The sequence below is a fragment of the Liolophura sinensis genome, chromosome 9 (assembly GCF_032854445.1).
Source record: "Liolophura sinensis isolate JHLJ2023 chromosome 9, CUHK_Ljap_v2, whole genome shotgun sequence".
Taxonomy (NCBI): domain Eukaryota; kingdom Metazoa; phylum Mollusca; class Polyplacophora; order Chitonida; family Chitonidae; genus Liolophura; species Liolophura sinensis.
The window spans coordinates 7,906,046-7,973,089 of NC_088303.1; the positions used below are offsets into that span (position 1 = coordinate 7,906,046).

General features: G+C 41.3%; 1 protein-coding gene across 3 annotated transcripts; it reads left to right on the forward strand.

Moving 5' to 3' along the window:
* The first annotated feature begins 250 nt into the window (after positions 1–250).
* Positions 251–58,265, forward strand: LOC135474884 (junctophilin-1-like). Of its 3 annotated transcripts, none has more exons than XM_064754540.1 (7): positions 251–591; positions 1,164–2,053; positions 24,975–25,010; positions 44,838–45,645; positions 51,967–52,085; positions 53,023–54,083; positions 55,058–58,265. In XM_064754540.1, exons 2-7 carry the CDS (start codon positions 1,669–1,671, stop codon positions 55,142–55,144), a joined length of 2,496 nt encoding a protein of 831 aa, XP_064610610.1. In that variant the 5' UTR covers positions 251–591; positions 1,164–1,668; the 3' UTR covers positions 55,145–58,265. The 3 variants fall into 3 exon arrangements, with proteins under 3 accessions (XP_064610610.1, XP_064610612.1, XP_064610611.1); XM_064754542.1 differs by having other exon boundaries at positions 1,187–2,053; XM_064754541.1 differs by lacking the exon at positions 251–591 and adding an exon at positions 741–843.
* Positions 58,266–67,044: the final 8,779 nt, after the last annotated feature.

Below are 67,044 nucleotides of genomic sequence, written 5' to 3' on the forward strand. Positions count from 1 at the left end.
ATCTCCATATACACAGCTCAGCTGAGGTAGATATATGTATATATCTATGTATACAGGGGAGTGAACATACCCCGCGACTCACGCAGTAATGAGTGTTGCGTGCTGCTCTTGAGAGTGCGATATAACGGTGAGAAACCATCCCCAGGTTCCACCCAATAGAATCTCCCGCCCATATAAGGATAATTATGTACACAGGAGCTTGTATACAATCCCATCTCTACGCAGAGCGAATGGCGGCCGCCTCAGCATAATTTATTCGGCGAGTGCGCTGAGCAGACGGAGCCGAGGAAGTCAGACCTGTCTGGTACGGCGAGGGAGAACCAGAAGAAACCAGCGAACAGCCTGGCCTCGCCTAGCTGACACCCCGAGGGTTGGGCTCTCATATCGACCGTACCCTGAACCTGGGAGTCAATCGCTGGGCTGGTGAAAAGCAACTGTTACGAACAGCCCTGGGAACTACCATCAAAAGAACTAAGTTGTCCGGCATCAGGCAGGGAATCCGCCAGCGAGCAAGTCCAGCAACACCGGGATACACTTTCGCTCGCCATTTTATACCAGCACGCCGCTCGCTCTGCCTCAGGAAGGGAGGATGTACGTACATAGCTTCAGTTGCTACTGCTGCACACATTTTTTTCTGTCTCACTCTCTCCTTTATGCCTAGCTGTGTCGGCATTACATTGCCCTGCTCCTGCTCAGGCTACCAGCTGCTTTAGGGTGTATGCTGAACGGGATAGTTGGCTTCAGTACACAGCGTTTACCTTATACCGGTGAAGGTGTATACAGCCCAGTATTCGAGCTGTACGAGCAGTAATGCTTGTCAAGCTGTCGGCTCACCTACTATAGGTCAATAGGCTGATGCGTATTTTACATGATCTGCAATTGTTAATGGGATCAAGATGGATTTGTATTCGTCTACGGAGGACTAGTACAGAGTTTGTAACATAGCATCCCCATGAGGTTGCTTTATATTGTCACAGATATCGTTCAACGCAGAAAACCCTAGTTCACTGTTAATGGCGATTTGTTGAGATACCTATCCCATGATTTCTCATCACTGTCGACTGGATTGAATGTGCATGTCGACAGCTATGTTCATCATTATGTTTTTATCAAAGATCTAAATACCTCTCCAAACCTCATCATATTTTTGTTTTGTTTTCCAGACTCGTCTTTTCTCTACCTACAGGGGTTCCATGTAGCAGAGACTTTCGCCATAGCTTGCCTTGTAACTTGGAGGATCCATGACCTTGTCTAAGTCTTTCTGAAGCAAACGCTGAGCGGAACTGCCTGTACTTTGTGGACTAGTCGCTATCTGGATCAAGGAAAAGCAAAGATCCAAGTATATCGTCACAGGTTTCGGATATGTCAGGGACGAAGATTCCGTGTTTTGGTGGGCAATGATCTATGTGTCCATTCCTACCACTTTCAGGAGGGGCAATCACAACATCGACGGCTGGTTCAAAACAATGTGGCTCTCAGCTTCCATGAACTTCTCGACATTGAGACATCAACGTTGTCCTAGGACAAGCGAGTTTCCGGCTTGCTGATAAACACATCTACCTGAGATCTTGTTCCGCCATTTTTTCTGAACTGTCCTCCAGATATTTCCCTTGCATTTTCTGAGGTTCTGATGTTGGCCGTATGTCAAGCTGTCAGCGAGCTTTCTAAATGACATCCGGAGGCGGTCGCTTTGATTTCGACGATGGGGGAACGTACTGTGGGGGATGGGAAGATGGTAAGGCACACGGTCACGGGGTGTGTACAGGCCCCAAGGGACAAGGGGAATACTCCGGGGCCTGGCAGTGTGGCTTCGAGATCTCAGGCGTGTACACGTGGCCCAGTGGAAATAATTATGAAGGGCAGTGGTTTCAGGGCAAACGTCATGGCCTTGGGGTGGAGGCCAAAGGACGCTGGGTATACCGTGGAGAATGGACGCAGGGGTTCAAAGGCCGCTACGGCGTACGTCAGAGCACGTCATCGGGCGCGCGCTACGAAGGCACTTGGACCACAGGGCTCCAGGATGGATACGGTTGTGAGACCTATGCAGATGGAGGTAAGTGTGATCAGAAAAATTGATTTCAAGAAAGTGTTTCAACGCTTTTTTTATCTGTTTCAGTTAAAATTGATTTTGTGTGTACCTTCTTGTCTGTTGCCTCTTGGCAGTTGTCACCCGAAATGTCTTCATAATACCACAGGATGTACTGCACCGGATATGCCTTACATGTTAAACGTTAGTTTAATTTAAGATCTTGATCATCAATATCTTGATTTTGCACTTTTTCTTTCTGTTAACCATTATATATGGTTATAGAGCGTTTCATGTCGACGGAAACTGCGCCATGCTTTATTTGTGAGGAATGAATGTCTCTTTATCCATTGTCGGTCTTTACACAGTAATGTAAGTTACGTATACAGTGAACATAGCACTCATAAGCTGTTGTTCTCAAACAAGCTTCTCTGTACACTTCCAACAGAGATATGTGAAAGGCATTGCACGGATGTTCATATATAATATGTATAAAAATATATCTACACTCAAATGGATCGAATGACATATATATTGTGCTGGGTAATGAGAGGTATGGTGTTTTGGAACACAGCCTTTTGTGCACATTTTTATCTGAAGATGACTGATTCATTGCTTTAGATAATTAAAAACCTGTAGTAAGACAAACAGCACAAAAGGGTGTTTTCGAACACCTTGTGCTGAAAGAATAGTGATTGCTGCTATATATCATGATATAGACCTTGCATCTTCAGCTGACACCCAGTACGATTGTTGGCATTTCCATGCAAGAGATCGAGCAAGACATTTACACATAGTTTATGCATTATTGCCTTGTTAGTTTGGCAAAAGGGGGAGGGGGGAGGAGGAGATAACTCAGACTGTATCGATATTGCAAGAATGCTGTAATGAAGGAAAACAACATTTCATCAATGTGCGTTGAACCGAAGCAATACGGGGGACTGGTATCGATTTTTTTTACCTCACATTGAACTGTAAACATTATATATCCAAGGTTGATCATGCGACGGTTCATACAGTGTGCATGAATAAATGGTTGATACTATAGCACTCTACAGATCCACAAGATGGCTTTATAAGAGTGACTGCTGTCAGTTGTAGTAAGTTGGTACCTCCAACCCCCAAGTCCTTGTCACGTATGCCCCTAAAATTGTCCACTGTTTAAAAAACAAACGTCAGTGAAAATATAGAACCAGCTAGTTGGAGTTGATTTGCACCCATGGTTTTGTATTTACCCAGTAAATGGGCATAGAATGTCTTTGTAATGTGCGGGAATTATGGCGTTGTAGTCTTTATTATAGGCTGGCATCGATAAAATGTACTCGGTTCAGCCAGAGATGTTAACCAGTAGTGTTGCTCAAGGTTAAGCTAGTGACAGTGAACATCAGTTAATTCCATAAATTCCATTTGTTTTGGAAAATTAGACTGCAAAATCAGAAGATATTAAACGACATTGTGTGTTGAAACAGCCAAGCATATAGTTCCACAACTCAAAAGATATTTAGTATTAAATATTCTTTTGTCAACTTTAGCCCGCTCGCATTTTGTTCAAAGAAGAAATCATTTTCTTTCGACTTCAAACTGTCGTCTGGAGACAAATCGTAGCTTACTGGATGACACGTGTCTATTCTAATGGAATGAGCAGAAGTGGGCTTGCATGGGCTTGGAACGATTGAAAAGAATCAGTGTGTATACCAGATGTTGGCATAACTTCCTGTACTACAATGATCAGGGTCGAACAGCAGTTCAAAGAGATGTTGGCCTGAACGATTTCACCACGCCGATAAGTGGAAGAGCCTTATCGGAAAGATGGGCGGGAGAAAAACAGAATATGATCAAGTAAATGATCAGGCACGTGGCACACACAATCATCGAGTGCGGGGTACACAATCGGTGTCTTGGTCATTCACGAGTAATTAGCCGCGGAGCCACGTGACCCCTGAAATCGATGTCTTATCGTTATGTTTGATGTAGAAGAGGTGCGAATGGGCAGTTGGGAGGCTTGCGAGAGAACGTGATTTGCCTTTACCAATCAGGTGATTGCAATCGCGGCCATGTCGCCTGAAAATTTTCTCGTACAGCCAGGCAGGTAGCTTCTTTTGCGGTCAGATCTGTATCCTTAAAATCCGCAATATGCAAATTGATGTCGTTAAGTCAGCCTGTGTGAAATAAAAGTGTCTTAATTGCTTACTGAGGTGCACTGATTGTGCAGTCGTGGTAGAAAGTCTCATTTGTTATCAGTTTTTGACCATCTAGCTGAGCCCGGGATTGTGTAGAATAACACCGGTGATGGACAAGTAAACAGAATCATCCATCTGTTGTCGTTAAAAAAATAGTCAAACAGAAACGTGGTCATGCTTGTTAGTGGAATTATGCAATAATTATCATATGCGGTATGTGTATGTTTGCTCTGTTTACGGCCCAAGTCATGCCTATTTGCTTCCTCTTATTTCAGGTTATCTGCTATGATGTTTGCATTTCACTGTTGTAGGGAGTTGTCATGGAAACTGTTTAGTTTAGTATGCGCTCTAACACAATAATTGCACACGAACAGATACAACACTTTATGTGCAGATGCTATGGTAATCTATCACAGAGCTTTCCATGTGTGCACTGTATTTATTCACTAATGATATATGCCTGACTATCAAAGATCTTTCAGATTAGTTGCAAACAATGCTGTTCAATTTATATTTCTTTCAGATGTTCATATCAGAGCTTACAAATGCGTTTTAATGCAGTATTTTTGCAGCAAGATGTAGACATGAATGCAATGTGTGCTTCTCATTTAGGAAGACTGAACAGTTAGTATTGGTCAGTGGTCAAGGCTTTGTTACGTAATTATGGATAAATTGATAACATTGCTAAAATGCTCTTCTTTGGAGCGGCATTGGGTGTCTTGTATACAGCTTTGGGAACATTGTTAGGATATTTCAACGCCATTCGGAATAGTAACTGAAGCATTGTTATTTCAGATTTACACATTTCAGATTTTCTCAGTATAACACTAATTCCTGTTTTGAGGAAAGCATGTGACCGAATCGACTAGACGGTTAACATGTATTGCTGGCAATTATGTGCCTGACTCTATATGAGGTTGCTGATCCGTAACACAAAAGTAGTCTCGGCCAATTTTCAATCACCATAGAATCTTTGCTACACCCAGAACGTATACATTCCAAACAACTGTAATACTGTTAAATAACGTTAATACTAAATGGCGTCCATTAACCGTTTTATATTGGTCTCCCTTTCTTGGTACCGTAAAACAGACATCCTATACAAAATGATTCCAAATGACTGCATGCTGTGGGCAATGTGGTGACAGCTGCAACAAGTGTTCCTTTCAGTATTTCCAGCCTGCCCCATTTCCAAAGTGACATATATATTTCTATACTCCAGACAACAAACGTGAACAAGATTAAGTATATCCACGATGTATACCCACAAAAAATGTTCTCACTCTGCGTTTGGCTGCCACAATTAATGCTCAAATTTGTGGTAGAAGTTAGCTGTGGTATCTCCCAAAACAACATTCTTCGAACTTTGGCAAACTCCGTGTTTGTTGGGTTAGGTGATTATTCTTGGATTCGTTAATTGGAAACTCGCCAACTTTAATTTAGCAGTTAGACATTACACTAACCTTAAGCAGATAAGGTAAAAGAGGCATGCAAACTTCAGCATTTCAGGCAGGCAAAACTTTAGCGAATTTCCAAATTATTCCACTTTTATAACATTGATTGAATTGTTTTATTTTTGTTCTGTGAGTGTGTTTGTGTGTGGGTGGGGAGGGGGGGGGGAGTTCTGTGTACTTCTTCAAGAGCCCTTCACTCTCTCCGTCGTAGAGGTTCAAGTGATATTTAGTGGAAGTGGATTTGAACCTCGGACATTACTGGCAAGATATTTTACACAGGTACGTACTTCATGCACAGCCGAAACTTCCTCTTACCTGTTCGTCTTCGGACTCAGAGACTACTGTCTGGCTCCATTTAATTTGGAGAAGGGTGAAAAGAATTACTTCCGGAAGGAATGTGGCATATTTGGCGTGAATCAGCTGTGAGTTGTTTAATTGAAGTTAGTGGGAGGGCGATTACAGCTAACCGCATACCTGCAACACGATGTAGCCAGAACTTGCCTGATAGCACGAAGACAAGATAGTGTACCGAGCAACATGTCGGCTTATGCGCTGCATCGACCGCATAGAGCTCCCAGCAGCCTTCTATACGTTCGTCGTCAATAGGCTTACTGGTGTGCATGCTGTAGGCAAAAATCGATACCAACTGTAGTGTCTTTACATATCATGGAGACATTCCACGATGTCGTGACAAGCTATCCCGACCAGTTTTAATACGCGAACACAATCGTGGAAGCACCATTAAACATGTGACGTTTCATATCATATAGTTTTTGTGTGTCGTGCTACCCTAAATGTGGACGAAGCCGCAGCATATGTACAATCTGTCCAACAGGGCAGCCAAACTTACCTCCGTTCAGCTCTATTCATGCTAGACTGTTTAATGCATGTCAACTAACGTGCTATCTCGATTTTGACGCTGCCGCAATATTTACGGAAGATGCAAAAAACCCGACGTGTAATGCAATTAAATTATACTCATTCCGGTTCACCATCCGTAACGGTAAAACGCTATCGCTTGGAAGGCCCTGTAAGTAACGTAACATACCGCTCTGATGCTTCGTTCTGGGAAAACTAAAACAAAACAAACAGAAAAACCAGGTGCCATTATTATAGACGAGAGTAAGGTTAGATTTCTATTGTGTGGACATCACAAATTTTGCTTGTAACGAAGGGCAAGAAACGCACCAGGGCCTATTCATTCAGTTTACTGACAAACACTTTGGTGTGAATCATCAACTGAGTGATTATACCTATTACGAGGCAGGGTATTTCCCTACAAAACTTTCAGTTAATTTGTATATTCCTGCTTGAGGGTGAATACAAATTGTCGATTCGTAACTAAAATACTGGACGATTTTGGACATTCCAATTTGAATTGTGTGCTTTTACCTGTGTGCTGTATGTTGACAACTAAAATGGGGCAAAAAGTCGACTCATCAGTACAAAAGCACAGTCGCACCATTGTGAGGTTAATGGCCTACTGCATGCACTGGTAGTAATGATTAAGTGTTGATGCTGGCATCATAGTAATTCTTCTTGGTGTATGATCGGAATGATCAGGCATTTCTCACAAAGCGGGTGACGTAAACGAAAATGCCAATCCCCGGCATTAAGTGAGCCTAAGTTGTTAGTCATGTCTGCATTGGACGTGTTTGAAGATTTGGGTCATGTTCCAGAAAAAGAGGAGTGAATCGCGTTAGATAGCCGGTGCACGTGCAACTGTATAGAATTTAAGTATATAGCTTGCGCGTGCAACTGTTTGGAACGCACATAGCTTGCACGTGGGACATTACATGCTCGTTGATCTGAATGACCAGAGAAATTAGTCGACGTCTTCCGTGTTATGGTAAAAGTGCCTCTCTTGGCGTCCTCAGCGATACTATAAAGTAACATGGATACTATCGTATACAGCGTATGCAGAGTAAAACAGGAGCAGCAACGATAGTCTGATAGCAGGCAAATAGTCACACAAAACCGGTGAAATACGGCCTCTTGTCCACTGACCTGAGCTAGGGTTTTATTCTAAATATTCACATATATGCGTAAATGGTAGTAAATCACACGGCTAATGGAGTCACGCCTTAAGTGAAATTAGGTTTAAAGACGTCCTATCTGGACTGTAGGAGAACGTGCAGTCATGCTATGATGATAATGTATTAGACGTCCCTTGTCTAGAAGTACTGGAATTGATGTGTTTTCATCACAGTAAATAAACATGAAAACAATGCAAAGTACCAACCTGCAATATGCGTTATTTGTCATAGCTGCGCTCTAACTACGCTGCACATATGATTCTCTTTTTGTGCAAGCAACACAGATATCCATAGAAACAAAGCGCCCAATGCACGTCTAAGGATAGGATTGTCGAAAGCTTGAGGCCATCACCTTAAGCCAAAAATTAATATAAACTCTTCTAAATGCTTTTATGTTGATATATCATTCCCTTTGCTTTGGATTGGAATTTCAGAAAAAAAGGAAACGCTAGTGACGTAAACGTTATGAACTTGTCAATAGATGTAACAGTGTACAGTGTATGTGCATTGAGCAGAAGGAAGATGAAACTTTCGTGTCTGGTATCCCGAATAACTGCGAACGACGGACAGAAAGATCATTTGGCATATCGCTGTTTCTGAGCCGGAAGCTTCAATATTTGTGGGATTTTGCTCTGGGCTATAGGTAAGCGAACTCAACCTGCACAATGTGCGTCATGAGCGTAGCCTCGCATGTCATGTGTACGTGGTTAGCGAGAATGAAGAAAGAAAAAAAAACATATTAAAAACCAACCGCATCAGGAAACCGCAACATCGAGAAAGCAAAGAGCGTCCTCACCTGTATGAGAGTCGTGATCATTACACCGCCATATATCAGTTAAAACGTATATGTCAAGTCAGGTGGGCAACCTCACCCGTATGAGAGTCGTTATCACTTCTCCGCCACATATCAGTCAGAACGTATATGTCAAGTGAGGTGGGCGACCTCACCTGTAGGAGAGTCGTGATCAATACACTACCATGCATCAGTCAGAAAGTATATACCAAGTCAAGAGGCGACCTCACCTGTAGGAGAGTCGTGATTATTACACCGACATGTATCAGTCAGAACGCATATGTCAAATCAAATGGCGGCCTCACCTGTAGGAGAGTCGTGATCATTACCCAGCCATATATCAGTCAGAACGTATATGTCAAGTCAGGGGGCGACCTTACCTGTAGGAGAGTCGTGATTATTACCCAGCCATATATCGGTCAAAACGTATATGCCAAGTCAGGGGGCGACCTCACCTGTAGGAGAGTCGTGATTATTACACCGACATGTATCAGTCAGAACGCATATGTCAAGTCAGCGGGCGACGTCACCTGTAGGAGAGTCGTGATTATTACCCAGCCATATATCGGTCAGAACGTGTATGTCAAGTCAGGTGGGCAACCTCACCCGTATGAGAGTCGTTATCACTTCTCCGCCACATATCAGTCAGAACGTATATGCCAAGTGAGGTGGGCGACCTCACCTGTAGGAGAGTCGTGATCAATACACCACCATGCATCAGTCAGAAAGTATATACCAAGTCAAGAGGCGACCTCACCTGTAGGAGAGTCGTGATTATTACACCGACATGTATCAGTCAGAACGCATATGTCAAATCAAATGGCGGCCTCACCTGTAGGAGAGTCGTGATCATTACCCAGCCATATATCAGTCAGAACGTATATGTCAAGTCAGGGGGCGACCTTACCTGTAGGAGAGTCGTGATTATTACCCAGCCATATATCGGTCAGAACGTATATGTCAAGTCAGCGGGCGACCTCACCTGTAGGAGAGTCGTGATCATTACCCAGCCATATATCAGTCAGAACGTATATGTCAAGTCAGCGGGCGACGTCACCTGTAGGAGAGTCGTGGTCATTACCCAGCCATATATCGGTCAGAACGTATATGTCAAGTCAGCGGGCGACGTCACCTGTAGGAGAGTCGTGGTCATTACCCAGCCATATATCGGTCAGAACGTATATGTCAAGTCAGCGGGCGACGTCACCTGTAGGAGAGTCGTGGTCATTACCCAGCCATATATCGGTCAGAACGTATATGTCAAGTCAGCGGGCGACGTCACCTATAGGATAGTCGTGATCATTACCCAGCCATATATCGGTCAGAACGTATATGTCAAGTCAGGGGGCGACCTCACCTGTAGGAGAGTCGTGATTATTACACCGACATGTATCAGTCAGAACGCATATGTCAAGTCAGCGGGCGACGTCACCTGTAGGAGAGTCGTGATCATTACCCAGCCATATACCAGTCAGAACGTATATGTCAAGTCAGGGGGCGACCTTACCTGTAGGAGAGTCGTGATTATTACCCAGCCATATATCGGTCAGAACGTATATGCCAAGTCAGGGGGCGACCTCACCTGTAGGAGAGTCGTGATCATTACCCAGCCATATATCAGTCAGAACGTATATGTCAAGTCAGGGGGCGACCTTACCTGTAGGAGAGTCGTGATTATTACCCAGCCATATATCGGTCAGAACGTATATGTCAAGTCAGCGGGCGACCTCACCTGTAGGAGAGTCGTGATCATTACCCAGCCATATATCAGTCAGAACGTATATGTCAAGTCAGCGGGCGACCTCACCTGTAGGAGAGTCGTGATTATTACACCGCCATGTATCAGTCAGAACGTATATGTCAGTGGGCGACCTCACCTATAGGAGAGCTATCATGTATCGGCATATACGTTCTGACTGGTATATGACGGCTCTCCTACAGCTGAGGTTGCGAGATGACTCTGCTTATACGCTCTGACTGATATATGACAGACTATTGTCATGACCCTCCTAAGGTGAGGTCACCACCTGACTATACGTTCTGACTGATATATGGCGGTGTAATGATCACCACTCACACAACGCAGGTGGTGATCTCACCTGTAGGATAGCCGCCATATATCAGTCAGAACGTATATGCCATGTCAGGTGATAACCTGACCTGTAGGAGAGCCGTCATATATCAGTCAAAACGTATATGCCAAGTCAGTTGGTGACCTCACCTGTAGGATTTATTTATTTATTTGATTGGTGTTTAACGCCCGTACTCAAGAATATTTCACTTATACGACGGCGGCGAGCATTATGGTGGGTGGAAACCCACGACCATCCGCAGGTTGCTAGAAGACCTTCCCACGTACGGCCGGAGAGGAAGCCAGCATGAGCTGGACTTGAACTCACAGCGACCGCATTGGTGAGAGACTCCTCGGTCATTACGCTGCGCTAGCGCGTTAACAAACTGAGCCACGGAGGCCCCCCACCTGTTGGAGAGTCGTGATATAGCCGTCAGGACGTATATGCCAAGTGGCGACGACACCTGTAGGAGAGTCGGCATATACCAGTCAGAACCTATTTGACAAGTCAGGTGGTGACCTCACCTGTAGGACAGCCGTCATATATGAGTCAAAATGCGTATGTCAAGTCAGATGGTCATCTCATCGGTAGGAGAGCCGCCCTATAGCAGTCAGAACGTATGTGCCAAGTCAGGTGGTGACCTCATCTGTAGGAGAACCGTCATATATGAGTCAAAACGCATATGCCAAGTCAGTTGGCAATCTCACCCGTAGGAGAGCCAGAACGTATTTGTGCCAAGTCAATGCGTGAAACCATTTACAGAAGAGTGGTGAGTATTATAGTTGCGTTACAACGCGAGATTCTTCCACAATATACTGTGGGGAATATTGCAGTAGACCCTTAACTGGGTCACATCACCTCTATATATTGGTCTCGTCACGGAAAGCATCAATAGAACTTTTGCATCAAGCATCTGATTCCAAGAAAGTCCGTTTCGAATGGTTTCCCATTCGGAACGTGCGTGTGTGGCCCCGTTTGCGTCACGTCAAAAAAGAGTACATTCATAGAGCAGAGCAAATCGTTGCAATCCAAACAATGGCTCGTCTGTCGAGTTTACGGGAGTGCTGTGTATAGCCCATATATACTCGTTACAAGGCTTCTGCGATACAGTGTTTACAAGGCATGGCCGTCGTGTTCATGCTAAACTCAGATGCAAAGCCTTCTTGTATATCAGAGAGCTTCTTAAAGCGTTATACGAACATACATCACTCTCTGCTCTATTTGCCAAACCAGTCGACGGCCTGTAAGATGTCCAAGTCACTTGCAACTATACACGCAGCTATAACGTTCAGTGTTATTACTATACTATACTATACTACACTATACTATACTATGTATATATATACTATATAGCTGCAAGTAACTAGGACATCTTACAGGCCGTCAATTATATATATATACATATATATATATATATATATATATATATATATATATATATATATATATATATATATGTGTGTGTGTGTGTGTGTGTGTGTGTGTGTGTGTGTAATAACACTGAAGGTTATAGCTGCGTGTATAGCTGCAAGTAACGAGTCGATATTCCAACCAATCCATCTGTCAGCCGCATCGCGCTTTATACGCAGGTGCCAAGCTGAGGCTGGAACCGTTCCCATGGCGACGGCACAGTGGGATTCAAACGTTTGACTCTGACCAAGAGGATGGCTGAATGGGTTATGGTTTTGGTCAGAATATTACTTCCACAAGCACCAATGCTTATCTGCATTGCTCGTTCCTGCCATCTAACAACGCTCGTTCGTCAGCTGGATGTGACGCTTCCTTCTTTTGTTTTTTCCTTTGTTTGGCTGAAGATTGTTCTAGTGTGCGTCGGCCTGATCAATGCAAATGAAAGCAAAATCAAAACCAGCATATCCACTCACGTCCGTAAAACCAGCATATCCGCTCACGTAAGTCCAGGCAATTTGACTGGCTTTAAATACCTGTAGACGGCATCTACACGCCGATATCTGGAGCCATTGAGGTTACACGGTAGTACACTTGTTCAAGTCCACATTTCCCGAGAGGAGCATTTAGATGTCGGCAAATTTGTCATGTAGTCCTTGTGGGAATGCTTTGGCTGCTCTTCAAACATTACGTAACCCGAACAGACTGTTGATTGACAGTTCTCCGGGAGTCGATAACCAGTGCTGACAGCTGGTGGCACAGGTCGATACTATAGCGGCCACGCACAGTCTACCCGTCAGTAATATTCCTTCTTGCTCTATGATTTTCCTGTTTACTGGTGTTATTTCGTCGAAATTCAAGTTCAAGACACACCAGATATACATGCCTCATAATGTATGAATTCCATGACGGTGATTTTGAACAGTTACGGAAACCCTGATATCGCCAAATGGAGCGCCTATAAAACTATGAAAGTAATAATTCGTAATTATATTTATATTAACCACAGCTCTGTGGACGATCTAAATATCAGTGATCTGTCAGACTGGTATAGACCCTATAATATGGTGCTCTTGTGAAGAGTTACAGTACAACTTTTGTCGACGTCGACGACATTTGTCCTTGAACTGGACCGGAAGTTCATGGTATAGCTGCTGTATGTTTGACCCGATGTTTGGCTATGAACCACCGTAAAATATTAATTTTAATTTCTATGTCTAAAACATCGTCTACGTCTTCTCAACACAGCTGAAAGGCTTGTCATTGATTTTCTCTTATCCTGTCTTGTTTATTAGGTTTGTATTTTTTACTCTTTATTTCACTGGAAATTGATGTCAACAGCTGTTATGGAAACGTTACATTTGTGCAACTATATGTTTGGGATTCTGTCTGAGAGTGGACGGCTGGTACAGGAATATTCGCAATTGATGCTTTGATCTCACACCTGCATGGAGCATTTGTAATCAATATAAATGTCAGAGGCCGTTGTGCAGGAGGCAGAAGTCGATCGTTCAGCAGTATATTAAAAGTTAGTAGGCCGACTTAAATGTTAAATGTCAGTGTCATTCTAATAAAAAAGTGAAATTTTAGAGTGAACTAACGAGTCTTACAACTGGACTCAGCTGCATGGATTTTCCCAATCACAAAACCTCAGACTAAGTGCTTTATTATAGTTTGCTTTACATGTTTTTGATTCCCGCAATATTCACATTTGAAAAACACCCATACAATTTGTCCTCAGGCAATACTCTTAACGTGCCGTGTACTCTCCGTGGTTTCATGTTTCCATGCATAAGCATACACTTATCAGTTCCTCCTGTCTGGAAAGGTTATACAGAGAGGACAGATTTTGGAGTGAGGTTGGGGGGTTGAGTGGGGCGGGGTGGTGGTGGTGGTGCGGAAATCTGGGGTATCACCTGGTGATTTATAGAATACCATCTACCATGGATGGCCTCGGGCGGGGCGACTTACTTGCCTTCGGTAAGTCGTCTCAGTGAAGCGGCACTAAATAAAAGAACGGTGGAAATCCTGCATACAAGAAGACACATTACACATACATGCACCCTAAGGACTCTTTCGTCGTTATATGACTGAAAAATTGTTATGTACAACGTTAAACCCCCAGCACTCACTTACTCATATTTTTGATGTATCTTATCCGTGGTTGATGATAGAACAAGCATAAAATTTTGCCATAGTTTTTATTATTTTGTGAATTAAAATATGATGCATAGGCACTGTACAGCTAGATAGACTAATGTCATAAGTACCTGGCTGCACGTTTCTGTTTGCTCGAATGATTTTAGCTGAGACGAGCAGCTCTATATGGGAGGGCGTTGTACGCATTCTTGTTGATGGGGATTTCTTCTTCTTCATTATGGGGTGCATAATCCCGCATGATTACCTATTGTTGTCACGACTTTACAGAAACATCCCGGTCACCAGGCTGACCTTAGTTACTCATGTGAGATTTTTCTGCGTAATTCTACTCTTCATTATTGTGACAAAGCTGTCGGCTATTACCTTCGTAAGAACTGTTAAGGCGTCATGTAGTATTAGATAGCTGGTGAGGTGTTTGTACAAAACACAAACACAAATACTATATTATCAACAATAATTTGCTTATCACTGCTGCTATATGCAGATGTTCTCTATGTAAATATACAATGCAGATATGAGGAAACACTGTTAATCCGGTGATTTTAATATATTAATAAACATACATAATAGTGGAAAACACTGGGTAATTAATAATATCCACTTAACCTAAACTGGGTTTGCTGAAACAACCAAAGTCTCCTTGTCTCTGGTACAGTACATTTCCGTGCTGTTGTTTAAACCCTAAAATGTATGAGCTTTGGAGTATACCAACCCCTCCTTTCTCACCATCACCACCAAAGCAAAGAAGAAAGACAAATGCAAGAAGAAGAAAAAACCGTGTTAGTCACTAGCTTAGTGTCATATTCCATTGATACTTTCACGCAATTTGAGATCACGTCACTGACGTACGTCATCTGTACACGTGATCTTTACACAACACGTCACCATTTCTTGCTGTTTATTTAGGCACTAGTGGCCTTCTGTTTGTCCACCTTCTGACAATGTCAATTTACAATTGAATAAATCTCCTTTCAGGCTGAGAGATTTCCAATATACTGATTTACTGGATTCTTGAATAACGATGTGAATGGTGTGTACTGTGATGGTTACATGCATCTTAATTTTTAACACTTTTATATACGAAGTCAGTCGTCCGCTGAAACAGGTGTTGGCCAGTGTATACAGAGCGAGTTACTTTGTTGTCTATTAATATATAGATATCTATTCGTATCGGGAAAGGAACATTCGATCAGATGAATGCCAACTGATCGACGCATTCATCGATGACTGAAGATGTGCTGAAATGCTATAGTACCTGCCAAGGGTGATTGCGATGCTGAAACGTGCTTTCACGGTCTCCCTCTCTCACGCCTCAAACTATTTCTCTTAGTAACGGATTTTTTTGTCCCGTTGGGCATTTAGCCAATTATTCAAATCCATTAGAGGTGTACAGGATCCACGGTATCATTGTTGAGTATAACCATCCCTGAGGTATACCATAGCATTGTATGAAGACCGCTCTTCAATTTTGGTGTGCAGCAGAATTCTGTCAGATGTATTATGTATATAGGTTTCGGTGCGGAGTTTCAAGCAAAATACGTACTCGCCTGGTATTAGCATAACGACAGGCTGTTAGCGCTGCTTTCCTTCCAAAAGAGTCAGCAGTCGACATGTTTAGCTGCATAAGAAAGTTATACACTGTGCTGTTTTCATTTACTTTCTCCTAGTTTTCCCAATCTGAAATAAACTTTTTAAATTCATCATCATTCATCATCATGTGAAAAGCTCGTCTTACTGGTGTCGTATGTTATTGAAAAAGTAATTTATGCGCGCACGTATGGGAAAATGTGACCAAAATGTATTTCAGTGCACATGTATATTTACATGCACACATTTTTTGGATGTTAAGAGGAAATTGTGTTTTGCGCATGTGTAAGGTAATATTTAGTCTTGAGTCACAGACTCTCGAGAGATTTTGTCTATCTCATGCTCTAGTCAAACGTATATGTTCTACAGTTACAGGCACTAAAATCAGTTTAGAATTAATCGGAGTTACAGATACATGTGTTCGTCATAACTCGACCGTCTGGTGTTATAATAATAATTTACAGACGAAATTATTTTCCTGCACACATCTGTTTCAGACTATGTGTTCATAGTTGTGGTGTTTTACTCGTCACGCTTTCAGCTAATGTTTTCAGCCCGAATCCCTATTTGGCAGGAAAACATTTTTCGATTTACCAGAATAAACAATGAGGAGTGAGGCGTTCCGTTACTTAAAACATATGACTTAATGACTTTTGTGGTCATTCCGAAAGTATGCGATTTGTTAAATTCATTTGACAAAATCAGGCTTTGAGGCAGCCATGTGTAGAAACCACCTTTCTCTCGCTCTCTAGGCTATTTTCAGAATTGTATAAAGCCTTGGTAACCGCGAGTATTGCGTTTAACACACAACCGATATTTTTGCACTTCCACAAATAAGTCTGGTAGCCATGTTTACATGTACATGGACGTGATCAGATATCAATTATGACATTGCCCTGCATGGCGGCTTATACTGCAGGTAATAGAGTCGCTTTCTGGGCCTTGATTGAACGAACGTCTGTATAGGTCTGATTTACAGTCGTATTATCTTCCATATAGACATGGTTGGCTATAGTGAACACAGAAAAGAGCTAAGCCTTTCTGAGCCTGGATCAAACGGTTCGTCTAGGTGTGGGATGTTATGATCAGCATCGGCCATCTTGGAACCAAACCCCAGGTCTGGTATTTGGACTATGCTGCTTCACCGACTGGTTCCAGAGGCCTTACGGGGAATACGGCTGTGAAAAGACCAGTACAACAGCCAACAGTGATAGTGTATTTCGTTGCCAAGGCAACTGTAAAGTGTTTAAACGAAAGGAACGGTGCTTTCATCGGTTTACTTTTCAGTGTTATGTTTTGCTAAAGAAGTAGTCCCGTGTTACTTTAGCTTTTTACGTGTTATGCCATGTTACATCGAGGGCTTTTCGTCCCTCCATTGGCAGTGGTTATATATGCCTACACTCGTGAACACCTTGGTGGAGCATGAGTGCTGCTTGGAATCCGCGCACACTTACACTAATATTATTTTTGGTTCTCAGTAAAGAGAATACTGGGCCACCTGTGGTTCTACGGCAATTTCCTGTAATGTTCCAATGGAGTTAACACATGCAAGGTATATACTGTTCTGCCTGTAAATTCCCATCTATCTTTCATTTTGACGATGTCAGCAAGACCCCTTACAAGCTCTTCTAATAGATTTCATGTTTTGATAAAAAGTCACCATGGATATAATTCAGATATATGTAGGTATATACCATATCTGATTTACAAAACGCCAACCGATTTACTGGGCAAGATAGGCTTTATATGAACTGATAATACGAGTAAGTAGCATAATGGTATACTTTAACCCGCCCATTCATCCGGCCACTTTATGCCTGGATTTATTTTTATCACAATTCCGTTGAGCGATTAACCGAAGGCCTAAGGGATATTTTTACATGCAAGCACATCTGTCTCTGAAAGCTTTATAGAAAGGAGCTGTACTCACGTGATGGTTGAAATGAACGCCACTGGCGGGAGATAGTCAGGCGTTTATATCTAACCCCGGTTCGCTGTAACAGTCCTGTTGAAACTTCACACGATTAATGGCGCGATTGAGGTGTAAAAAGGTATTTTCGGAACATTTTTCAATATGTATGTTTCAAAAATAACATAAGCGCTAGCCGCTGCTAATCACTCTCTCCAGGCTGATGTGTAATAGGCAAATCCACGTTAATATATTAAGTATATGTACCGGTCGAGCAAAGCCAGTTTTCTCCAACACATACTTTATGGTGGTCAAGTCATGTGATACGTTTTTTGTGTCAAAGACCATTCATTTGTTATGTGAAATGTTTACATTTGTATATGGAAGATAAACCTTCTCGTGTGAGTATCTATGAGTACATTTAGGCTTTGAGTTATTTACCAACACCGCAAGCTGATATTTAGAAATACGTTTTTTATTTATCGTATGACACACATGGGCTTGTAGAAATCGAAAGTAAGAAGAAATTTCTTGAATTCAATACGATGATTACGTACCCGCACGTTATTTCTCTCGAGAGAATTTCTCCCGTAAATCTCTCTAGTCCAAGTTAAAATCTTGGTTAAAATTTTGGTTACGATTTCAATTTTCCATAACTTGTAATCATGTGGGTATGAACGAAAACTTCTAACGCTGGAGGTTGCACATGAGCTGTTCTGCACATGACAGTAAAGATGGCTGTAAACCTGCCTCCTGCTGAAATTTGGATTCCATGTGGACTATTATAAAGGTAAATGAACTTGGGATTCTATAAAATGACACGTAGGTGGATCATAATTTAAGCATTAGGCATTTCTTTGTTCCCTTGGAGAACTTGGCGAAATAATTGGAAATAGACACTGAAACGTATGTACATACAGCAACCCAAAAACGAACAGCGGATTACAAAGGTTCGGCCTGAAATCGCCGATAAATCGCTGTTACTGAGAAACGCTGCCTATCGTAAGGGGTTCTCAGGAAACATTACGTCTTAGTAAGTTCAATGAAAGTTCAAGGAGTCGAAGACCCCTGAGTGAGAGATTCTTTCCGAGTTATCTGCCTAAGCTGTTCTGGCGCAAATCAGCGTACCGACAAGAGTGTGAACCATGCGGGCAACCTTTGCTGCAACAAGTGATCCTCCCACGCCATGGTGGATCTAAGGGCTGGGTAGCTCGAGGGAGAAGATGATGAGGGAGTTGTTAGTGTGGGGATCGAGGAAAGGGGAGGGGATTTAGGCGAGGCGGACAGGAAGGTCGAAAACATTGAAATTTACAGACAGTATAACTGAGCATTAAAGGCACAGCAGCAAGCATTTTTCTTTCTGTCTTAAACATGTTTAACGAATGTAAAACTTAAAAAAGTTGAGCGTGTATATGGTTTTTACGCGGCGGTTGTCATTACGCAGCTGTTCGTGGAACCAGCCACCATGCCGAGTACTTTCCTGTACCAAGATGGCCGCTTTGCTCTCCCCGCTGGCATTTACCGGGGAGCAATGCCCCAAGGTTATCGGTGTTGTATAGAGATAATAAGAGTCCCTGCTAACCAGCGTATGCGGTCGTCCTTTTATCGACATGACCAAGAAAGTGTTGAACTACAGTGACACAAGCAGAGCACTCAAGAATGGACTCGCCCGTTGCACTTTATTGTCTCCATGTAACCCTTTGTGGCAAAGTGGATTTCTCGGAATTGCTAAGCGCAACTCGCAAAACTGTGTCTAGGAAAGCATTAGAAGTTTTCTTGGAATGGCATTTCCTGTTGAAAAGGCATCACGAATAAGAGAACACGTGTGTCTTGATTTCTTCGCGGAGCTGTTTTATTATTACGGCCATCAAAAACGTTTTAACCACTTTTGCCTGCCGTCTAATACAGTTGCATCTAAGAGTGAGTTATGGCCTTGCATCATTCACATAGCAAACAACCGTGTAGACATTAGAATGTGTTACAATACTTGGCAAGGGTAACAACAGTGTATATACAAGGTATGGAGGGAAGGCTAACCTTGTAGACAAATTGTGTTACAATTACGTGTAATGGTAACAATAGTACAGGTTACTAAGGATAGGTGTAAAATGATCTGTAACACGTCATACACACCTGTACATAATAAAAGGTGTTTTAGAGTTTTGTGCTACAATTCTGTGCAGAGGTGGGACAGGCTGGACTTTATGCTGGATTTTATGATAAAAAATAAGTCAAATTTGTTACAATATGGCTACTTCACTAAGCCAATTTTCTCCACCCATAAAACTGACCGCCATGGTATAAGTGAAAGATTTGGGGTATGACATTAATCAAGAGTTATTTTATATTAAATTTAGAATTCAAATTTATTTAAATTATTTAGAAATTCTCCTTTCAACACTTTCAGTAGGATTTCTTACCTGATAGATAGGCTATTCTCTTTTCGTTTTTTTTGGTCGAATTTTCTTTTTTTTTTTGTAAAGGCTGTTGCGATGATTGAACTGGGAATGTTCATTTCACGATAGATCTTGGGTATTAAAATGCACGATTAGCCACGTTGAATACTGTCATGGAATCCTGATGTTCAAAAGTCATGTCTGATATTCGAGCAGGTTTATTAACTATATATTAATAATATTTTCTGTGAATAATCCCCCTTTATGTACACAGTTTATTCATGTATTCACAATTCTTCCATGTATTAATTTTTTTTCTGCTATTAAAATGGACATTTTCGTGGTAATTTAAGATCATTTCTCAACAATCCTCAATAAATACAGACATCCGATACTTTTATCTAGATCTCTTATGACCAAGACTGAGGTTTAGTTGATTCTGGGCTCAAGGGATCTATTAAGATGCCTGAAACCGTCTTAAGACAGACTAACCTGGAAGAGCTCTCTGGCGGACATATGCTGTTTTGGCAGCCGTATCTGACCAGTGGGCGGGAGTGATGTTTCTTGGCTGACTATCCAGTTTGGCCCGTTGCCCTAAAACGACCGTTCTGTTGTTATAAAGGACTAAACTTCTGATTGAATTTTTTGTTTGTAGGTCATCTGATACCAAAAGTTTCCCATCTTCTCCAGATACTTTTTGATTGAGAAGTGTATTTCCTTTGGCCGAAACACGTAACTTCCGGACCCAGATCTAGGCTTCGCCAAACCTGGGTTTTCGCGGTATAGGCTAAGGTTATTTTCGACTTTGTATTCCACGTGTTTGCGGAGGACTACAGAAAATTGGTGGCGTAGTCAATTGATTTTGATATTTATTTTGAGCTGCTTTGGTGTATTTGTGAATTCTGCGCCGTAAGGCAATAACTGAGTATGTAATTTTATTTAAGCGGTTCTCCCTTTCACTGAGTGTAAGTGCCTTTGACACATCAAATACATCGCACGTTAGAAAGGTGAGGGACAGTCCTTAGAGTTAAAATTACGAAGTTGCTGTCTAGAATTGTTGTTGCTGATGTCAGTATAATTTTAATTGTGTAGTTTTCCAGGGTGCGTTGCATTTTGAGTTACTACGAAACTTCAACAAAATCGTAGGAGCAGGTCATATGTATTTGCAAAAGAATGTATGGCGTAAAATGCAACTGCATTTCACGAACAGAGCCAAAGTGAGTTGTTTTGGAGAAGCTTATCCGCGTGAAATTCAATCATAAGCTGACGTGACAAAGTATTATTCCTGGTGTTAATGATGCTTAAGTACTCGTGCACTGATCACGTGTAACCAAGGCCCGCCCGAATACCAAAGAACAGGTATAGTGTGCGGAACGATTACCAGGCCTTGCTCCTACTGCTCTGCTCGACGAGCAGGCTCACTCGATGATGACGTCACTGTCGTCTGCAAACAGCTCTGTTTTCTTGCGGTTGGTGATTATACAGTTTATTTTTGACGCAAATGGCCACTCAATGATGTGCATCATGCGCACATCTACGACTGTGAAAAGTGAATCAGATACCGTGTATCAGGGTTATTTAAATCCCTTGCCAGTGCCTTGGAAACGGGGTAGAGCCCTGGAGGAACCCACGAGCATGCACATGTTTTGCCGGCAGAGTCATGAAGGTTTTACCAAATACATGAATATACAACTGAAAGAAGCACTCTTCATACATATACATATATATATTCTTCAGCGATGTCTTACAGATAACAAAAGCAGGAAGCACCGGAATTGTCATGTTAAAGACAAAAATGTAATCTGTATGATTCATGATTGGGAAATTTAATCTTAAATCATTTTCACAAATAAGACTAATCAATGTAAATCTATTCTGAATGAATATAAATAAGAATGGCGTCTCTACATGTTGCCCTCGTTGTAATACCGCTATGTCTGATTTGTAAATTAAGTGATGGGAATACATCGCTTTTTTCGATCATATAGAGTCCAAGGCATTGAAATAACCGTAGCAGATTATGTTCTCACAAGTACAGAGGTTCAGGCGGATGACAACTTTGCACATAGCCTATATGGATTGACATCTGTCAATTGTAACTCAGCCGAGATAACTACGACTGTTCATGGCAGTACTTAAGACCTTCATTATACTCGAGTCACTGAGCGATGTCAAATATATACATTGTTCACGATATAATGCGCATTCCACAAGAATGTTCAACATACGCTAAAGGTTACCGGTGGCAATGATGTTGGTAAATGCCGCGAACGTCTACATTGAAATGGAAGAGCCACCACTTCTCTGAGCTAAACATGCTCGTCTGATCTGAACAAAAAGCGAAACAAGCTGTTACGGGGAGGGAAATAGAAGAGAGAAGTCGCTTGAATTATGAGCAGGAGCTAGTAGTCAAAATAACTCGAGCTCGTGTTAATGGGTTCTCCGTATGACCAGATTTCGCTGCCAAAACGGCAGTCCATTTATCTTGATACCTGTAGGCCGTTGTCATGGCGACGGTGCAGTTTGCATGGTACGGTAGCGGGCTGAGACGGAGGCTGATGGGGTACAAAGGGTGCTGGTCTGGGCTGGATGCTCATGTATTGTATCTTTACCAAGGTGTATATTGTCTGCACTTGTCTACCTACACACCTCTTCTTCAGTGAATAGTTTTATTCTCTTACGAAACAATGCTAAATGATAGCATGTTTTACCTAAGAGGCTGCTTCGACGATAGCGCCTGTCGTTATGTATACAAATGAATCTTATATGATGATTAATTTAACATATTACTGTCTCCAACGTCTTGCATATTTTTTTTAGGAAAAAACGGTTTCTATCCGGTGTTATATTCAGTTAGTTTCATTGCAATGTTGGCATTTTGCTTTCCTGAGTGAAGTCTCTCATTCAACTTTATGTTGACGGAGGTTTGGCGGAGATGACCTGTAAACGACTGCATGTACATGTTAGGTAGGAATGTTGACACAAAATATTCCAAATAGGTCGATGAATCAGACTGTTACATATACCGACCATGTTAGTTTCTGTTGTTACGGTTATGCACTTGACATACCCAGTTCATATTCCAAGACTTCATGTACATACGCTGACTCGAACATAGTTAAGGTAAACTGTTTTGTGATATCGAGTTATCGCCGATATAATTCACGTACAAAGACTATCGTGTTTATCGGCTGAAGAAGATGTCATATATATACCTGATCAGTATTGATCGCTGGCCAGAGGAGGAAATGAAGATATACACGCCTAAAGATACAGGGCTTATTGTATAGGCCGCAAAGCTTTCGGCGAATCTACATACTGACAGTACACAGGCCTTTAATGCGCGCATACAACGTTACCCCGAGAAGAATATATAAGAAAAACACAGTGTACTGAAAGTAAGCAACTCTGTAAGGCAGATATACACTCAGTCACTCATATACACTCATATACACAAATCCATATGACTTGATAATTGCAAGATGTTCCTTTTTTGAAGCATTTCAATGCCATATCACTTCTATGCCAAATCTAAACCGCTGACCAACAACAAAGTCCAGTCACCACCGGATGTTGTTCCGTGTCAGACAAATTAACAATCGATTTTCTCCAATACAAAAGTAAACCGACTTCACGTGTGATATATAATTCATCTCTCATTTTAACTTGTGTCGTTGCACTAATACACAATTCACACAATTTGTGTACTGACTCCAGTACGGTGTGCCCATGTGGTGAACTGGTTTAAATGAACCTGACATGTAGTGGTTTAGCGGTACAGATAATGGCATCCTTAGCGAAATTGCCTATGGCGCTGTGACGGACATTTGCCAACCTTCATACGTGCAGTTCGAAAACACATGTGAAGTAATTTGGCAATTATTTACCAAAATGTATGCTACATGTTTTAAAGGATTTTAAACATATGTGGCGTTAATATTTCAGTTTCTTTGTCTAAGTTGAATAGATGGCTCTGAAGTGCGCAGTCTCTGTATGTCTGCAAACGTCGTGTGAATAAATCGTATTGTATAAAAAAAAAACATGACATTGTTAAGTTTATACGGGACCTGCATGTAGAGATTAAAGTGTGTATATAATAAAAATGAGGAGCGTCTTCTGGACGATTTTACGACTTGGTCGTCTCAGTAAATGTGGTGCAGTACATTTGTGCATACTGGTTCATCAGTCTGTCAATCTTCAAGAAAAAGAACGTGCAACGTAAGAATAATCGGCCCCTTTGCTCTAAGTCTTTATCAATCCTTCACCAAAGGTACATTGTAGAGGATATATGAAGGGTAATTGCATTTTGTTAGAGCCAGTTGTCAAACAGGTGTTCGCTAGCGCTGATGACAAGAAGTCCATTGTTAAGTTTGGAATTATTTATCAGTGTTTATTCGGGGTAAATTGGTTTAGGTGTTTTATTGTTTGGATTTGTACATTTGTATCTTCCCTGGATCCTAGATCACGGATGCTGGAATATAATTTTTAAAGATCATCTGGATAATTTGTGAGCTTGTACACTATCTTTATGCATGCTAATAATAACGCAACCAGGTTGCGTGGTAGCTCGTATTGGATGAAGTATGAAATGTTACCGTAAATATCACCCTAGTGTGAGAATAAATAAACGAATAATTGAGGTTTAAGGACACATTGCCAAATATTATTTCAGTCATATTCTAGAGGAATGTGAGAATATGCACTAAGCATAAATATATGTTATCTCAAAATTTCATAAAAAAAAAATTATGTATCATTTACCTGTAGATAAAACCATAACGAACCAATGTTAGCGATTTGCCATTACATATACTGGCTGTGTAATTATGACCTTATGCCGGTCCTCAGTTACATGAGGAAAGAGTAGAGGATGTTTTACCTGAAAATGCTTTCTTGATTTTATCTATGTATATTCAAAGAAAATGACTAATGTATTTCATTGTATTACTTCCAGCTTTGCGGAATGACCAATTGACAGCAGCCGAAAACGGTAGTTATATTGATTATTTCCGTGTGTTGATGGTTAACACGTGATGACCCCCCAACTAACAACCACCCCCGCTTTTTTCCGTGACTCTTTACGCCGTATACGACCTTGAAAACCGTGCACGTCTATCTGGTCCCGTTTGTGTATTAATCCACGCCCTGTTTTCGCATAATACTTACCACACCAAACACTACCAACAGACGATACAGTTACTGTGCAGTGGCTCACCCAATGTATTACATACATGTTGGCTTGTTGCGTGCTACACATTTGGCTTGTGTATGACTAACGCATGCGCATTGTGAACACTTCTGCCCACAGCTGGCCGTGTTGAGAGTTTGAGCCTTGCTAACTGCTGCCATCTGGGAGACTTGCTCGCCACATGTCCGCAGTTTCACTGTCCAGTTAGGTTTTAGTATTGTGCATAGTTCGCATGAAGGCTATGTTCTACTTGTGAAAATGTGATACATATATAGACCTTACATATCTATGACTATGTTAAGTTCAAGTGGAAGGTCATGCCATTTAAGGAATTTTGTCCTTGATTTAAAGTTACAAACAAAACATGAGTGACAGTTAAATGGAAACAATGTCTAGGTAGAATTTTTTCTGTCCCGTTTGAGATATATGTATACATATATAAAGAACATAACTAGACATATATAAATACCGACAATGACTAGAAACCATGAAGTAAATTGCATAAAAGACTAAAGCTCTGGTGATTTGTACATAATAACATTTACACTTGATATGCCTTTTCTTGACTGCTGTATTACACTAGTCTTAGCTCTAACACAGACTAGTTCATTCTCATTGGTAACCAGTATATCAATTCCTCGTAGAACCGGCTTGAGATAATTTTCCAACCGAACTGACTTTCCATTAGTTTGTACTTTTATATCAAATTCCATGATGTAATTTACTTTTTTGCCTGTCAGTAAATCAGTCCATCTGTGAATCAGCCAGTACGCCTTTACGTTAGTTAATCTTCACTGAAACAGTCACAAGTTAATTTCCCAACAAGAGCTCAGTCGTCTGCATAGGTCGCTTGGTTGTGTAGCGATACCATGAAGATTGGTTCTGCTGAGGTTTAAATAATGTTAAGCTAAATATAATATTGAAGCCTATTCCAGAGTTAACAGACCCATTCCATTAATGCACTTACAACGTTAAAGCAATATGCGCAACAACATATAATGACGTCATGCCTCGCGACGAATCTGTTCCATTTTTCACGTAAGGTGACGCGTCCAGGCATTGACTATGCGTCGTCAAGATAGAGTCAATAATGAAATGGAAACTGCGACGTTTATCTTTCCCTCACTCTGTTCACGCTTTATCCTTCAGTGAACTACTGTATTAAGATCACAGGGCCAATTGTTCCAAAAGCGTAAAAGTTGGGGCATATTTAAATCTTAAGACCAGCCTTATCCTAGTATAGTAAACTGCACTTTATATTGTTTGGACTAGGAAGTTAATACAGGGTCTATCTCCCAACAACTTGCCGCTGGGAACGCTTTCTCAGCGGACTTAGTTACACGTATAGTTCTCAGATCGCTTAGTCTACATTAACTGTAAGCTAAGCTGGGAAGAAATGAAACAGATCTCATATCTGACGCACACGTAACTTCGACGTTAACTGTCAGTTAAGCTGGGAAAAGTGAAACAGATCACATATCTAACGTACACGTAACTTCCACGTTGACTGAAAGCTAAGCTGAGAAAAATGAAACAGATTTCATATGTAACGTACACGGAACTTCCACATTAACTGAAAGCGAAGCTGGGAAGAATGAAACAGATCTCATATCTAACGTACACATAATTTCCACGTTAACTGAAAGCTTAGCTGAGAGGAATGAAAAAGATCTCATATCTAACGTACTTCCACGTTAACTGAAAGCTAAGATGAGAAGAATGAAAAAGATCTCATATCTAACGTACAAGTAACTTCCACGTTAACTGAAAGCTAAGCTGAGAAGAAATGAAACAGATCTCATATCTAGCGTACACGTAACTTCCACGTTAACTGTAAGCTAAGCTGGGAAGAATTGAAACAGGTCTCATATCTAACGTAAAGTTAACTTCAAAACTGGGAAGAGTGAAACATATCTCATATCTAACGCACACGTAGCTTCCATGTTACATGTTACTACATTAAGCGGAGTAACTATGCAAGATTGGCTGTCATGGTACTAGTAGATACAAGCACGTTGTATGATAATATCTAACATCGGTGTAGCAGCCTCTCCGCACTGTAAGATCTTCATCTCTCTCATCTACAATTGTCGTTATTATCGCACGGTATCCTTACCCACCGAGATCCCTCGTAATGTAATCCGCTCAAGTGCGATGACATCCTCGTGGCATTTACATATTGGCCCAACTACCGAGAACTGACCGCCGCTGTCTCAGCTAAACATTGTTGCGCGAGTAATTAAACTACTGTCAAATAAGCTACATTTTCACGCTCATCGACAATTTTGATCCAAGCACGAATGCACAATGTTTTTACCTAAAGACGAACTGCCAGGGGAGTAATCTGATCTTTACAGATCAGTTTTGTAGCTTTGTTTCGTAAGTGTGAAACTTCACATAAGGCGACGTGATTTACTAATAAAATTCATGATAACCATTTCACAATGTGATTTATGGTGGAGAACCTTGAACACAAGGTATGGTTAGGATGAACGTGCAGATGGGATCAACAAACCGACAAATGTCTCATATGATATGATATGTCCATGCCGATCCGCTGGTTAATGAGGATAGGCCTGAGACAAACAAGAGTCGTTGTTGTTGTCATGTACAAAGGCTCAAGAAACAATATGGACGGGGAATCTACAAATCACCTGTCATATACCATTCGTCAACCAATTATCAAGATGGATTTTCCAGGTCAATAATCGCAAGGCCAGTTCCCAAAACGAAGTATAGGGCAGACTACCATAGAACTAAGACAGTTTATAAAGTACGAAATTAAGATGGAATCATGCAAAGAGAAGTAGTCAGCAGTTTCAGTGATGTTGGAAAGACGTAGGGTATGTTCTGAGCAAATGAGTGAAATCAGTCTTCAAATCGTGCACCATGATACTATATAAGTTGTTGATAACAAAATATGTATCTCAGTTGCGCTTTGATTGCAACTGTACATATGTCCAAAGTGGCGATCTAATTCAATACGATCAATATACATTCTCTAGCCCCAGGTTAAGCGGAATTAGACACAATGTATAGCTGTCTCGGGCACCATTATCACCTGCTGTTATATAGGACTATTAACCGTTTGCCGGACTGCACAGGTATATATGTGACCACATACCCCTTATTGTCTTACTATCGACTGCGCAGGTATATATGTGACCACATACCCCTTATTGTCTTACTATCGGACTGCGCAGGTATATATGTGACCAAATACCCCTTATTGTCTTACTATCGGACTGCACAGGTATATATGTGACCAAATACCCCTTATTGTATTACTATCGGACTGCACAGGTATATATGTGACCACATACCCCTTATTGTCTTACTATCGGACTGCGCAGGTATATATGTGACCACATACCCCTCATTGTCTTACTATCGGACTGCACAGGTATATATGTGACCACATACCCCTCATTGTCTTACTATCGGACTGCACAGGTATATATGTGACCACATACCCCTTATTGTCTTACTATCGGACTGCACAGGTATATATATGACCAAGTACCCCTTATTGTATTACTATCGGACTGCGCAGGTATATATGTGACCACATACCCCTTATTGTCTTACTATCGGACTGCACAGGTATATATGCGACCACATACCCCTTATTGTCTTACTATCGGACTGCGCAGGTATATATGTGACCACATACCCCTTATTGTCTTACTATCGGACTGCGCAGGTATATATGTGACCACATACCCCTTATTGTCTTACTATCGGACCGCGCAGGTATATATGTGACCACATACTCCTTATTGCCTTATCCGGCCGTAAGTGGGAAGGTCTTCCAGCAATCTGCGGATGGTCGTGGGTTTCCCCCGGGCTGTGCCCGGTTTCCACCCACCATAATGCTGGCTGCTGTCGTATAAGTGAAGTATTCTTGAGTACGGCGTAAAACACCAATCAAATAAATAAATAAACCTTATTGCCTTACTATCGGACTGCACAGGTATATTTGTGACCACATACCCCTTATTGCCTTACAATCGAACCACAGGTATATATGTGACCAAATACCCCTTATCGCCATACGATCGGACTGCACAGGTATATATGTGACCAAATACCCCTTATCGCCATACGATCGGACTGCACAGGTATATATGTGTTTCCACATACTCTTATCGTTTTACAGTCGGACTGCGCAGGTATATATGTGACCACATACCCCTTATTGCCTTACTATCGGACTGCGCAGGTATATTTGTGACCACATACCCCTTATTGCCTTACAATCGGACCACAGGTATATATGTGACCATATACCCCTTATCGCCATGTGTATATGTATATGTCCAGAAACATCGTATCACCTTGCAATTGGACAGATTTATATGTGACCTCATACTCCTTACCGCCTTACAATCGGACCACAGGTATATATGTGATCACATACCCCTTATCGCCTCACAGTCGGACTGCGCAGGTATATATGTGACCACACACCCCATATCACCTTACAATCGGGCCACATATGTGTGTCCAGAAACATCATATGGCCTTACAATCGGACTGAACAGGTATATAATTGACCTAATATCACGTGATCGCCGCTAAAATGTCAGAGCGTTGAGCCTTTCTGTCCTGCATTAAAATAACAAAGCTGTTATGTTGATGGTCGTTTGTCAAGCTTTCTTGTTCTGGGCTATACTTGTTCTCCGTTTACCGGCTGTTGCATTTAACGGATGAACTGTGATGGAATATTCAACATTGCAGCCTTTGGATCAAATCGTCTATTGTATTGTATAGGTAACTATAAGTATGTTTGAGCAGCAGATGGTTCACACCTTCATTATACAACACTTTTCTCAATGTTCACCTTCAGGACGCGGGGGATTATCTATTGACAATCTGTAGACATTTATCGCGTTTGTTCCACGCGATAATGTATAGACCTATTAATGTATGCGCAAGGACACAAATGAGAACTAATTTCGAATGTCTTCGGGAAGACCCAGAACGAGGGTAGAGTATACCTCTGGCGCGGTGAACGGCCTTTTTGTTTGAAATTCTCCCTGCCAGTCGTGGTTATCAGTATTTGAATCATGGAAAGTTATCACATGTGCTGTTGAATCCAGCATGCCTTTATTCACAGACCATTGATCTCCACAAATGAGATGCATTTGTCAGTGAGGAACAGGACACAAGCTGCTACTCCACCCTATACCACTTTATCATTGACTGCCTTTGTATTAAAACTTCATCTATCACATACAATCTCGAGTGCATGCTGAAATGACCGATTTAGTATCAATTTGTTGAGAACTGCATGGTCATATTTTGGATTGCCAGTGACATTTTATGAAAGCTGCTTTTGTAGTTATAAGGAAAATTTAACTGAACCATTGGTATATATGCAATAAATATCCCATAGATGAACAAATCCGTAGACAATTTGGTAAGTAATCACTTACTCCCACTCTAAGGTACACTGCGTTAAAAACACCTAGGCAGTAATAATTGCTGGCCGTTTGGGATGCAGTGCAGTGTAAATAAAAACCTCACTTCAGACTGTTACATAAGCAAGGTGCTTTAAACGTTTAGCATCGTTTTGTGTTCGTTCAAACACTACCCAATAAAACTGGCTGAAATTATCAGACTGTTACATTTCAACCTGTATGACATTATCACAGATCTTCGACGATTGCTTACCCCATGTTTGCTTGCAGAGCTTGTTATTCCTGAAAGGCTTTCCCTGAGTATTTTTAGTTAGTCAGTCTGAGGTAGGAGATAAGCTTTGGTTCAGATATGAACCGTTAAAACAGCAAGTGATCAATCAATCGTCAAAAAAGTTTTGACAAATTGCTTGTCGGTTAGCGCTCGCTCGATTTGGAGGTTTTTGGATTAAGAGGGCCCCAGTGAAAAAGACCGGATTTTCTCCTGAAGGGCAAATATTTTTTTCCAACTCACTGGAGAAAAATAAAGTTGCCTTGTCTCTGGGAATATTTATAGGTCTTTACTGATGATGTTTCACTTAAATAACAACGTGATTCTTTTAAAGTTAGGTAAAATAACGTTCACCTTAACTGACAAGAACGACGAAAAAGACCAATCAGATAATTAAATAAATAACTGACAGAAGGTTTAAACATGGCAATAAAATCTTCTGTGATGGGGAGGCCACAATGTATTCTATATCAGAATACATCATGCCTAATTTTAAAAAATGTTATTACAGAGAGGTAGTGTGTAAAATCAAACACGTGATCTATACATTATTTGATATTATATCATACTGTATTAATCAAGTACATGTACGTGTATCAGAACGTGTGTGCTGTTTGGAGCGTACATGTAAGACAGCTACGTAATGACAACAGTTGTAACCAGTCAGTAAATACACTCAGTCATACTTTTTTGTGAATGATACACATTGATCAATACGTCAACAGTATAATTAACAGAATATTGCGTTAAAATGTGTTATATCGAGAGAACGTTTTTTGATTACTAAAGTAATATACTTACACTACTGCCATGTCTAGTCTGAAGGTCAAGCATACCTATTAAAATTACCCCATGCTGACGCGTCTCCGAGTTCGAAGGTATACTAGCCCTTTTGTCTTTGTTGTAAGCCTGTTTTGGATAATTATCCACAAAGCTCGTTTCTGGCTTGCTGTTCTATCGCCGTTCTGTGGAAAAGAAATATTTAAAACATCTGTAGGGGCCCTATCGCTCAGGAAGATGGAAGCTTAGGACTTTGTGGCACATGTGATGAACGGTGTTGTAGACCAGAACACTGAGAGTAAAGCTCAGGTTTGGTTTTGATAAGGCTTTGTGTAGATTAATCTGTCACGTGAGTAATGTATTAATACACTGGGAGTGTCAAAGGACGCCTTCGTTTACGACCGAGTGAATTATGTGGTGTTTAACTTGGGTTTGATCCCAGGTAGGTCTATTATATTGACAAGCTAACGAAACAATTAACACTAAAACAGATCTCCTAAAGCCGAACACCGAGCTAAATAAACAACTGTAGAAACACATGACACTGAGGAAATATAGGTATAAATCCTGACCAAAACGTTCCCTGCTGCACATACCCACAGCTATACGGTGTACCGGTAATGACTTTTTCTACTTCTGGCGACCCCTGGTGTTTGGCATCTTCCAATATGTTACGGAGTTGGCATCCTCTCGCGCCTAAACCCAGTAGCTGGCACGACGACTGCACTGTATAGCTATATTGACGTGTAACAGATTTTAGTAGATACTCCCGAACAAGTCGTTAAACCCCTGCCGTAATGGCATCGCTCCTGGCCACGAACTGTTCGAAATTTGTCCAGCTTAATGTAAAAATGACAAACATCTTTATATTTCCACTCGTGTTAGCGTATCTGCAGGGAATATGCAATGCTTGATGTCTTTTGAAATCCCGTCGATGAGGCCCACCTGTTTCAAGGCGGAAGTTTTTGCTGGAACAGTTTCGCAATTGCGTGATGAGTTTTTAGGAAGTGACGAGACAGACATTTTGTAACTTGGCGCATGTATTTTATTTTACAATCGTATTTACGTGACATGCAACAATATTGGCAAGTATATATCATGCAGATATCTTTACGGCTGTTTATTTATACTAATTATCCTATACTTTGAGTTTTTTGTAGGGCATTTTTTGCACAACATTCCTCTTTCGCCAGGTCCCAAGACGTTAACAGTACATTTGTAGCTGATAAATGGAGGCTGGATGTATATTTGTTTTTCTTTTTAACTGGTATACAGATAATGCATTCTCAGCTGATTAAAATGTTTTCATCGGTTATGAACTCGTGTTGAATATCGACTTGTAACAAAAACGATCTACTTCTTTTCTATGATGCATCCAATCGTCTGTGAATTTTCATTATGTCGTGAATGATCCATCTAATGTGTTAATATTATGAATCTCCAATCCTTTATATTCACTGTGGAACAAAGTGTTGATGTTGCGTAGTTTTTGTGATGTTTCTGTCTGTAGAACTGGCTTTTGTTAAAGACGACTTATCTCATTCCACATGTAATCTGGTTTTAATTTTATAGCGCGACCAGGTACATGTTGGAATCTCAAAAGAACGTTTTGTAAATGCAATGTGGGAAAACTGTTGGTTGTCTCATTTTTTCTGGTAACATAGCTACACATAACATGGTTTTCTTTTAGAAATATGGCTTATTGACTACCATATGAACAGAGATTAGGAAGAATATCAAAACTGCATATATTAACATTCGGAAAGGACACTTCCAATGGTGGTGGGTGGGGGGTGCACTTTTGATTTCTTTCCGCCGAGAATATATGTGTCTGACATTCATGCTTTCATAAAAGATGATTTTCCTCATACCGCGTAGGACTACCTCAGTATAATAGCAGGAAAAGTAGACTTCGGACCAATAACCGAGGGCGGGGATTTCAGCGTGAAATTCATGTAAGGCGAAATCACGTTTTAGAGCTATATTTACACGTTACCACATAGACACGTGTGCACGTCTAAGTCCTATTATGCATTTTGAAGGAAGTTCACGTTGAGAAATAGGATTTTGGGATTGCATGAACTTCTGTCCCCACTTATTTACAAAAAATGCACGAGGCGCTTAGACATATATATTCCACATGTAGCCTGACCACAGGTTAGCCTAATTGTAGTTTGTAGGTGCAGAGGTTTCATTGAAGTCCGCTGTATGGCTTATTATTACACGGATCTGTGTCTGAAGCACTGCATATACACACTCGCTAGAAACCTGTATAGATTCTGTTTAGCGTACACACCAACGCGAAGATTACTGTCTTCACCCCCTGCTAAAGCAGTCTATATTTGGGAAAGCACTCTGGGTTGTAGGCCCGGCGGTTCGGGTTACAGCCCGTGTGTAGTGTCCCTACCCTCCTCGGGGTTGTGTTAACATCGTCAGTGTTATCTACCTTACCTCTCTCATCTCAGCGCTGCCTGACCCACAACACGCCGAACTGAGAGCTACTGACTCCACCATCTACGCGTACTGAACACTACGTACTGTATAAAACAGTGTAGTTCTGAAGGCAGACCGGTAGACACAAAATCTTGGAAAGAAAACCATAAAGAGGATGAATTGTAATCATAAGCAGCATAAAACGGACTGTGGCGATCTTTAGACTGTAGTTTTTCTCAAAGAAACATTTGAGAAACTTCATGGTTGATAACAACACCACATGATTACATCAGTGTTCGGGTCATGTGTCAAGTCGCGTCCACACAGTGCGACTGTTGAGTCGACCGGTCGAATTCGACAAGTGGAAGAAAAAATAGGACATTCCTTATTACGTGCATTGGTAGCATTCGACAGATTACATCGTTTGAATGCGGCTTACGGAATTAATTTGCCCGGTGTACATTCCTCTTGTCGATTTCAAAGACTCGTGTCAGCTAGGCTTAAGGAGTATGTGAGAAAAATATATCAACAATTTATTATGAATGTACCGAAAATAACTTAAATATTAAGTATACATAAGGTAACAGGCTTATTAATGGAGTAAGGTCATTTAGGTAAGAAAAAATGGATATTAGAATAAAGTAAAGAAGAACAAGCAAGCGTGGCATGTGAAGCAGTGCTATTGAGACAGAGAGAGAGAGAGAGAGAGAGAGTACAAATAGTTCATGAACGGTAATTATTAGGCGATGTACATGTAGCATGGAGCAATATCTTTATTTCATTGCTAATTTGTATGACGCGTATGTGCGTGTCACATTGACCTGTAGGTGGATCGAAAATACTGGACACGTAAACCATGCACCGAGTTGACTTCTGGTACTCTCAGACCACAACTACATCCATGCAAGCACGTTTTGTAGGTTAGCCTTAACCAGAATTTTAGGGTATACACCTTGTTATTCGCTATTAGACCCGATCTCCATTTCAGGTATGAATATTTCATGACAACATGAGAAACTGCGGTGATATGCGATCGCAATACCTACATTTAAATCAATTCGCCCAGGAACAAATTGATTTGCAAGGAGACGAATTTCATTATGGATGTTTAAGGTTGAACCTTCTTACAGGACTTGCATTCTGCACACCTGGGTTATTATCGTTATTTGGTCAGTAAGTAGGGAGTAATGATGTGCAGTTTTGAGGCCTGGGGTTGAAAATGAAAACATCCATATTCAGAACAAAGAGAGAGAAAACTCTTTTATCAACTAAATCACAAGAATGAATCAAAACTCCAAAACTTTATTAAGTATAGTTTTTATACAGTATTCTAAAAACAAAGTGTTATAAAGCGTCCATGAATATTTAGCACGGCATTGACCACAACCCTTTGAAAGCATGGAGTACACTAACTGGCTATGGTTCCCCATCGAGGGCACAATTATAATTACAGGCAACTATAAAGAAAAGGTCTATCTAAAAAAAACCTTGGTTTTACAGATTTTGTAATTGTATCAGCTTCTACCTGGAGGTTCTCATTGTTGTAGTTAATGGTTAGTGAGTCATGCATAGTCATGGTGATTCTTTCAGATTTCATTATCGGTCATACTGTTCGGTCAAAAACTCAAAAAAAAACCTTTCTGGAATAACCATCCTTGAGCCATAATCGTCTAAGCTGTCTACTTCTCAATGTCGTGTTCTTCAAACTGCCTGTGGCTGAAAAAATTAATCTGTGATTATTTACAGCATGAAGACAACCTCTCTAGCTGCTGGTGAAACAGTTGGCTGCTATACTTGAGCATCGGCTCTGAGGTTGGCTGCTAAATGTCATCGAGTCAGATTCCTGAATGTCACACTGATGTCATGCTTGTGTTTTTTTTTATCAGATATATGCGTTCACTTAGTTCGGCCATTTGCTAGTGTTATAAATCGTCATGCAATGATTTTTTATATGCGCTCATGGGGTTTGTTGGAAAGAGTTTTACTGCACTTTGAATAACACCATACTGTAGTACAATGTATGTTGACCGTGCTATGTGTAAAGTATGTAATATGTGAACTGCGGATGGTCCTGGGTTTCCCTGCGAACTCTGCCCGGTTTCCTCCCACCATAATGCTGGCCCGCGTCGTATGAGTGAAATATTCTTGAGTACGGCGTAAAACATCAATGAAATAAATAAATCAATATGTGAAGCTATTAACAATAGCACAATAGTGCATAAAGGATTTGTAGAGCTGGGTGAACGAAAACTAACCTGATGTAAATGTCCTTTATAGAAGAATTGTCCAGCTGGAAACAAACTGAACTAACTATTTTAGTCTCGTTTTGTAAAACATTAGAAATTAGGTGAAGTGCATGATAATATATTAATTTAAAAGCTACTTGTAGCGTGTTCTTGGATAAACAAAAAATAAAAATTCTCTTCACTTCATAATATACGATAGATATTTTCTGGGATTCTGATTGGTCACAAGGAATGTTTAGTTTTGGCGGTCAATCGTTCACACGACACAAATATGACAGGAACAGAATAGTCACTATTCCTGTAAATGAAGATAGGAAAGGTCGATGGCAGTTAGGAAGATCATTTGTTCTGATTGGATAAGATTCACTGAACTGAGGAATGATACATGATTGCATAGTGTCTATTGGGGCTGCTTTGGGTTTCGTTTCCTGATACAGCTCTTGAGGCAACTATTCTGTCCTTTACCGCGAATGTCTTGATCAGCGCAATATAGTTACATGTCGGCCCACAGGCTCCTCCAGCAGGATAATAAGGTAGGGAAAATGTATTGCTCGAGGAAGGTTAAACTATCGAATCTGAGATAGCTGTATGCTACTTTATTGCCTACTTACGTCATGCATCCCGGCCACAGGTTCAGTTAAACATCCTATAACTGGGCATGGCCACGGTGTGTGCGCAATACATCCCATTATAACCGTCTGTTTCTCTCTCTCTCAGTCTGCCCTGGAACAATGTCTTGAAGTAAATTGAAAGGAGAAATGTGACGTCACGAATGAGCTATTTGTGTAGCAATTTGCACAATTCATATGGCAGAAATGAATCACAAATATATCGGCTACTGTCAAATTAGCAGCTGGTATCTGAGGTTTTGTGGCAGGCCCAAATACTATACGTTCTCCTCATACAATCTGTATCAGTGGTAATGAAGGCTTCCGACTTAACCTACTCTCGCTATATGACCTATCCACTTTATCTGTAACAACTCTTTTGATTAAAAATGTTCGGCATCTTCAAACTCCAACGGTGTCTTTTGATGAGTGAAACGAATGGACGCAATCGCGGTATAAACCTTCTTGATTTGGATATACTTGTACTTTAAATTAAGTGCTATAAAAACGTCAAAGATTTTTCAGCTGATCATCTATCTGACCCCGTATTTCAACCTGTGGCATTCCAGATTTTGTCAGATGGCACACGCGTTCCTGCTTGGCGAAACAATGATTAGTCACGGTATTACATTTCGGAACGCCTATATACTTATGAAGGGTAGATTTCAGTATCATTAAGACGCGACGCCATTGGGTCAGAAGTTATATTAGTGTGCCAAGTATCTACCTCATTCTTCGTAATTGTAATTTTGCATGTCAAATATTGACAAGTATGGATCCACGTTCTCTGTCATATTCCAGTCAGTAATTCTACTGATGGTTAAAAAATTGAAGGCCTGGACATCATTGTTGTTTATAGCACTAAGGAACTGAACGTAGAATATGGATTCAGTACTGTTTACACACCCATTCCTTACCGACATTTGCACAATGCCTCTCTCCTGTCTTTTACTCACTGTTGCATTCATAGTTTTTTTAGGTCTTTTGCATTAAGTTTCGGAGTTAAATTTCCTGTACGGATTATTAATCCGGCTCATGGCCGGAACGGGATGGGGTCTTCCAGGCTGTGATGTTGTGTTATAGATGTCGGAGGTGGCGGCATTGATATACATGCATGCATGCATGCATGTATGCATGTATGTATGTATGTATGCATGTATGTATGTATGTATGTATGTAGGTAGGTAGGTGGGTAGGTAGGTAGGTAGGTACGTATGTATGATTTTCCTCACCAACGTGAATTCATCAGATCAACTTTACAGTTTACACAAATGTCAAGAAAAATTCCGTATTGTGTGTGTAAATTAGGCATTGATGACGTTGCAGATGTGTCCATTTTACTGCAATATGCACAATTCCATAGCTGTAGAATAAAAAAACCATAGGGCCTACGAGGGATGTAGAGACTTGACATTTACACGATACGACAGATATAACTTGTTTTCAACGGACACTGCACTCGCTATTGCTAAAGTCGCGTTAGTCTCACCATTCACCCCCACCTCACCCCACCCCTGCACTTCCCAAACCTCATAGTCCATGGTTTATGTTGGATGTACTTTTTTATGGTGCTACAATGTGATCAATCAGTACTCAGTGCGTGTACGTGTACTAAGCTTCAGACAAGCGCCTATAGAGTGATATGATGAAAATGTGCAAGCAACTGGCGCCGGAAGAGGCTGGTTTGAACTGGATATCCCAATTGGCTTCGTATTTATTGTTACTGGTGTGATGTTAGACTTACCTGTAAACAGGCGACAGGAAATGTAAGCGGCCGGAATCTCAACATGTTTTAGTGTGGTGCTGTTTGTTCGTATTATGTTATACCAACATACTAACGCGTGCTTAAGAATGGCGAAGAGTTATCGTTCCTGAATAACTGAATTATTTGCTTATTCGAAAAAGATTCTATAAAATGTCTTCTTTTCTGAGAACGAGGATATGATGTGTTGTATTAAATATGAAGCACTTTAATGTAATTCAGCGCCAATAAATAATGTGAGGAAAGGAGCAGTGTTCCTATAAAATGTTCATAAAAATATAAAAATTTTCTAGCAAATATTTGTGATGGCCATTTCAGCAGCAACCTTGAAGGGTTTTTTCCTGTCCGGTCGTAAGTGGGAAGGTCTGGGAGCAACTTGGGGATGGTCGTGGGTTTCCCCCGGGCTCTGCCCGGTTTCCTCCCACTATAATGCTGGCTGCCGTCGTATAAGTGAAATATTGTTGAGTACGGCGCAAAACACCAATCAAGTTGAAGGGTTTTCTTTATTTCTAGATGCGTATGATTACCTAAAAGATGATAACCCTCGCGAGAACTCACAGTTCACTGACCTTTCTTACATTACAGATCTTTATTCGTTCTCACACTTTAAATGGGTATTAATTTCATAATCTTCATTGGACGAAGAAAACCTATGTGCTCAAATTAAACAATCGGCTTTTAGCAAGAAACCTGTGAACTTTTCCACATTTGACTAAGAGATTTTCGCTCTCAGTGTGTATGCCAGGCTCGTCGAAGGAAAGTTATTCTACTACAACTTCACGAAGGCCCACCTGTTCGCTGTCGGGTGCCCTGAAGAGCATTTATTGTCTCCAAGACCCACAGTAGAATTGTTTGAACAGTGGCACTGAAAAGAATGCCGCCCTGTCAAAGTCATTTAATATCTGGCGATTTGGTAAGATAGCCAGTGTTAAGTAATTCCAGTGCCAAGTAATGCCAGTGTCAAGTACTGTCATATCCATGCGCATTAATATCTGATGTTGTGTGAAGACGTCCAGTACCCCCAGAATATCATGCCCTTTTGTCGCACGTTATGCTATGTGGATAAACATCTCGCGTCGTGTAAAAAAAAATTAACAATGTCAAGACGACACCCTTATAATGGCATGTATATCCGTCGCACATCACATACGTTTTAATTCAGTACCTGTATATGTAAGATATCCCACTGTTACACTGGTGATTTGCTCATTTTTGAGCCTGGAGTGGTACCGTCTTGATCTCCATCGATCGAACATGGGCGTTTGTTATGAAGGCGTTCCATGTGGCCTTGACCGCAGATTGCCAGAAATCGGGTCGAATATTTTCTTGTAGCTAGGGGCTTTGTGGGAATTGTACAGCGATGGCTGTCGACATCAGATATCGCGCAGTTGAGTGTTTTAAACTGACATTGGATAGAGGCCGGATCTCGACGGAGTCCTGTAAAACGGCCAGGACAAGAGCGTCAAGACAACAGTGACAACTGATGCTCAGAAAGAGCCGCCAGAGGATTTAAGATGGAGGAAACTCGCTGCCAAACGGATCTGCTTAATATTCTTGAAATTTGATGAAATAATCAGCATAAACCAAGATGTAAATTTTGTCAGGTAACATAAAGAACAGTGAAAACACAACCACTACGGAACTATGATTTGTTCTCTGTGTTTTCGTTTTTCCTTTTCGGTATAGTACAAATTGTCTTGTGCAAAATGTTAATTTTAGGGTTGTTTTATTTACAGTGTTGTAATGGTGAGGCTCAAAGGTAATGCTAGAAAAAAATAAAGGAATAAAAAGAAAAAATAAGGAATCTTCAATCGAAGCTTTTCTGTACTCAACATATCAACAGGGCACATTATTCCGTTTAACTTCTACAACCCGTAGACAAACGAAAGAATGAATTTAGCTGATCATCAGGTTCCGACAAGTTGATCACTGACACTCTGCTCAGATCGTTGAAGGTTTTTTTTTCTCTCGTTTCAATCAAATGCAATGTCAGTGACACAAATCAGTGTTGGCAACGATTTTTGGTCACGATTGCGGCATGGCAGACAAGTAACTGTTGTGCTATAGTGATGTCGTCATGGGCAAACTCTATACAGCCCGACCACAGCCCACTCCCGGTACCCTAAATGGTATGGGCTGGTATAATTTCGTACTGCAAGTGATACCCTTGCCTGGTTATATGACCGGGGGTGGCGTGGGTTCCAGTTGAAAGTCGGTCAGTTGAATGATCAACCACTGCGTGCACTGCATTCATACAGGGTGTATGCTCCCATATGCTCGTGCGGTAGACGTATTTATCCGGTGAACAGAGACGCTTGTCTCTCTTTACACCAGTAAGACGGCTAAACTATATACCTGATCCGTTTAAAAAAAAATGTTACTAAAATGTTAAATTTAGTACACACCACAAGGAAGTACAGTATTTCGCAGCTAATTTAGTACAAGGGGGCCTATTTATATACTTACCTCCTTCTATTGATATTGACAGGAAGTCTGTATGTGCCTCAACTGCCCATTCATCTGCAAATCGTGACGTCACATGACGTCATGAGTTATGTATATACAAAGTTATGTATATACAAAGGCGTTGGGCATTATCAAGCCTTATTGCTGCTTGCCTTACAGGCGGAATGCTGACTTTTGAATTGAAATGTAACGGTGATAAGCGACTGACAGTGTTTCTTAAAGAAAATTGACAGTTGTTTGGCTTCTGTCCCGATATCAAGACATAATATGATCTGGGGCCTCCGTAGCTTAGTTGGTTAGCGCGCAAGCGCAGCGTAATGACTCGGGAGCCTCTCACCAATGCGGTTGCTGTGAGTTCAAGTCCAGCTCATGCTGGCTTCAGTGTTGTTTCTCTTGTACAACCTGCCTGTGCGTACACCCTTTGGCTCCATTATGATATACCATTTAACTTTCACAGTTCCAAAATTCAAAGAAATCACTGTCATGTGTCATCTGTAGTTTTACAACTTAAGATGGTGACAAGGTGACAAGATGGTTTCCACCCACCATAATGCTTGCCGTCGTATAAGTGAAATATTGTTGAGTACGGCGTAAAACATCAATCAAATAAATAAATAAATACTGTATTCTATGCACTATAACAAATGAGGTTTTTGGTCTTCCTGTTGGGCCTCCGTGGCTCAGTTGGTTAGCGCGCCAGCGCACCGTAATGACCCAGGAGCCTCTCACCAATGCGGTCGCTGTGAATTCAAGTCAAGCTTATGCTGGCTTCCTCTCCGGCCGCACGTGGGACGGTCTGCCAGCAACATGTGGATGGTTGTGATTTATTTATTTATTTGATTGGCGTTTTACGCCGTACTGAAGAATATTTCACTTATACGACGGCGGCCAGCATTATCAGATGGTTGTGGGTTTTCCCCGGGCTGTGACCGGTTTCCTCCCACCATAATGCTGGCCGCCGTCGTATAAGTGAAATATTCTTGAGTAGGGTGTAAAACACCAATAAAATATATAAATAAATAAATAGTCTTCATGTTCGGATAGCGTGTACGAGGGCTTCGGTTGCTCACAGTACTTATTCATGTGTAGCATTTTCGTCTCAACTGAATAAGAATGGCTGTTTGCAAGAGGCTGACCAATGAGTTGTATTTTGCTAGCCAGATGGAGAAATTATTGCATTTCAATCTGTGTGTGAAATATTAAGGACAAACCGTGTTGAAAAAGGACGACAGGTCCAGAGCTTCATGCAGTATTCATTTATCACATTCGTCGAGCTGTAGCTTCCAGGCACGTGGAATGTCGGCCTTGTTCCGTGAGTCGGCGGTTACAAATCCCGTTAGTCGGGCGTTTCCGAGGTCCGTCATGAAAATTAACCTCTGCCAGGTTAATATGTCTGTGACTGTGGTTGTGTGAGGAGGGAAGGCGATAGAGTTCGGAGCGAACAGAGCAGCACAGATTGTCTTGCTGGTCGGAAAAACGATCGGAGCGGGTCTGTTGACGGGAGACATCATCCAGTCACTGGTGGAGGAGCCGTTCACCTTCCTTATCAATAATTCACCGCTCTCCACCAGGGTATGGGCTTACCGCCAGAACTAGGACAAGCTACATAACAGCCCACAGCGTCGGATAACATGTCTTCTTCTTCGCCCGACACAAATGAAGACCGCACTTCGCTTAGAGGCGAGGGAAGCGAAGGGTCGAGGAATGCTCAGTAACGCACACTCTTCTTAAGGGCGTTACGTGCATATGTGCAGGATTTGAAAATCCACAGGTGTGCATATTTCTGATGATGTGATCTGATGGCGAGGTGTGTGTGTGTGTGTGTGTTGGGGGGGGGATTGGATTCATAGTGGTAAAGTTAAACTAAGCAATTATAAAAGACCAGCATCGGTAATCATTTTACGTCGCAGCTCTGCTGGAAAATAAAACATAGCATCCTTGTTAGATGAGACGATTTCTGCCACAAATAAACCTGAAGCCTGTCAGATAAGTGAAATGTCCCACACGCCAGAACTGCTCTATTCAGTCAAACATAGTATTATATTTTCGCTATTGTCGATAATTTTTCTGCAACATAATATTATGCTCTTGGCATTTCCATTCGAAAATGGTACTTGAAGGTTGGGGCGTTTGGCAGAGATACCCGCATCAACGTCATGAAAGTCCTTTGATAAAGGTCACGTGTATTTTATGTTGACCCAGATATGAAGATCCGAGCATTATCACCATTCGATTCACATTTCAGCAGAGTTCCAGCCTAGATTTTTTGTAGAGCTCTATCATGGAATCGCTTGTTAAACTAACTGTAATCCCACTGAAAACAGCAGATCCACTGATTGTGTAAGGGGGCCGAAGTAAGACTAAACAAACAGGAGAACACGACCAGTGTGCCTCAGAGTTCCGTGTATATTCTATCAGGTTTTGGACCCTGTAGCGAAAACAAAATAGCATTCATTACAGACAATGTATTCGGGAGTGCACAGAAGTAAATACCCGTTATGAGTATAACAGTTCCTAACCACCATCCATATATTACGTAATATGGTGATCAGGTTCCTGTCTAGAAATTACGATAACCGGCGAATAATCAGTACACTGTATTAATAACACCTTATCAACTGGTCAACATCCTATTCTAATACCTTGACCATGGATGCAGTCATGTCATGCAGCTTCATCATTAGATGTCGATTATAGGCCCACACCTTTATGCTTATGTTAAACCTTGTACAGCAGCACTAGTTTTTCCCTGCATGTTATTAAGAAGGTTTTGCCAATGGCAGACTCAAAGATGCCAGAATCGCAGGAAAGCACAGTGCTTTCTGCTGTTACGCTCAATACCTTTGCGCTTACCACTTAAGTGTTCTGAGTACACATGCGCCAAAAAGTGTGACGTACTACGGGAAAGGGCAATGGAACACAAAGCTTTGGACAGCTTTGATAAAGGCGGGAAGGCATTTAACTAGTTTTCCCTTGCATGCTGCATGCACAGCATCAAATGGTATTCTTTTGTTTGTGGAAAAATGCACGTCACACGATATGAATAAATAGTTCAGTGTTAAATATGACATTGTCTTCAAGTGTTCTGTATATGAAATAAGTTGTAGGAAATATTTGATCGGAATGGGCATGTATTCTGTAGAAATTATATCGTGCATTCGCCTAGTGCTCGTTCACCTAGTTTTATATTTTGGCTGATTATCTCGCGTTATCATGTGAATTCCGCGCAAACGGATTAACAGTATCGGCAGTTTTATGTGTGGTATCTGTAACAAATTTGATTAAGACGATCTGAACGGAGAGTGTATAGCTCTCCTAATTATAAAAACTATTTCTTCCCATTTTAGTGGAAGGTTCACGAGCTCTTGAAGTTTCTTCTGAAAATATTTTACTTTTCACTAATGTGGTATTTACAGATTCTGTGTGGCTTCTATATAACTCTCGCTGTTTACATTTTAGCAAAATCATATTGGACACAGAAAGGAATGATATTATCGAATGTTGTACTCAGTGCGGCTAATTGATTGATTAATTGGTGTTTAACGTCGCTCTCACCTTAAATGCTCTTCAAGCATTCGATCACAGGCCATACTTTGTTTTACCCACGTATTTATTTTCCGTTCTTTTCTTATATATGGTGCAGGTTCTTACCAAGGCCAGTGGCTCCGTGGCATGCGACATGGCTACGGCGTTCGACAGAGCGTCCCGTATGGTCTAGCTTCCCACTACCGACCGAAGGCCTTGCGGGACTCACTGACGTCACTACGTAGCGAGAATGAGGACGAACAAGTGGTGAAGAACAGAGACCGGAAGTTGGATGAGAGTCGCGGTGGCTTCGTCCTCAAGGCCAAAAGTGACGAGACACCTCCGGCCAGAAGACGTTCCCTTTTCGATCGCAAAGGAAACACAGGAGGAAGTTTAAGAAAGACAATTTTCTCGGGTTTAAAATTGAAGAAACAGAAAAGTACCGGTGATATCAATGACTCTCCCAAACGACAGACGGGCTCGGTGCGGAGTACGATTAGCAACATCAGTCACGTGAGCGCAGACTCGACGCAGTCGGGTATGACGAACGCTTCCGTGTACACGGATAGTAATCTTAGTTTCGTCAGTCAGGATGACATCACGGACGTCAATGTGACGGAGACGTATATGGGTGAATGGAAAAACGACAAAAGATCGGGATTTGGAATCAGTGAACGTTCCGACGGCTTAAAGTACGAGGGAGAGTGGTATAATAATAAAAAGTACGGCTACGGTGTGACCAGCTTTAAAGACGGCACCAAAGAGGAAGGGAAATACAAGAATAACGTTTTGATTTCGTCAGGCAAAAAGAACAAATTGTTTTTGATAAGAACTTCCAAGCTTAGAGAACGTGTGGATAATGCAGTGTTGTCCTCCCAGCGAGCCGCTCAGATTGCCTTACAGAAAGCAGACATCGCCATCACTAGGTAAGTAGGTCACCCAGTCACAAGAGATAGAAGTACAACGAAGCGTGAAAATTGCGGAAATTACAAAAGGATGTGTATAAAAAAAATATAATATCGATAATCAGAAGGAAACCAAAGACATTTTATGAGTATCAGTGGATTTCAAAGTCAAGTATATGTGTGTAATATTTGGCCTCACTAACAATGCTGGATTGACCCATTTCTTGATGGCTTAACCTTTATATAAACGTACCGCATATATAATGTCTAGACTGACTGTTGAAATATTGGAGAATATCCTGTAGCGGGTAGTCTCCGGTTTATAGCTCCAATGAAGTAAATGTAAGAAAAATATCGAAGGTGTATTCCTGCTGACGATACTGACATTTTTTGACTGAATGTTAGCTCCTTTTATATCGACTTCCGGTGTACGGGCGGAAGTTTGTTTGATACCAAATGAAGTGTGCTGGTTTCTATACGGGCTTTTCCTGGTTTCCTCAAAACATATTTTTGGCCGCCATCTGTTCTAAAAACTGACATAATTTGCAGAGAATGAAGCGATACCCCAAATAAATACTAATGACTCGGATGATACATCTGGAGAATGTAGATGGCCATTCCGCCAGATCAGTCTTTTTATTAGCCCCTGGTATTGGATGGACTTACAGATTTATGACTGGCCTGTCAGTTCATCATGAATCTTGTTTTTTGTGTGTCAAAAGGGTCCATCGTATTGAATTCAAATTTGGTACATAGCTATACCAAGACAGATCAGTTACAGACCATGTTCAGGGGTCGGCGCGTTTCGTCAATTGTCGACTAACTATCACCGGTATTGTCCGCTGTTAAGCTATGCCTTTTTTCACATTTCCGGACTTTTTTGTTAAATGGTTTCTTGTATCGGATTCACCGTGACAAATTTAAAATCTGGATCGAATTTAACGTTGTTTTGTTTACTTTAAACAAAATTATAAGGGCATTTTGTCCAGTTTGGATTTTGGCAGTTTTCCAGACTTTTTTCAAACTGATTTGTTGTATTGAAATCAAAATTGATATATGTTATTCACTGTGACTTGCTAAAGATGAAGCTCGAGGATTGCGGGTGTTTTTTCGACACAGTTTTCACCGGTTTATTTTGGTATGGATTTTGACACTTTCGTTCAAAACACTCTTCAACCAGACAAGTTGCAGTCTAGTTTTTACTTTTGGTCCGTTTGGTCCGTTTTCAACAAATTTATGGCTGTATTTGTTCTGCAGTGTATTTCGCCGAAGCTGTTTTTCTGACGGGTAAAACCTGTAAGGGACAGGTATTACAAAAACAAAATACCACTATGCTTGTTTTATAATGGATCAGTAAGCTGCTGCTATAGTATTCCTAGGATATGGACACCTAAGTGCGGACATGCGTATTTGACGCTTTGTAATAGTCGACATGTTTAGCATGCCTTGTTGGACTGTATTATCATAACCGAACCATACACTCATCTTGCGGATTAAATCCTTAACGCTTACAAAGGAGACCCAATTCTTAAAAGAAAATACAACAAATAATATAACCCAAGTTATTTTGAAAGACGGGTGTAAACTAAGTAACTCTATAAATCAACCACTGGCCATAAATCAGATTTGTCATGTAAAAAATTCTCCTTTATGCCTTTCTTGTTTGCCACCCTTATAATGCCAGCTTTCCTATGTCTTTTCTACGCATGTTCTCGCATGTCATAAAATTGTAAAGCTCTCTACTTGGAGATGTTCGGCTGTTAGATACAGTAGTAGTAGAACCCACTCTTATCAGGTATATGTATTATATGTGTATTTCAAAGGCGCTGTACACGAATTCTGCGTTTCAAGCTTTCTGCCTAATGAAAACGGCCGTATTTGTGCATAGTAGCGCTGTAATCTTAAGGCTACAAACGACATTGCGGACCGCGTGTTAACATACTTTACGGTAAAAACGAATCGGTCATATAGCACGTATGTAACCAGACTAGCAATGTCGGAAAGCATGGAACACAGCGCAACAAGCCTTCTCTGTACGGTGTCTGGAGACATTCTCTAATGAGTGCTTTTTTGCATTACACCGTTACATAATGGCGTTAAGTTCGTTACAGAAGGTTATTTGTTAACGACTCCTGTTCCCCCCTGGCAATTCCCCTTCCCTCGTTTTATAGGCTTGGACAATTTAAGTGGACCAATTTTTGCAGGACTCCTCAAAGCTTGGGCGCATAGATGGTTTTAGTGTTAGCTGCATGGTTTCACTGTTGGCATGCTACACCAGGTATTTTTATGCAGCTTCAGATACCAGTTATATATGACTCTATTGGTGTAACCCGACATATTTATAATGCGAAAACAGCGACTCTAACATTATTAAAGACTGGCCTTGTACCTTCATGTAAGTTGTCTGTCCTCCTAAACTGTATGGAAAGTAAGAGACCCGTTACAGTACTTTGATGTTACGCATGTTTGACATGTACGTACATAAACATATGCCCATTATGCATAGCATTTGACATCCGCATGAAGGTAAATCAAGTGAATTGGTTGCATTTACCTGAGACCTGTGCACATGTTGCTCTGCTTATAGGATTTATGTTGCATGTAGAATTCTATAGTGTTTTCCTCGTATATGAAAATATTTCTCCATGCATTATTTTGCCGTTTGTAAATAATAATAATAATAATAATATATTTTATTTCAGACAGTAATGTCCATATAGATAGGATATTGCCATATATCAGTATATATGAATAAGTTAGCTAGTGTTATAGGAAAGACAGTATTTACTAGATTCCATGCAGTTTACACATCCACTCTGCTGTGAGAAGGGAGCACATGCTCAGGTCAGAATTTTTGAAAACACACAATAGCATATTGTTCGATTTTTCTAGTCTGCACTGAAAACTGAACATAGATCTTCGAATCAGCTCACCAAACGACATAAAAGGATTGATAGCAAACATTTGGCTGGCACTACAGTCACGTCTATAGTTCATCAACAATCTAAAAAAGTTTTTGTACATGACCCGCATGCTACTATATACACGTTTGGAAAATTTACACCACATATGGAACAGTTTGTAACTAAGTTTGTACAATAACAAAATTTTCTCAGCAGCATATTACCTCTAACACACAATTTCCTTTTTCGTTTGGCTCAATACCACAATTATCACAACTATCAAAGGCAAAAATGTGGCCATGATACGAGTACGACTTTACAAAGGAAAGTTTTGAACCGTTAAGTAACAATTTAGATATTTTGTGTATCGTATAGTTACAAGGTTTAAACAGCATACATAATGTTTTATTCGCATTGTACATAATATCATGCGAAGCGGCATAAGACTCACATTCGTTTAAAGTAGTTGTAGTAGAGATCCAGTGGATGAACAAACTAGATACATATCATCAGTGTATATTAAGTGGTTCTTGAAGGTGTCTGCAATATTACAGCTGACATTAGCACTCGTTAGCTGAGTATCTAACTCATTAACATAGATAGAGAAGAAACAGGGGTCCAACAGTAGATTGCAAAGTTTTATGGTGCCAGCAGATCTAAATAGGCGAGGAGAAGTCCCGTACTATAGAGACATCTGGCTGCAGAGCCGGTGAATCCATCGTGTAACGACGAGCAAGCTGTAAGGCTATACGGCCTTCTGTAACCTCGAAGCACCTCGTCTGTGAACAGCAAAGGGCACAAACCCAAATACGAGCCACGTCGGCATCTGCAATTCTTGACTAACAACACTATTGGGTTGCTTTGAAACATACCAGGCGCTTAACTTTTGAAACTATGGGAGCTTTGCCAAAGACATGAAACATGCGCGGTCTTCTACACTCTACCTTGAGTATAAATCATGCACAAGAGACAAATCTTAATAAACTTTTGACATCCACAATCGCCCTGGGGTTGAAGGGAGTGACTAGAAGCCATGATAAATATTTCAGTTATCTAATTCCATCCGAATGTTGCAGGCCGGGTCAGAAAGGATGGGCCATGAAGACTTGATAATGGGACAGGCCTGGAATCAAACAAAGAAAAGGGATTGTTCCTAGTCAAATCTCCCAACAGCCAATACAGTAGTTATTGAGTGTGCCGCTGGATTTGATAGAAAGCGCAGGGTTACGTTTGGGACATATATCCCTGCTGCAGGTTTGATTAATCGTAGGACTGCCGGTGGAATAAAGCGGATTGGTGGTATCTCTGGGTACCTCTACCAGGCCATTCCAGACATATTATGTAACCATGAGAATAGTTAAAGCAGTTACAAGCAACAGAATTCTTTTCAGCGCCAGTGTATTTTACATGTTCATTATTAGAACAGCGTCAACGTTTTTTTTTTGTGTTGGTATATGTAGGCTACAAAGAATGAATGATTATGGCTTAACTCCAGTTCGCCAATATTGCACCCGTGTCATGGTGAGGGCTACAAAGAAGTATCTCTCTTGTTATAACTACGTTATTGGGTTTAGGGTCAACTGAAGATCGTAAAGGTTTCACAGATATTACGCCGAGCGTGATAGGTTTTTGAGCTGAAACAAAATAAATTGCACAAAGCTGTGGGTTTGATTCTAATGATTTACAAGCTCCATGCATGTATCTTGGTCGATATATTGCAATATGCATGCAGATATATTGTTGCGAAGGTGGCTAGATGGCCACCAAAGTTTTACAAATTATCGCTATATTGAAATCGGCGGACGATCCAGGTAGATAAACGTGCGTGGATTTGTGTAGTGTATGCTTCCGCAAACGTGCGTGGACTTCTGTAGTGTATGTGTCCGCAAACGTGCGTGGATTTTTGTAGTGAATGTGTCCGCAAACGTGCGTGGATTTGTGTAGTGTACGTGACCACAAACGTGAATGGATTTGTGTAGTGTACGTGTCCGCAAGCGTGAGTGGATTTGTGTACTGTATCTGTCCGAAAACGTGCGTGGATTTGTGTTGTGTATCTGTCCGCAAAGGTGCATGTATACGATTTCAGACAAGGAAATCTGATATATCCATACACACCAAAATAATTACCCCGGAATGAATACCAGGGGTCTTGTGTCTGTGTTCCTCGTTAGATGACGGCCTGCCTCCCAGAAGCGGCAAAGTGGAGGCATATGCAATAAGAAAAACGAGATAAGCAGAGTAAAGCTAGTCTGGGTGAGATACCAATTCCTCACGTTGACATGTGTCAGACTGTATAGTCACATCTTCTCCCATGGGTCCAGGCTGTGAGAACGCCTCATGGATTCATCTTTCTATTTTAATTGTTTGCGTAGTGATACAAACCGCTCCACGACTTGTAGCCGGTACGTCTTCTTTGGGCTATGTCCCAAGTCAAATATTCTCACTCCTAGTTACCTCATTAAAGCGTCATAACATTTTACATCATGATTAATATAGTTTTCAGAGGATGAAATAAAATTACGGTGAGGAATCGTAATTTGGTTAATGTATGGTCATCGTTTTATCCTAATAACTTTCGATGGCATCATGGACCATTTGACAATTATCGGAAAGATTTGTATCCTCCCTATTGCGAGTGGTCAAATGCTTCTCCATTTTTAGGATGTTTCTGCATCAAAAATGATGTTTAGGAGATATGATTGCTTCCTATCGCCCCCAGGTTTATAATATTAACACAAAACCTTAATTTGACCATTTTTGCCATTTCCATAACCTGAAGTATGTCTCATGATTGTACACGATTGGCCTGCAGAGAAACGCCGAATATATTTTCTCTCTCGAAATTTTTCATAAAAAATTACAAAAGTTTTTAATGGATACATCATAATTATCTCACAAATAGATGTTATGGTTCACGATTCATGATTGCCTAATATCAAAGATTATGATTTTGTAAAATACCAGACTATTTCCCTATTCATACGTTGGCCACCCTCTGACTACCTCATAATTATGAACACGTGATATTGGAACTGATGTATAAGTTAGAATAATTCTAAGCAACGTTACAGGGGCTTTGCACGCCAGCAGGGCCCAATGACCCAGGGGCCCCCTACCACGGTCGCTGTGAGTTCAAGTCCAGTTCAAGCTGGCTTCCTCCCCGGCCGTACATGCAGAGGTCTGTCAGCAATCTGCGCACGGTCGTGGGTTTCCATCAAACCAAAAAAAAAAGACACAGTAATAAAAGTGGCGATCTTTTCTCATACCCTTGACTGGAGGTCAAAAAGTACGGGGGGCTAAGAAGACTGGTAATTTCCATATATCTGTTAACACATATGTATTTCCATCTCATTGTAATTTCTTGTTTGTGGTTTCACAGTGGACAAGAAAAGAAAAACTGTTGGAAATTTCACGCTATTTTTTTTCTGTTGAATTCCAGGATGGCAAACGCCAGAACCAAGGCTGAACAAGCTGACGCTATAGCCCAGAAAGCTAGGCAAGACTCTGACGTGGCGAGGCTCAAAGCCAAAGAATATGCCCCAGAATTCCACCAACCAGGTACTGTATATGGAAGGGAGATTACTTCCCTCGTGGGAGAAACGATACTAATTGTTTTATTTGGGGATTCAGTGGGGAGCATTCCGGCATTTCAGCTTGAAGTTAGTTCATAATGTTGGGACTAACAGTAAACTCACGCAAATCTCGCCCTAAGCGCATAAGTAGCGCATTGTATTGGGCGTCACGCGAGGAAGAACTTGGTTGCCAATTTAAAATCTTTAAGACTTCAGAATAGAGAGTAAAGAAAGTAAAACCAAATTAGTGATGACACTGTCATTGTTGGCAAATGCAGTACCGGTGAAAATCCGGCCACTTTTCAGTTTACCTCAGTTAAGGTTTTATTCTGACTCTTCGTGTACATGGGGGCCTCCGTGGCTAGTTGGTTAGCACGCTAGCACAGCGTAATGACCCAGAAGTCTCTCACCAATGCGGTCGCTGTGAGTTCAAGTCACTTGGTTTCCTGCGTACAAGGCATATACCCTCTAGCTGTAGGGTGCCCAAAAAGAAAAGCATCGATGAATTTCTACACGATATATCTGCTTTACATCAAAATAGGATAAACAAATAAATACAATTTTAAATATTAACAAGTTACGCTGCCAGAATGTCAATCATAAAATAAACAACAGAAACTCATTTACCGATAACACTTGGTCACATGTGGATGGTCACCTCAGTAGGTGCTGCCTATGCAGTTTTTTTGTTTTTGTTTTTGAAAGAGTATATTAGACAGCTAAACTATGTTAAAACCATAAGGCGTTACACAATACTATCAAAACGGACAACAGTGTATTGAATCCACACTTTCTATGTGTGAAATATGTATTCAAGACAAACATTCTACAGGAAAATGCAAGCTTTATTATTTTGGATTAGACGTCACCTACAACACAGTCAAGGGCATGTTTAACTCATAACCTTTTCTGTTTCTGTACAGGAACCGACATTCTGAAAAAGAAACTTCAGGAAAGTAATGGCGAGAGTCTAGAGGAGTTCAAAAACGTCAAAATGCTTCAAAATCACAACCCTGGCATACATTCGCGCTCCAAATCTGTCATGCACCGGAAGACGAATAGAGCGGATATCGAAGGAGAGGGACAAAATGGCCTGTCCCCAATCACGACACTGTCATCTGCCTTAGACTGTGCCCTGTCTGGGAGCCGTTCTCGTCTTGGGCCCCCGACGGGCAACTACGATGCGGAAAACACACTGGGCAATCCAACCCAGCTTACCGTGGAGCCTCAGTTGTTAAATGTGAACTACCACAGTCCAAAGAGTTCGGCCGAAAATATGTCAGCTAGCACCCCTACCCATAGTCGTAGTCCCTCCCTCAAGATTCGACGCTATAGCTTTCTGGCGGGTTCCAGAAGAGGACGTGGCTTTAGTGAACTGTTCAATTCCACAATTCTCAATGATCATTTTGATCAGTATGCTACTCAGCGCGACGATAGTGGGTTAGGAAGAGAGTTTGTTCCGGGCGACGAGAACATGGACAAAGGCAATTCTGCCAGCGACACTTCCCCGGACTCCGGAGTCTCCGACGGCATGGACGATGACAACAAGACCCGTCCAATGCAGAGGCGACGCACACTGCCATCCATTATCAAGAGAGACGAGGACGAAGAGAAACCAAAAGCCCTGCCTGAGAAGGAGACTGCTCATAGTAACGAAAACATTGCTAAAAAGGACGTAGAAACATACATCATCGAGAACGGTATTCGAAAACGGCTTAGGGCTGAGCAGCATGAACACAACCCTGTGATGGACAACTCAGGAGCCTTGCCAAAAGCATTTAAAGTGGAGAGCGATAAACACCTGAATCGCCAAAACCGCGGAAGTCTTCCAGACATTAGCAGTATGAAGGACAACGTGAGCGTGATGTCACGGGAAGAAGCCTACAAGCTGTCGTCTGCTCGACGGAATGAGCTGAGACGTTTACAGGAATTGGATGAGAAACGTCGACAGGGTGACGTCACAGTGATACTAGGGGATCTCAAGGTGAGTTCTGGCGTCAGCCTTATATCCAAGGGACCGGTTTCGTGAAGCGTACTTTGTTAAGCTCTTAACTATGGTGATACGTTTGTTACAGAGATATGAAGTGTACTTAGTTAAGTGCTACTTAGACCTAAGTGTGCTTCATGAAAGTGAGCCCAAAATTGTTAGTTAACTATAAGACAGCATAATCTGGGATAATCAGCAAATCTTTGCTCAAAAAAAGGTCATTGGGGAGTCTGCAAGAGAGAGCTCTATCATTTCGAAATGTGTCAGTATGGCCTAGGTTTGGAAGTGTGACTCCATACCTGACTTTGAGAATGTAGATGGAAGGTTCTTCATCTTGGCACCGGAATTCGACTAACCGTCTACAACAAAACTGACGTTCAAGATCAATGATCGCAATACAGATTGTAATTCCAAACCTTTCACATGTCTATCTCTTTGACTAAGGAGATGCCTGGAAAGGAGCGACTGAATTTGCAGCGATAAGAGCCTAGGTGAGGGGAATAACTTTAGGGGAAACAGTTTATAACATCTGTTGGATACCTGACGAAGTTAGGGTTAGAAAATGTAGCGAGTATGACTATAGGAACGGTTTTCAAGCAATAAAATGTTTGCACACTTCATTGGTAGCGAATGGGAGAGTATAAACCATGCAGGGTAAATATCACTGGTATTAACAAATTACACATCATACGTCGAAAGCCACTCCAATGCAAGGCCACAATAATTTTTTTCAAATGATGGTCTAAAATATCCTAAAAGATACATGTATATAGACATTAAATATGTGCAAAATGAATTATTAAGATGTGAACAAATTAATCGGAGCACTATATGCATTTCATTAACATCGTTTCCTCTGCAACCATTAATCGCACAGTGATTTGGACTAGGTAACGTTGTAAGAAATCTCCAATCAACCAACAGAAGAGAACATAATTCATTGTCTGTATATATATGTTTTTTTAACTCAGGACTGGTGCCAACAGAGGCAGCTGCTAGTGTTGGTGATAGCTCTCAACGTGAGCCTAGCCACCATGTTCTTCAATTTGCTGTCCTAGTCAACAGGCAGATCTTTCTCACCCTGGTCCTCCTGTTTCCCCTGGCAACCAGCAACCGCCATGTTGGTTTCACCTCGAGGCTAGCACGCCGTTCCTCTCCCAGATGTCCGCCGGGCTGGATGACTCCGGATTTCTGCGGTGGAAGTTTGAACCCCAAGCTCAGTGGCGACAGCTAGCCCTTGTTTGAAGATGCTCTCATCTTGAAGATGGTTTGTCCGGAATATCGCATCATTCCTTTGGCCAGTTTGTACTCTCCATCTTCGTACAGCTCATATGACCCAGTTCATCTCAGGCCTTTTGAGTCTGTCGAGTTCCTCATGTTGCGTCAAAGTTTGTCTGACTTTGTTGAGTGTGTTCTGAGCAAGGATTCGTTTTGGAATTTACCGCCCCTGTATCTCGATGCAGACGCGGCGATGTTTTACAGCGAGTGGGCGATGTTGACCATAACCAATAGCTCCTCGATAAGATGCAATGGAGTTTGTTGCCTTCTGCCTAAAAACGCTCGACAAGATGAAAAAGACCCTGCATGATGCATTGGTCCCCGACTTGTGATCCTAAGGAATCACCTTTAAACTTTGTTTGGACCAAATCTGAAAAGTTGATTTTACGGCAGTTTGTGCAGAATACCTAAGCACAGACAAACCTGGGAGTGTAATGGTGCAGTGAATCTGCACGTGGTTTTTCCGTTATTGTGACAGTCACTTGGTTTCATTATCTTTGTTGAATTCGTGCCTCAAATTGAACCAGGCGATCATTTGACTTATTTGCTTATTTATTGTTACACTTTGAAGGTGTTTGTGTCGTTAGGTCTGGCGTGTAAGGATGATCAGATGTTGACAGCACTAGCCAGGGGTTCCGAAAGCATGGCAGAATGAGTTTGTAAGATTTTCACAGTGTTGTGTAAAAGTATTTACTTGAGTTTTATTTATATTTTGTCTTTTCACGCTGCAGGTTTTCAGACGTTAGGACTGTTTCCTGTGTTTTATTTGGCGTATCGGTAAATGGCTGGCATTGTTTGGATGACTGTAAATTGATCGATACGTTTTCTGGGTGAATCTGATAGTCATTTCAGAAGCACTCGTTTCAGTTTAAAACATTTGTTGAAATATTTTTTTCTTTTTCGTAGTTATTGTGGATACGTCTCACAGATTCCTGTAGGAGAGATATTTGTGTGTAAGACTGATACAGGCATGTTCCCCACCGGCGTTCCACACCTGAAATCACTAATTAAATATGCTGAAGCTCAGATTAAAGCTGTCTGGTCGAATGACGCATCAATATTGCGTAAATCCATAAGTTCAAACGACTGCACATCTTAAAGAAAGACAAAAAAAAATCGTAAAAGCAGTTGGAACATTTGGTTTTGAAGCAGTTTGGGGACTGTATTCTTTATTGGTCTAACCCACGCGGTTTTTTTATTTTAACGAATTACTAGGCTATAAATGGTAGGTGACTGAGCTGACATATACGTGTAGGTAAGAAAACTTGCCAAACTGTAAAAGAGCTGACTCTTTTTTTCTCACGCAGGCTCGAAAAGTCCCAAGCGCATTTGCTACCGTGTTTAGAGTTTTCGATGTGTACAATGCAATACAGAAGGAGGTGACTCTAAGAGAACGCATTCCCACTCGATTACATGAAACCACCTAAACTGAGTTCTTAGGAGTTATCTCCCTTTGGTTCTGACAACTTGGAACGTATTGTATATGTATACAAAGGTTATTTGAAATGATTCACCAATTGTCTCAGGATGCATTTGCCAAAGAATGTCACTAGAATGGGTTACCTTGAATTAAACATTTATGTACCTGAAATGACAATGGAATGATTCGGAATCAACAGTGTAGGTGTGTAAGATCCGGTACCAACGAAGTGATTACGTTCTTGTGGCTTCGAGTTTGTTAAAAGAGTCTGTGAAATCTTGCAAATCAATGCAAATTGACATGTTTAGGATTGGACATCTGCCTTTGAGTAGTGATGGTATTTATCTAGCGGCTAAAATAATTATATTTACATGTACATTATACCTGCAAACTGTCTTCCTGACGGGGAGTATGAGATAAGGGTTATTGTACGCATGTCCGGAACACAGATGTCGTTATACACTCTTGGAGAACCAAGATGTAGTAGGTGTCCCTACACAAACAATGCAGAGTCGCCAGCTAACAGAGAACAAGATGTGTAGAGCTAAATATGCGCATGACGACATGCTACATCGATGTTTCGTTGTTAAAGAATATTTGCACCCATAAAGCCTTTTTACAAGAAGAATATCAACAATTCAAAGGTGAAAGAATGGCAATGCTATTTTTGAAAAACGTTGTTTGTTTTGTTTCTTACCTCTATTAAATTTCTCCCCGTGATACGTCTATTTCCTCTATTTGGCACTTTTGTCATATTGTTGGCCACGATTGTGATTTTCTCATGTACAGTTTAGGCGTAGTATTTCTAGTTAACTGTTTCCCAATGTAATGCAAACAGACTTCTGTCACCTGGTTACCCCACCCCCCACTTAAGCTATATATGGAGTGGCATGCCGCCGTCATAACTTTATCTATATTTTTCTAAACCACGCCATGTTGTTATTATAAAACAAAGTTTGAAAGCACCAGCCTTGGGTAATAAGATTCACTCTTTGTTTTACGGCTATTTTTGCCACTGCTATGTTTGACGGGAAATACATGGACAAAAGTTTCAGCAGTTTTCTGGCTTTAGAAGTATTTTTTCCATTGAAGGCGGATTTTTGAAAGCGGTACCTGCCGCTGTTGTTGTTTGTTCCAGATGAGCTATAAAAAGTGGTTTTAGTTGTGTACAGTGAGGTTTTATGGAAACCCACCAGCACAGCCTGCAGGTACGCATACAGCTTAAGGAGTATCTATCTGCCTCAGAGTTGTAGTTTCTTTACTAGCGGAACAGAATGAGGCCTGTCGACTAAATAGCACGCAAGGGCGCATGCGTGTGGTTTCAAACGGTGTGCAACTTTCGCTGAGTATAACATGTATCTAGTAAACCGTGAACCATGGAGTAAATACAGACTGTCTTTCCTATCATGCCGTGTAGGCGGCTCGACAACCACACTATGTACAAATTTAGTCACAAATAAACCAATGTCTGTTAAAGTTTCCACGGAATTCTGAGTGGCCGGTTTCTGTCTTTCTTGGAGAGTCGCTTTAATAATGGAATACATGATGTAGCTGCAGTGTGGTTGATGATACTGCCATTCTTATGTTATGGACAGCCTTCAAGGGCCCGGTTGTTCAAAACCGGTTTAAGACTTAATACCAGAATTCACCTTAAGCCAAGACTTGAATTTTGTACTTATCGTACACAAACGTGTACCAGTATATTAAATATGAGCTAAAACTTCTGCTGTTATACTTTGACTTTGAAGAACGGCATTGGCTGATGAGTTTGGCTAAAATTTTAAACATAAAATATGACTTAATACCAGTGTTAGATAATACACTTTCTAACAACTGGGCCCAGGTTGTGAAGGTATAAGCTGACATGATCTTAGAAATATAAAAGATAGAGCAATTAAGTCTATGCCAGTAGCACTGCGTGTCCGGTCTCTTGTCAGTTTATCTCAGTTAGGGTTTTATTCCAACGGCTCATGTATATACTTAAAAACTCTTACAACACACACTCCATAAACACCAAAAGCTTACCGCGAAAGAAAGATGACAACACCGACACATTCCTATAATGAGACAATTTTGCTGTCCCTTTAAGATTAACATGTTATACGCCTGATGGAACATCCAAGAGAGAGTGGAGAGCATTTCATCCTTATTTGATCCAAAATTTACCATATATGGAATGCCTGTATAAAGGATATGACGTCGTTAGAACTTTTATCCTACCGTCGTATAAGTGAAGTATTCTTGAGTATGGCGTAAAAAGCCAATCAAATATATAAATAGAACTTGTATGCAGTCCGATACCTTGCATGGGAACCATAAATTTGACAAAGTCAGCCACGGTATACATTGGAAAATACTTTTTCAGTTACCTTCAGCTGGTGTGGTTTGGCTTTTCTCCTGTTATCTGTAAGTCGTTGAAACAAACCAGTTCCACCAGTTGTAAAAGAGAGTAAGCTAACTGACCTCAATATGAACTCGTGTATGAATTTGGATATGAATGAAGAAATGAATGATTTAGGGCTAAGACCACAACGGCGCATTTAGTCATAGCGTGTCAAGAACTTAATACAACCAGGAGACAATACACCATGATATATCTTTTGACACCAGAATAAAACATTAAAAATATGAGAACAAATGCGTTACAATCAGCTAAAACAATAAAAATCATTTGAAATCCGAAACCCATGCACATTTAACATATATGTATATACAGTACCGTAATGTGTTGAAGACTATCTTTTATATATTTTTACATCACATCGTTAGCGAAGCTATAGGCCCTGTTTTGTTCAGCGGGCCCACGTGGAAAGCTCTGTAAGTTAAAGTCGTCTTTTACACTAAGCTTGCCTAGGTTGATGGAGTTTTTGTGTTTTCCCGTCGGAGACACCGCTGGGATTTGATTTGATTCGATCTGATTGCTTTAACACCAACCTCACGAATTTTTCACTTATACGATGGCGGTCAGTATTATGGGTGGAAGAAACCCCCGAGATCTGACAAGTAACTGATGAACTCTCCCACATATGGCGTACAGATATGCACGCCATAATTATGGAAGACATGGTCTTCAATCAACCTCATCAAGGCCAACACAATTAAGCAATGAAAGCGGAGTCATCTACACATTCCTTGCTCAATTATAAACGCCGGGTTTGCACCCACGTCTCGTGTGTCCCAGCGCATGAAAGGCATCAAGGAAATGAACCTTATTTTCAACACATTACGGTACATATTCTTTTACGTTCACATTTATATGCAAACCGGCCTTTTCTAGTTAGTTGCTTCAGCGTTTAATTACCTGCGTGCTAAATATGAAGTTTTTATTGAAGCGATTTTACTTCTGTTGCGATAACGTCGTTTATATGTAGTTAAATGTTACTGGTTCAAGTCGGTTGCCTTGGAATTGCTTGTTTGGATCGCTTCAGCTCCAGTTAAACTAGGATATTAGCTCACTGCGGTATAAAACCATATACCAAAAATAATAATACCGTTCTGAAATGATACCGTGTTCACATCCTTCAAACTTGTCATCGTGAGCTTTTTTGAAATCGACATTGAAACCAAAACTTTTTACAGAAACAGTTCAGATTAAATGTGTCCCGTACCTTAATGCTTTGAAGTGAATTGCAATCACGTTGTACATGCGACAGACTGAGGGACGACGTAAAATGCCTAGAGGATAAGAAAACCCAAATGAAAATCTATGAACATTAACTAAATGCCATTCACGCTGTACGAACGCCTTAAGATATGACTGGATTAAGGTGAACATAAGAGTGCTAGTCTTCAGCCATTTCTGACCGCCCCAGATAGCACAGTTGGTAGAGTGTCCGTGTCGGGTACGGTAGATCCACGGTCAATCCTGGGTCGGGTCACACCTAAGCCCTTAAAAAAGAGGAAGTTGTAACTTCCTCGCTTGGCGTTCAGAGTTGGCTTGGGCGGGGCAGCTTACTTGCCTTCGGTAAGTCATTTCAGTGAAGACGCTCTAGATAAAAGAGCGGTGGAAATCCATCCTGCAACAAGGAGGCACATTACATACACTCTAAGGACTCTTCCGTCATCATATGACTGAAAAATTGTTAAACACGACGTTAAACCTCAATCACTCACTCACTCAACCATTTCTGTCCACGTACTTCCTGTGGGATATTTCGACCACGTTAGTGAAGATTAATGTTACATATACGCATGCATAAAGCCTTTGGATTGTAAAATAAGCATTGATGTGGTCGAACTTGTGGTGGGCAAAGACACCCGGACTAGCGAAGCCATTCCACTCCTTTCATATCGAGTTCCATTTTAACCCCTTCATCAGACTCCAACCCATTCCATTCATTTGCTGTCGGCGTCCATTAACCTCTTCATGGGACTCGAATCCATTTTATTCATTTTAGCCAGACAGTGAACTCTTTTAGCCCGATCTATAGAAAATATAAAAGAAAGGTGCTCATAGAGCCATTCTCGGGCCGAAAAACTCATTCCTTGCGTTGGAAACTGTAACAGTTCAGCGAAGCTGCTTTTGTAAAGGGAACTAACCCCCTTGGTATTAATTAGATGGGGATAACTTGGGTTGAGGAGAAGGTTAGAGAGAAAGTCAGCGGGAGGTAAAAGCAGGTTTTTGTGTTGTAGAAGGACCACTGTTAATTGTATTATCGCTCGACATTAAAAGTTACTTGAGAACTAAGACTGTATTGATGGATCATGAGAGTGAGGCTACGTAACAATTGGTGGAGAATCCCGGCTCCTGTGTTTTCATTGCCGATGAGAACCTGCATAGCCTAACACTAGCTTCGTCGTCGTCCAGTGTCCAGTAAGGAACGGTCCTGAAAATGAACTACATAATATTACGTGTCTAGTCTCAAGAGGACTAACGAGCCTTTCACATATTGCTTCGAACAGTGGAAAATGCATGCAATTTGATAACTGGACTGAACTCATGAACCTGTGTTCCCCGTCAAGTGACCTCATTCCTGTGGCCCGTGCGATTCTGTGTGCTTTACACTGCTTTCCTGGCAACACAATCAACCCGAAATGCCACGATACCAAGGTCACCGCAAGTCTAGTGAATTAAAAGATGACTTTTAACAACTTATAAAGGCTATGAGTGCTCAAACCACTAAGGCTGTTAATCGCACTCCATCACTGGCTAAATATCAAACCTGACATTTTGCCCTACCAACTGAAGACGCTCGCGTGGCTTGAATCTTTCAAATCCTGGGTGCAGCTGACAAAGATGCCAACTGACAGCGTCGCTCACAGGATGCGACTGATTCCTCTCGGTCCTGCCTTGACCTGGCTCGACTCTGAGTCCGGTGATATCGAGTCAGACCCTACAGCTCTTGAAGAAGCCTTCATGCATTATTTCTCCAACAGCCAGTCGTCCTGTGGCGTGGAACAGCAGCTGTATCACACACATATGGAAACTTGTGAACTATTAGAAACTTACATATGTGATATTATTTCTAAATGTCAGCGCCTAGAAAAAAGTGACAGTGAGCAAATGAACGCCCTCGTTCGAGGTTTACCATCATCAATTCGTGCTGTTGTCATTCAACAACGGCTGCCTGGCGTATGAATCTATACGCCTAACCACTAATTTCACTGCCATATGACAATTCTCCGTCCACTAAAGTAGGGGGCAGATTTTGACAGTATTGGCAGTCCACTGGAGGCACAGGCAAATAAATTAACAGGCATGGGTCAAGAAAATGGCTGAGATACAGTTACAGAACCAGGAGACTGTGGCTGCAGCAAATGTTCGTGCTGCTCAAACACGCGAACCCTACCAAATTTGCGGTTAATCTAAATATATTGCCAAGGCCTGTTACCTGTATACACGCGGCCCTCGTGACCTCGGTAGAGCGCCAACAGAGGTAACAGCAATTTCTTGCGCTGTAACGAGCCTGGTCATTAAGCCCACAATTGTCCTGTGACTATTTCTGGCAATGGCGGGGCGTTTGTCGGAAATTCAGTCCCAGTTTCAAATTATATTTTATAAAGCGCCATGTGCTAACATTCATGTCTCTTACTGCAAAATTTCCTACCTCTTAGCATTGGTAATAATACTGTTCATACTTCGGTTGATAATGATGCAGACTTATGTGTGGCCCAAGTATTGAATAAATGTAAACTACTCAGTGACATGAATGTCATAAAACCAGATAAATCTCACAATTTTGTAGCAAATTCTCAGAAAACGCCAATAGTGCGTATGATACATGTTCAAGCTACATTGTGTAACACTGTTGTACATACCAAGTTCAACTTAGTAGATGGGTTTAGCCCTGATTACATATTTGGTTTTGATTTTCTTAAATTGTTACATTGCTTTCATTGATTATGATAAAGGTAAATTTTAAATTTGATCCTCGTCGCTACACTGCTGCCACAGCTGATTTTGTTGTACCTGCTAAATCAGAATGTGTTGGTTTGGATAAATCAGAGGACCTGCATTGCCAGAACATGTAGTGGGTATAACAACAGGCCCTCAGCACTCACTCGGTGAAGGTTTGTTACCAGGGAAAGCTTTGTGTTCTGTAAATGCCAATACCGTTGTACATTAATATGTAAATCTATCTGAGGAGCCTGTCAATATCACAAAAGGTACTGTGTTAGGCAGATTTGTGCGTCTGTCATCAAATGAAGTCGTTTCTAGTTTTGAAAATGACACTTATAAAAATGTAAACATTAGTGCTGCCACGAAACAGGTGAAACGTTGTGAAAGGAGTGTCGAAAAATGAAATGTTGATAATTCTACTAACGCTGTTTCACATATATCCCATGTCAGCATGGGTGTAGAAAATTCACCTAAATCTCGCTGTGGTTTACCCAACTGGACAATGTCAAAAACTTAGTTGCTGAGTCCATTGATGTGTTTATGACAAGTTCTGAGTTAGAAAGGTTTGATATTATCAAACATAAAATCGAAATTGCCCCAAATATAAAGTCTATTCGTCACCGTGCATATAGGCTACCACCACAGCAAAAGATTGTTCTACAAAACATGATCAGGGTGTGACTGAAAACTCTGTGAGCCCGTGGGCTGTGCCCTGTTTACTTGAGAAAAAGAAAGACAACAATTCTTTTCGCCTCGTTGTGGACTACCGTCACTTATATCAAGTGACTCAGTTGGACTCACACCCTTTACCACAAGAGGCTCTTCATGGACTTGGCGCTCAGAAACCGCAGTATTTTAGCTGTTTGGACTTACAAGATGTTTTTAACCAGTTAGTTATTGATGAACAGTCTCGACCATTCACGGCATTCCGTACCCACCTCGGACTACATCAGTACAAAAGACTGCCGATGGGCCTGAAAAATAGTCCAGTCACCTTTCAGCGTCTGATGAAAGCGGTCATGAGAGATTCAGCATGGACTAAACTTTTAGTTTATATGGACAAGTTGGTCGTTTAGCCGGGAAGTGTTTGGTAGGCTCCGTTCAGGGAAACTGAAACTGAAACCACAGAAGTCCTTTTTATTTAAACGGAAAATTCACCACTTGAAACATATTGTGTGCGCTGACGGTATACTTTCAGATCCCGCTAAAGTGTCAGCAGTATGAGACTATCCTGTACCCACATGTATTAAAGGCTTGCGCGCATGCCATGGCCTCTCCGGGCTTAACAGACGATGTATTGCTGACTACTCAAAGATTGTCCACCCGCTGTGCCGGTTCATACAGACAGGACTCCATTTGTCTGGACGCCGGAACACTAATCTGCCTTCGACCATCTTAAGGAACGCCTTAAGTCTGCTCCCATCATGGCATACCCTGATCAAAATTTGCCCTTCGGGTTATATACAGACGCTAATAGATTTGCTTTTGGTACCGTTTTAACCCATGTTCAAAACGGCACTGAACGTGCAATTGGCCACGATGGACGTTCGTTGAACGCCGCGAAACAAAACTATGGATTTACAGAAAAAGAGTATCTGGGACTTGTCCTTGGTGTTAAACATTTTGACTATCTGTTGCGTTATAGCGAGTTTACCGTCATTGTTGATCTCCAAGCCCTACTGTGGTTGCTGTCAATAAAAGAACCTTCCGGCCGTTTAGCACGTTGGGTTGCCTTCTTACAACCGTATTTATATGCTGTTGAGTATAGACATGGACGTGTTCATAGCAACGCCGATGCGTTAAGCCGCCGCACATATGAACTTTCCTCTGACAAGACAAATTAGCCGTCTCAATCAGAGCCCCCCCCCCCTCTCTCAATCGGAGCCACTACCCCACCCCCCCACCCCACTCCCAATCCGACAATTACGACATTAACAGGACATTGGAACGGACGCGTCAGAAGTATTACTGGCCTGGAATGTGCGGTCACGTTATTCAGTTCCGGTATGTGAACTCCTGTGACACACCTGTGACATACCTGTCGCAAATGTCCAGCCCATCCTGTCAAAGCACAAGTGATCTTTATGCCTGTGAGTGACACATTTGAACGCGTGAGCACCGATATTCTCCGACCACTGCCACAATGTCGCAACAATGGAAACAAGTACATAACTGTGTTTGTAGACTATTTGACCAAGTTTGAAGAACTCATTGCTGTACCGAGTGCTGGCCACAAGAGTGGCCCGGGTTTTTGTAAACAACATTGTGTGTCGTCATGGTTTGCCGCTCTATCTACATTCAGACAGAGGCACCAACTATTTGTCGAGTGTTAAGACAGAAACCTACAAGTTGCTTCAGACCAAGAAAACGCAAACTATTGCCTATCATCCCCAGTGTAATGGGCAGTGAGCGTTTTATGTCAATCATACTGGCCTCCCTTGCTAAATCTGTTGCTGAAAATCAGGACACATCGGTATTAATTTAGAAGTGGGTAACTATTGGTTGATGAGAGGGTTAGACAGGAAGTTAGCAGGAGGGTAACAGCAGGTTTTGTTTTGTAGAAGGATTACTGTTAATTGTATTATCGTTCGACATTAAAAGCTACTTAAGAACCAAGACTGTGTTGATGGATCACGAGAGAGAGGCTAAGTAAAACTACACGCCGTGGTCTGTGTGAGCCAAAGCCAAGATACGTGTCCAGTCCAACGAGACCCACCACTTTCCACAGGACACCTACCTAGCTATCATGTTGGCTGGGTCTGATCTGCTGACTTGCCGAAATGTCATGCCAGTTTTGGGTCTTTCACCTTCTATACACTCCCAGGGGTCTCTTGTCTTTTGAAGACTTTCGGCTATGTTTTATATTTTCTAAAACGCTCAGTCGGACCTTGATGGATTTATCAATGTATTCATATATTTGACTGACGCTAAACCCCGTACACTGGAGAATATTTCACTCAGAGCGTATCGCGGTGCATGGTTAGTGTTACAGGTGTATGACATAGATGCCAACTGCATAGGGTAAAACCAGAGCAGTGATGACAGTGTGATAGTAAGTACATTTGTACACATGTCAGGTGAAATCCGGTCTCAGGGTTTTATAAAACCAGACAGAGCTTGGGGGAACTATCACGTCGCGTTAAGTGTTAGGCAAGCCTCGTGACTTTACCCCATGGGAGTCTAAGAGGAAAGTGGGTTCAAATCCTCGTCCCTCACTGGTCATGATTTAGTGAACTTTCGGAATAAATCATCAAAAGACAATTTTGCATTTCAGGGGTCAACCAAAATGGACGTTCCACGTCAATGATCGCAAGGTCAATTGCCAAATAACGTTCGACATAAATTATAAAAACACCACGGAAGGATATAAAGTTGATGCAAATTCAGAAAAGCAGTCAACAGTTTTAAAGGATCTTGGAAGGATGAGTGAATGAAATCAGTATCCAAATTGTGTACTTTGCTTGTTTTTAATTTTTCCATAATCAAAGTATTATCTCGGTTGTGCGTTGATTGCAACTGTATCCAACGTGGCGATCTACTTCAGCGCTACTGAGATACATATTTTATTATCGACTAGTGTCATGTATGAGCCATGATGGTGAACGATGACAAGTGTCAGATTTATATGAGAGGAAAGGAAGGCCCTTTACCTGGTAAACACCAGGACTTCAGGCTGCAAACCATAACGAGCGCGGGAGTATTTCGAACAATCGACTCCATATTGGCCAAGTAACAATTACCTTGTTATTGCAGCTTACTTTGATGAGATGGTTTCGAATTCGAATCCAACTCACGTCAGATCCTGTTTTTTTAAGTTTCTTAAATAATGAGGTTTCCTGGTTTCTGGTCGGCTTCCTTATTTGCCTTATTTCTGCGGACACAATGATTTCATATGCTGCTAAGGAAGGAAAAGCACCCAA

Bases quoted from the DNA above. Each gene is read 5' to 3' on its own strand.
- LOC135474884 (XM_064754540.1), top strand. From the start codon at position 1,669: ATGACATCCGGAGGCGGTCGCTTTGATTTCGACGATGGGGGAACGTAC. The intron at 2,054-24,974 runs GTAAGTGTGATC...TATTACTTCCAG, and splicing joins TGAGACCTATGCAGATGGAG to CTTTGCGGAATGACCAATTG. The intron at 54,084-55,057 runs GTGAGTTCTGGC...TTTTTAACTCAG, and splicing joins TGATACTAGGGGATCTCAAG to GACTGGTGCCAACAGAGGCA.